The sequence below is a fragment of the Sorex fumeus genome, unplaced genomic scaffold (genome assembly GCF_029834395.1).
Source record: "Sorex fumeus unplaced genomic scaffold, SorFum_2.1 ptg000008l, whole genome shotgun sequence".
NCBI lineage: Eukaryota > Metazoa > Chordata > Mammalia > Eulipotyphla > Soricidae > Sorex > Sorex fumeus.
This window is the reverse complement of record NW_026606065.1, coordinates 85,867,037-85,939,125: the sequence shown is the minus strand read 5'-3', so window position 1 is coordinate 85,939,125 and position 72,089 is coordinate 85,867,037.

Sequence of the window (72,089 nt, the reverse complement as noted above, 5' to 3'; positions counted from 1 at the left end):
GTTCTCTTGCTCTTCAACACAGTGTCCAGTTACAAAGTATTCTCTGCACTCTTCTGGCCCATATTGAGTTTCATTGCATTTTTATTGCATTTTCATTTGTTTATTTCTCTGCCTGTGAGAATCTTGCCATTGAGACCTCAGATCCCCAGTAATAAAATCCCAGAGCTGTTCATTTAAAAATCACTATTCAAGGGGCTGGAGCGATAGAACAGTCGGTAGGGCGTTTGCCTTGCACTCAACTGACCGGGGTTCAATTCCCAGCATTCCAGATGGCCCCTCGAGCACTGCCAGGAGTAATTCCTGTGTGCATGAGCCAGGAGTAACCCCATGTGCATCGTCGGGTGTGACGCAAAAAATAAATACATAACAATCACTATTCAAAAGTTCTGCTTATTTATTGTTGTTACTTTTGGGACCTCTTCCCAGCAGTGCTCAGGGCTTACTCCTGGCTCTCCTGGGGGGACCGTAACTGGCGTTCGGAATCGAACCAGGGTCCATGGCGTGCAGGGCAAGACCCTTAGCCTCGCGGGACTAGCTCTTCAATCCTGATTTTTAAGCTGAAAAACCACGCCCCAGACTACTGACAATTCCCGCCTGGTGGCGTGGGGCGCTTTCGGGAGCTGCTGTCCGCCAGGGGGAGCCGTGGCCTCGGGGGACGTGGGCGCCGGGATGCCCCCGAACGCGCCGCGCTGGCCCGCAGGCGGCGTGCACGGTCGCACGGTGCACGGTGGCGGGCCGGGCGTCCAGCCAGAGCCCCGCAGCAGCGGCCCGCAGCCCGCGGCCCGCGCCCCCAACGGGGCTGGCAGCGCCCGGGCTCGTCGAGTCACCAAAGGCCCGCGGCCGCCGGCGCTCCCGCTGCTGCGCGCCAGGGTAGCTGCGGTGCCGGGCGTGGAAGCAGCCGAGTCTGCTGCTCCCGGGAGCGGCCGCCCCAGGGCTTCTTTCTGCGCCTGGAAACAGGGTCTCTGCATTTCTCTTCCCTCTGCCGGGAGATCTCAGCATCCTGGCCGGTCGTTCGGCTCTCGAATCCAAGCGTCCCTGCAAGCGGTTTTCAAAACTGGGCTCTTCTCCTGCATGTTCGCGACGGGGGCAGCGGCCAAGGAGAGCGAGGGACGACCCCCTGCAGCTCCCAGCCCCGCTCCCTGGAGGATGAGGGGCGGAGGTCGGGGCTTGCACGCGCTCCTGGAGGCAGGCATGTGGGGATTCTGGGAGGCGCGGGGGCTCTCCATCGGCACTTAAGGGGGTGTTCCGAGTGGAGGTGCGTGGAAATCTCAGAAGGAATGAATGAGCACGCTTCCTTGCCCCGGTATTACAGAGTGGCGAAAACCCATCTGTCACGCCACTTCCCCACCGAGGAGGCATGATTCTGCTCAGCCTCATCTGGAGACCCAGTTTCAGAATGTTTTGTTTGTTGGTTTGGTTTTGTGGGCCACTAGATAGGCAGATAGACAGACAGACAGACAGACAGACAGACAGACAGACAGACAGCCGGAGCGATAGCACAGCGGGTAGGGCGTTTGCCTTGCACGTAGCCGACCTGGGTTCGATTCCTCCACCCCTCCCGGAGAGCCCGGCAAGCTACCGAGAGTATTCCGCCCGCACGGCGGAGCCTGGCAAGCTACCCTGGACGTATTCGATATCTAAAAACAGTAACAAGATGTCTCACAATTGGAGACGTTACTGGTGCCCACTGGAGAAAATGGATGGACAAAGGGAGGACAGTGCTACAGTCCTATAATATATTTAAACTGCGGCCATTTGGTTGTGGAAAGTTGACACTGGTGGTGGGATTGGTGTTGAAACAGTGTACACCAAAACTCAACTATGAATAGAAGCCTGCTACTGACACTGTGGGTAGAGCAGCTCTGTGGGTTGGGTGCTGGCGTCTGAAGAAGCTTCTGCTCCAGCCCACAATGCTCAGTGGTGCTGGTGGGGAGCAGGGATTGCTGGCTGGGGACAGAACCCAGACTCCAAATGTGCAAGGCATGTGAGCTCTCAATTGAGCCAGGTCTGTGGACCAAAGAGAGGACTGAGGGGGCTTCCCAAACCATCGGCCAAGTAGTACAGAATGAAGAAAAAGAAAAGAAGAGGAAGAAGAGGAAGAAGAAGAAGAAGAAGAAGAAGAAGAAGCAGCAGCAGCAGCCAACCATGTTCAAATTTTGTTGTCTTCAGAGACCACCAGACCCCCTGTATTAGGAACATCCTTTAAAGTTCACTTAATAACCTTATATGCAAACATGGCTCTGCTGTAAGGTGCGGGGGTAGATTTATTTGAACTGGGGAAGAGGAGAAAGGCAAACTGTCCATCTACCTGGAGTTTCCAGGAGTTGGAGAAGTTTCTATCCCCACCTTGTGTGAACTGCTCTTCCATATGCAAATCAGTCATCATTTCAGTGAGTGTACATACACATGTCTCCTAAAGACAGGCGGCCCCGAGGAGGCTGTCCAAACACTGTCTAGTCATTGTTTCTGAGTCACGAGGCTTTCTTTGGTTTGGCTCAGGCAAAAATCATGTACAAAATCCAATAAATGAGAGGTCTTTATTTTTAACCACTTTTTAAAAATGTGGGGGTTTTTTGGCCTCTATCATAGAGGTAAAAAATTCTACCTCTCTCTATCTCTTCCCCCTCTCTATTTCTCTCTATCACCCTCTGTCTCTCTCTTTCTCTCATCTCATTTCATAATTTTCTATGAAATCAGCTCTTAACAAGAAAAGGTTTCTAGATTAACTGTAACTGGGGGCGCAGTACAGGCCAGAGGACACTAGATGGCGACCAGGGTAGCTGCAGGGAGGAGCCAAAATGTCTGCTGCAAACTGAGCTCTGATTTGATTTGAATGAAGGATGATCTCAGTCATTCTTGAAGTTGGCTTTCTTCAGTCAAAACGAAATCAAGTGTCCCGACTCTCGTGGAATATCATTGTCTGTGTGATTTGGTGGTAATGAACCATCTTTAATTAGGGGATCACAGTAAATACTTATTAGTAGGACCCCCCTGTTCCCCTGTTTGCGTCTTCAGGGGGCTGTTCTCTTTTGAATGACGGAGCTTCCAAATCTCTCTCTTTCCCTCCTTCCCACACCGCACCCACCCTCCCAAAGGCAGCCTCTCTCAGCTGAATAGAAAGTCTTGTCGGAATCCACAGACTTCTCTAGGATAATGTCACAGAGAGAGAGGCCATCCAGAGAGGAGATGAAAGGCAGCTTGTGCAATGCAGTGTTCACTCTGCCAGCTTCTCAGGACCTGTCCTTCAACGCCATTGTGCTGGAGTTAGAGTGTGTCGCACCAGGCTACTGCTGCAGGAATGACTCCTGCACATTATCAGGTTTCTTCTGGGCTAGGAAAGGGCTCATGAGAGGCAGCCGTGGCTCGTAGCGCCTTGTCTGGCCGTACAGTCTATGGTTGTGCATGACTTGAAAAGGTTTTGGGCTGGAGTTATAGTACAGTGGGTAAGACACTTGCCGTGCATGAAGCTGGCTCAGGTTTGATCCTCAGCATCCCATATTGTCCTTCTGAGCGCTGCCAGGAGTCATTTCTGAGTGCAGAGGGAGGAGTAACCCGAGTATCACCCATTGGGTGTGTTCTCTCTCTCTCTCCCCCTCCCCCCCAAAAAAAACCTGAAAAGACTCCTTTTGGACCAGAGAGATAGTTCAGGAGTTCAGGCTCTTACCTGGCATATAGCCAACTCTGGTTGGATCCCCAGTACTATACAGAGTCTCTCAAGCACCACTAAAGGTGATCCCTCAGCACAGAGCCAGGAGTAAGCTCTGACTGCCAAGACTAATTAAAAACAAATTTTATAGTAAAGAAAATGCTCTTCTGGCCTGCTCAGAACTTGCCATACCAAGCCCTCTGCATTCTTATATTCACAGGGAAAGCAGGATGCCACAGTCATTTCCAATCCTGGCTCCACATTTTAGCAGCTGCACGGTTCTCCAACTGTCCCCCAATTACTCATTATTCACTCCAGCCCTCTCCACCCTGCTCAGTGCTCCATCCAGGAACTGTACTCTGGGTTCTGTGTCCAGACCACCCGCATTCTTATTTTGAGGGGGGTAGAGCCCTACCCGGAAGTGCTCAGGGCTTACTCCTGGCTCTGTGCTCCAGGATAACTCCTGACTGGGCTCTGAGAAATATATGTGGTGCCAGGGATCAAATCAGGATGAGTATGTTCAAGGCAAGTGTTGTGACCCCAGCGCTATCTCACTGGCCCCTCTCCAAAGTCTTTCTGATGTCTCAGTCACTGGGAAGAGAGGATGGAGCCCATTTTCCCTGAGCTGTGTTCAGGCCTTACTCCTGGCTCTGTGCTCCACAATCTTTCCCAGGAGGGCTCGAAGGACCATATGCCACACCGTGAGCTAGGCAAGCACCTTGCCTGCTGTGCTTTCTCTCTAGCCCTAGGAAGCAGTTTTTATAGAGAAAGGGGATAGAATGGCACCTGTTTAGAAAAGGTGAGGTGGTGGAGGTGTGTGTGTGTGTGTGTGTGTGTGTGTGTGTATGTTTCTAGAGTAACTGGTCTGAGGCACACTTAACCTGATCTGCAAACCTGCAAAGTCAAAGATTTCTGAGGAAAAGTTCAACCTGTCATGGATGCTGCAGGATGGATGGGCAAGGACAAAGGACAACAGCCTCTGCTCTAAGTGCTGGCTAGGTTTTTAAAAATTTGAATTCAAGAGTTGGAGAGTTAGCACAGTGAGTAAGGCACTTGTCTTTCATTGGGCAGACCCGGGTTTGATCCCCGGTACCCCATACGGTCCCCAGAGTCCTACCGGCAGTAATTCCTGAGCACAGAGCCTGAGCACTCCCGGGTGTGTCCCCAACTCCTATATATACCAAGAGCCAAATTAATTATCTGTCTGCCTTTTATTCCTTTTCCATTTTTATTTCTTTGAGTCCCACCCTCCCCAGCAGTGCCCAGGGACTACTCCCATCTCTGTGCTGGGGTGATACAGAGCTAGCATCCACCCCTCTAGCTCTCTCTGATTCTCTGCTCTTCCTTTTTTTTTTTTTTTTTTTTTTTTTGCATCAGCTTCACCTTGTCTCTTAGGCTCTCTGCAGTGGGACAGCCCCATTCCATGACGTCACTGAGCCCAGCTCCAGGCCTGCAGGCACTCGGTCACACTACCTGGGTGGTACTCCCTCAACACTTTCATTTGACTTTTTAAATTTGGTTTTGGATCACACTGGGTTGACCAGAGATCCCTCTTGGGGCTCAGGTTGTCCTGAGCACGAACTTTCCTTCCCAGATAACCCTGAGGACCTGTAGCAACCCAGAGCTCCACCTCTGGTGCCCAGGGGCACCTGCATCCGCTGGGGTTACTGCCTGGTGACCCTGAGGGAGGAAGGCCCGGAGGTTCCGAACGTCATGGAGGCCCAGATGAGTCAGCCAGGTCAGAACGTGCAGCTGGGAGGGTTGGGGAGGGTTGGGGAGGGTTGGGGGGTGCGGCGCCTAATAACGGGTGTGGGGGGCGCCTCCTCCCCGCCTGCTCCGGAGCCTCCGCGCCTGTGATTGCATCATGCACACCTTTGTAAACAATCCATTTAGCAACCAAATTATACGCCCGGTAATTACAGCTTCCCGCGTGAGGTCGGGAGTCCCCGGCACAGCGATGACAGGCTGCTCCGACGCCTGGAGCCAGGTCGGCTCCTGCTGGAGTCTGGCGGGGGCCCCTAGGGGACACTGCAGGTGGCGGGTGGGCTGCAGCGCCTTCAGGGGAACTGTGTCTAGTCAGCGGCCGTGTTTTGACAGCCCTGAAACTGCACTTGGACCCTCGATGAAAGTTATCAGGACGCCTGACTTGGAGCAGTTTGTCCTTGAGGGAAAAACAATCTGGAGTCAGAACGGACCCCTCTCCCCATTCTCTGAAAATTTGAAAGTGAACCCAGAGAGGCCGGGGAGAGAGTACAGTGGGGGGTGCACTTGCTTTGCATGCTGTGGACTCAAGTGCCATCCCCAGCACCCCATTTGGTCCCCAGGGTCCCACCAAGGGTGATCTCTGAACACAAAGTCAGGTGAATGCCCTGAACACTGCCAGGTGTTGCACCCCCCCCCCCCCCCACACACACCATGTTATATGGAATGGGAGAGATTATACAGGAGTTAAGGTGCTTGCCTCACACATGGCAGGCCCAGGATTTATTTCTGGCATGGCATGGTCCCCCCAGCAATGAGCACTGAGCTAGGAATAGCTCCTGTGTCCTGCCGGATGCGGTCTCTAAACCAAAAGTGCATGCTTGTGATGCTACTTAAATGGATGATTCTTCAATTAGTGACAGAAAGCTGCTACCCTGGAGCTCTGCACAGGGACCCCTTGGCCTGTCCCAGACCACACAGATCTATCCCTCCTGGGTGACTGTGGCTGAGGGTTTGGGGTTTCCCCCGCAGAGCCCTCGTGTCCCTGCTGCCAAGGCTTGGGGCTTGAGGGTAGGTGCCTTGCTAGAGGGCAGGAGAGACTGGGATGACTGACAGGAGGCAGGAGCTTGGGGTCCTTGCCAGCCCTACTTTGCCTTAGAGGGGTTCTATGTCTCTGACCTTCTCACAGGGAGAGACATCCCCCTCCAATTCCCCACTGTGAAGACTGGGTGCAGGTTTGTCTTCCTTCCTTCTTTCCTTCCTTCCTTCCTTCCTTCCTTCCTTCCTTCCTTCCTTCCTTCCTTCCTTTCTCTCTCTCTCTGTGCTCAGGGGTCACTCTTAATAGGGCTCTGGGGTCTCTATAGGGCATCAGGGAACGGAACCGCAAGCACCCTATCCACTCTCCAGTTCCCTGGGTGCAGTTCTCGAGGACATTTTGAGAAGGTAGGGAGAAGTCAGGATATGAGAGAGCTAGATGAAAAGGGGGAGTTTTTAAAAAATGAAGTAATGTTGGTTTCTTGTCATGAGGATTTTGGGTGTGGAGCTTGTGTGTTACCTTCTGAATCTTACTCATCACTGAGCCTGTCTGTCTCTCTCACCAAACCATTGACTTCTTTTTTTGCCTGATTTATATCCTCAGCTTCCTCTTTCCCTTTGGATACCTGTTATTTTGTTCTTACAGTCTAAGCGTTTGTTTTTGGTTTGCTCATTCATTTGCTTTAGTTTCTACCTATGAGGGAAATCACGGGTTGTTTGTCTTTGGCCATCAGACTTAGTTCGCTGAACACAATGCCATGACACCTCTCCCTGTGGTTGCAAAAGGCTGAATTTCATCTTTTCTAAGAGCCAAGTAGCATTCTGCTGTGTTTTCACACCACGTTTTCTGTATCCACATATCCATTGTGCACGAGGTTGTTTATGACTCCTGATGATCATGAACAATGCTGCCATAATCTCTTTAGATTAGTGATTTTGTGTTGAATACTCAGTAGTGGGATAGCTGGACCAAATGGTATTTGTAGTATTAATTTTTCCCTCTTTTTAGAAATCTAAAAGTGATGCTAAGCACTACTGTCATGGGCCAAGTGCCTGGGTTGCTATGTATAAGAAATACATATAAAACTCTGATTATTTGAAGGGGCTCTGGGTGGTACTTTTTGCTCTGAGATTGGCTCAAAAGGATTGTGGAAATAACAGCATAAGGAAGCACATGATCATCACAGGCTAAGCAGCTGCTGCAACTTTTTTGTTTTTCCAGAAAGCCTGGGAATTTCTTTTGGCTTAGTCCACACCTTTGAGAGTTATAGCAAACATCAGCCCTTCTTTTGTCCTAGGCAGACTCAGGGATAGCTGAGTTTTTACTGAGGAGGAAACATTCTTTTCCCTCTGAGCTGCTCAATAAAGAGCCGGGGTCAAGTGCATAGAGCAGTTTGGGGACTCTGCCTGTTGCTTGTTGCTTCTTCTCTTCTCTTTCTATCTCCTTTTCTTCCTTCCTTCCTTCCTTCCTTCCTTCCTTCCTTCCTTCCTTCCTTCCTCCCTCCCTCCTCTTCCTCCTTCTCCTCTTCCTCCCTCTCCTCCTCCTCCTCCTTCTTCTTCCTCTTTTTCTTCTTCTCCTCCTCCTCCTCCTCCCTCCTCCTTTCCCACTCCTCCTTCTCTTCCTCTTTCTCCTTCTTCTTTGTTTGTTTTTGGGCCACCCCTGGCAATGCTCATGAGTTACTTCCTGCTCTGAGCTTAGGAGTTACCCCTGGCAGTGCTCAGGGGACCATATGGGATGCCGAAAATCAAACCCCAGTGGGCCTTGTGCAAGGCAAATGCCTTACCCGCTGGACTCTCTCTTCGGGCCTCTCTGCCTGTTGTTTCTAATTCTGTACTAGGAAGTCTTTGTCAGAATTATGGACTCATTTTAAAAATTTGCCTGAGTGTTTCCGTAAATGCGATGGTAATTGACTGGGCTAGGCTATTAGCATATATTTGCATATTCATTTTGACATTAAACTATGTAAGAAAGAAGGCAAATCACACCAAAATTGCATGAGTCGTCATGATTAAAGCAGTATACTATCATTTTAACTTGCTGCTTTCAAAGTCCCGCGGGATCTCTCACTCACTCTCATTATGTTCCTATTGTGTTTCTGGGCAGGGTCTAGGGGAGCCAACAACTTGAAGAACTTTGGCAAAACCAGATTCAGATGGAGAAAAGATAGTCTATCCAATGGACACATGTTGAAATAACTCTTAAGCCATCAGGGAATTGTGCCCAGGTGCCATCAATAGTGTTATCAACATTCCAGGTCTTGGGGCCAAAGTGATAGTACAGTGGGTATGGTGTTTGCTTTGCATGTGGCCGACCAGGGTTTGATTCCCAGCCCCAAATAGGTTCTGCCAGGCACCTCCAGGAGTAATTCCTGAGTGCAGAGCAGGAGTAGCCCCTGAATATTGCTAGGTGTCACCCCACCTAAACAAAACAAAACAAGACTCCGGGTCTAAAATTGAGTAGTGGATCTTCTTAAACTTCATACTTAGACCTGAAAAATATTGCTTCCCAAGTGTCAAAGGACATAAATGTTATAAGACCTGGTGTGCAGACTGTTACTTCGTATTTGGCATGCAGAAGAAAATAGGCTTGAGCCACCCTGGGCAGAGCAGAGTATGACCTGAGTGAGGAGAGCTAGCCTGGTGCCTTGACACCAAAGTCTCTTGGGGAATGAGAATTTGGAGCTATGTGGATTTTCCACCAGAAGGTGGAACCCGGTTCTCTTGAGATACACAGATCGAGAGAGTTGCAGGTGTCTGGAACGCTTAGAGTCAGAAGTTGGACACTATTTTTCAGGTAATGTTAATTTTATTAATATAATTAACTTAGCTCACTTTATTCAAATATTACCATTTCACACATAATCCAAGATTATGTGAGTTTTTTGCTATCATTTAATAATATCATTTTACTGCAATAATATCACGGAGATTCATAAAGTACTTTTTTGCTTGTTTTAAATGATAATTTTAGGTAACATGGTTACAGTCATGCTAACTTTATGGTTTTGATGAACTTAGTTACTACAACTTGACCACCAACAAATGCCCAAGATTCTCCTCCATTGTCCTTCTAGGCTGCTTCTTCTTCCTGCAATAGCCCCCTACCCACACACACACACTGCTTGGTACCTTAGTTTTATAATCAAATCAAGGGTTTGTCCTCATCCAGTATTGTATATCCCTTGTCTTCTTTCTTTATATACTCCGGGTGAGCGAAAGCATCTGCTCATTGGCCTTCTCCCTCTGACTTAATAAGTCAAACATGATGCCTTCCACATCTATCCACATTGCAGCCAATGGCAAATTTCATCCTGCAGTTACAAGCTTCCACTTTTTGCAGTTGCTTTTCTTGCAGCTACATACTATTCCATCACATATACATGCCTAAGCTTCTTGCAAGGCACCTGCATAAACCATTAGCTCAGGTGATGATGCAAAGGTAATGAAACTACTTTATTACTTTAAAATAAATATTTTACTTTAAAGCCCTCCAGGCCTTTGCAGGCAACCTGACCACCAAGAGACCAGAAATGATCAGGCTGAACTGTTCTCCTGGGCATCCAGGAGTATTGCTCATGCCTCACAACCATGAGATGTGGCCTTAGACCTAACAATTTCAAGTTCCTGAGGCTGAGACTTCCAGATGCTCATGTCAGCCCAGGACACATGCTAAGACCTGGGGCAAAGAAGGGGGTTGTGAGAAGGGCAGTCTCATCTTACTCTCTTCAGTGCTCATTATCCAGTACCCCATATTTGACTTTTTATTGTTGTTGATTAAGGTACTGGAACTTACAATACTACTAATGAAAGTTTCCCGTGGACATAATTTCAACATCACCCCTCTCACTAGTGTGACCACCTCCCTCCCGCAAGGTCACCATTGCTCCCCAAAGGAAGTCCACTTTCAAACTTCCCCGAACTCAGTTCTGTGAATCAGCTCTCCCATTGTGTTGCCTTTTGTTTTTCTGTTGCTACCTTGCTATGTATCTTTAAGTTCCAGTTTTGAGAGAGACTATTCTGTATCTCCCTTTCCTTCTTACTGATTTCACTCAGCAAGATATCCTCTAGTTCCACTCGTATTGCTGCAAATTGCATGGGCTTCTTCCTTTGCAGAGCTGCATGGTTTTCCATAGGCATAAAACTTCTGAATCCACTCACACATAGTTGGGCATTTGAGTTGCTTCCATATCTTGGTCATTGAACTAAACACTACAATGAACTAGGTGTGCATATATACTCTCAAATTTATGTTCTTGTATTTGGATTGATGCTGAGAAGAGATATCATTAGGTTGTATGGAAGTTCTACGCCTGTGTTTTTGATAGATTGCCATATTGCCTTCCTCTGAGGCTGAACCAGATGACATTCCCACCAACACTGGATGAAAATTCCTTTTTCACCACAACCCTGGCTGTTAGCAAACATCATTTTGTACACATCATTCTCACTGGTGGAAGGTGATATCTCAGCATTGTTTGGATTTGCATTTTCTGAATCATGAGTGACAATGCAGACTCCCACACTTAGAGGCTGCCATGCCAAGACCCCAAAGTTAAGGAACTCAGAAAGGACAGTGGTAACTCTGGACGACTTGCTCCAGTCCTTCCTCCTGTCTCCTTGTGTCCAGGCATGAAGTCTTTTCCCTTCCTTCCTGACTGAAACTCTTCTCACCCCTACTTCCATCTTCCCACCCCCAGTCTTACGGCTCACCAGTCCACCCATGCCTAGGTGGTGAATCAGCCTTCTGCATGGTCTCCACCTCTGGGGTTGTCCTTCGGTGTCTAGAAGACCCCAGGCTTTCCCTACTTTCCTGCAAAATATGGTCACATTTCAGCCTCATGTTCAAGATGCTTGATGAGGTGGTTTCAGCCTCCAGATGTGTCTGGAAATAGGCTCCCTGGACCTGCACCCCAGTAAGTCCCATCCCCTCATGGAACCCAACACAAGGCCTGCACTCAGAGCCTGGCTTCTGCCTGTGTAATTGCAGCAGCCCTTCATTGCTGGAATCTCAGCTGTTCAAGAACCGTCAAGTATGACTCCTCAAGGAACCATGTTTGGGAAGCTGAGAGCCCCGTGCAGAGTTGACAGGGGACCAGTACCTCCCCAGGGGATGCTAGAAGCTGCTCTGCTTCCTCTGTGAAGCTTTAGCCCCCTCCTGCTGAGCAGGAGATCCCTGCAGAGACAACTATGGGGACAGCCAGTTTTTCTTGACTTCCGACAGCTCTGCATAAATCAATATCTTTGGATGGCGAGAAGCAGAGGCAGACTCAAGGGCTCTGATTTATTGCTTTAAGGTCGGACAAGATAAGAGAGAAGGAAGTTCCACTCTGTGGCCTGTCCATGGTTAGCGGCCCACACGAGCCCGCTCAGCTGAGACCAGGAGGCTGTGCTTGCCAGGGTGAGTCTGCCTTGCTGGCTGCCACCCACCACCACCCTGTCCACACTGTAAGTTGACTTCTCCCTGATGAACCCACATCCCCCAGTGGACACGAGGATAGGAGCCCTCCAGGAGAGGATTGTGGATGAGGCAGTCATTCAGTGAAGACCCGCAACATCTAGCTCATTTGAAAGTTCTTGGATAGGGCCTTTGTCAATCTGCCTCCCCCACTCTTTTTTTTTCTTTGGTTTTTGGGCCACACCGGGGGCGTAGTCAAAACTCACTCCTGACTCTGCTTTCAGGGATCTTTCCTGATAGGGTTCTGAGTGATCAAAACCAGGTCAACTGCAGGCAAGACAAGTGCCTTAATCCCTGAGTTATCTCTCCCACTCTTATGTGCTGACTTCTTCGTTTTCTGTCCCACTAGTTCAAACCCGTCAAGGGCAGGGGCTGTATTCAGTCCCATATTTCTATCTTGTGAGGCATGACTCACAAACTTGGCAGAATCATCTGGGGTGGTTTTAAAAATAGATTCCTCCCGAAACCATAAAGGCAAGAGACTTTGAAAGTTTGGCCACATCAGAACAGAGCAAAACAAAATCCTTCTTTATATGCTAAGAAAATAAGCACACAGATCACAAATTGGTGAAAAGAAATAATAAACAAGGAGAAAAAAATATTTGGAAAGCAGAAAACAAGCCCCAATTTTTTAAATTGGTAAAGCATACAGATAAGTGATACAAACAACCTAATAAAGGATAGACAGGTGACCCAAACTGGCAGAGCAAGGAAAGGAAATAACCACCAAATAATCAAAAAAAGCATATGGAGAGCTGTTCAACCATGCTTAGAAATAAAGAAACGCATCTCACAACAATAGCCAGACCAGATTCATGGATCTGATTGGCAAAGCTATGAACTTTCCCAATATCCAGCGTTGAGGACAGTAGACCCACCCCTTAACCACCCCATGTCTTCAGGATGCATGATGATTGTGAATGTGGTGGTTCCTGTGAGGCATGATGGGGCATAAAGGGACAGGCAAGAGTCTGAAGGCACTGAAGAGGCCTAAGGGGTCTGAGGGGGCAGCTTGAGGAACTTGAAGGGGCCGGTGAGGTGTCTAAGGAACAGTGAGGGATCTGAGGAGGCAGTGATGTATCTGAGCAATTGTGAGAGATCTGAGGGGGCATGAGGTGTCTAAGGGAATAGTGAGGGGTCTGAAGGGACAGTGAAAGGTCTGAAGGGACAGTGAAAGGTCTGAGGGGACAATGAGAGAGGTTTCAGAAATATTGTAGGCCTTGAGGGACAGGGAGGGGTTTGAGGGGACAGTAAGGAGTCTAAGGGACAGTAAGGAGTCTGAAGGACAGTAAGGGGTCTGAAATCAGTGAGGGGTCTGAGGGGACGGTGAGAGGTTTGAGGAACAGTGAAGGGTCTGAGGGGACAGTAAAGAGACTGAGGGGACAGTGAGGGGTCTGAGAAACAATGAGGAGTATGAGGGGACAGTAAGGCATCTGAGGGACAGCGGGGCATCTGAGGAGACAGTGAAGGGTATGAGGGGACAGTGAGCTAGCTGAGGAACAGCAGAGGTGTCTCAGGGACAGTTAGAGGTCTGAGGGGACAGAGAAGGATCTGAGGGTGCTGTGCGTCTCATAAAAATGAGTTTCTGAACCACATAATGAGCTTTTAAAAACATAGTTTCCCATATGCCTCCCCACCAGGGCCATAAAACACAGGTTCATAGAATAAGGCAGACTCAGGACATGTGAGATGACGGCATATGACCAGCATGCAGTACCATATATTTGGGGAGGTTTCTGCTGCCTTGGTGCTTAAGGGACCCCATGATGCTGGGAGCCAAGTGTGGGGTGCTGCATGCCATATGCACTTCAGCCCTTAGAGCTGCTCCCTGACCCAGTATATTTTATTTTATTGTTTTATTTCGGCAGCAAGGGAAGTGGACAACACCCAGTTGTGCCCAGGATTAATCCTGGCTCTGTGCTAAGGAATAACTGCTGGTGGGGCTCAAGGGACCATAACTGACACAGGGGACTGAGTGGAGTTGGCCGCATGCCCTGTACTATCTATCTAGCCACAATTGTTATCATATTTAAAATGTGCAAAACCTTTGACCCTGCAGTTTCCTACTAGGTGCTACTGCATCATTGTCACACCCCCATCTCTATTCCCTCAAAAGATTGGTTAATAGCTTTCCATTGAGCAATGGTCACTTGTCAGATTTTTATTGACTACACGGCTAAAGGCTTAACAGAGCAGCAATGTATTCACCAATGGCTCTTTAAAAAATTTTTTAATATACATTTTTTAATTTTTATTAGTGAAACACCATGAGGTACAGTTGTAGACTTACAAATTTTTGTGCTTGGGTTTCAGTTATACAAAAATTGAGTACCCATCCCTCCACTGGTGCCCATTCCCCACCTCCAATGCTCCCAGCATCCCTCCTACCCCCCCACCTACCCCCCATCCCACCCCACCCCTGTGGCAGGGTATTCCCTTTTATTGTCTCTCTCCTTTTGGGTGCTGTCACCAAAGGCTCTTGAATGTGCATTTTTCTTCTGTGCAAAGAGTCATCAGTCTGAAATTCTCAGTATATGTGTAAAACAAACCACCTTTAATATATATGTATATATATCCCCATCACTTACAATACTGTTCGTGATAGGCCTTCCAGCATACAGCATTTCAACCCCACACTTTACCAATGTCTGCTTCCCTCCATCATAGTCTCAGGGTCATGCCTGACCCATTGTTGGAAATCCCCCACCCCTGCCCCACTGCCTCTCTACCACAGGAAGATTAGTTCTGCAGACCAGTTCTCAGGTTCTGAAAATGGCCTTTGGTTGCTTGTTATTCCCCTACTATGCTTCTTTATATCCCACGCACAAAAGATCGTTCTGTTTCTGTCCCTCTCCTTCTGGCCAACTTTGCTCAGCATGACACCTTCCCAGTGTTCAAGAACAGATGGATGGATGAAGAAACTGTGGCATATTTGATCGATGGAATACTACTTAACTGTAAGAAAAGATGAAATCTGCTAAGTGAAATGAGTCAGAAAGAGAGGGACAGACATAGAAGGACTGCACTCATTTGTGGAGTATGAAACAGCATAACACGAGGCTGACTTCTAAGGATAGTAGATACACGGGACAGGAGGATTGCTCCATAGCTGGAAGCCTCCCTCATGAGCAAAGGGGAGAAGGCAACTGGAATAGAGAAGGGATCACTAAGAAAATGATGGCTTGAGGAACTGGTCGGGATAGGAGATGTGTGCTGAAAGTAGATAAAGGACCAAAAATGATGACCTGTCAGTGTCTGTATTGCAAACCATAATGCTCAAAAGTAGAGAGAGAATATGGGGAATATAGCACAGCGGGTAGGGCGTTCGCCTTACACGCGGCCAACATGGCCGACCCGAGTTCGATTCCTCCGCCCCTCTCGGAGAGCCCGGCAAGCTACCGAGAGTATTCGATATGCCAGACACAGTAACAACAAAGTCTCCAATGGAGACGTTACTGGGCCCGCTCGAGCAAATCGACGATCAACGGGAGGGCCTTTACCTTTGGGCTGGAGCGATAGCACAGCGGTAGGGCATTCGCCTTACAAGCGGCCAACATGGCCAACCCGAGTTCGATTCCTCCGCCTCTCTCGGAGAGCCCGGCAAGCTACCGAGAGTATTCGATATGCCAAACACAGTAACAACAAAGTCTCCAATGGAGACGTTACTGGGCCCGCTCGAGCAAATCGATGATCAACGGGAGGGCCTTTACCTTTTTACCTTATATTGTCTGCCATGGAGGCAGGGGGAGGGTGGGAAAGGGGGTGTTAGGGGAGGTATACCGGGGATATTGGTGGTGGGGAATGTGCACTGGTGGAGGGACAGTGTTTGATCATTGTGTGACTGTAACCCAAACAGGAAAGCTTGTAACTATCTCATGGTGATTTAATAAAATTAAAAAAAAAAGATGAAATCATGCAATTTGCCATTGCGTGAATGGAGCTGGAGGGGTTCCTTTTAAGGAACTCTTTCGAGGCTACTTGTATGATTTTCATATTGATGAGTGCATGGTGAGCAGTGATCATCAATACTGCTGGAACTATTAAGCATCTGCCCTTGGGTATGTGTGGGTAATTAAGAGCTGGGGCCTTGAAGCTATGGCAGCTTCAAAAATGACAGGAATTTTGAGTGTTCTAGATGAATCTGGGGATGCACTGTGGTGGAGGGAGGAAGGAAGCACATCTCTTATGAGTGGCACTGAGGAGGAAACCAATGGGAGCTCCAGACACAGAACACTAAATTCTGTGACTCTGTACTTCATAACACTGTAGTAAATTTTCTCAAGTGCAATATTTCAACTTCACTGCACAAATCAATAACTACTAATGTGTTAACTTCTTTTTTTAGACTAGAAAAATAGTCGCTAAACTGTCACAAAGAAATGATGTGCCAGGGGTAGAGCGTTTGCATTGCACTCATCTGGTTCCCTGAGCATCACCAGGAGTTATTCTTGAGCACAGAGCCAGGAGTAAACCCTGTGAACTGCAGAGTGTGCCCCCCCATAGAAATCATGTCCATCCATTTGTATTATTCCATTGTTAAGTATATTCATGAGTATTCCTTGCATCCTCTTGCACCAAAGAAGTTTAGTAATAAATGACTTTTAGGTAATACTGACCCAAGTTTTAAAAAATTCACATAATATATGCACCCCAACCTTTTGGTAAAGAAAGATATTGGCATAAAATCTAGCACAATTATACACAGAATGGCACAAAATTACCTACAAAAGGAGGTCAACCTAATTAAAGCGTGATTTGTATAGCAAGCAGCTATCAATAGTTAATCACTTCAATCAGCTATGGTCACGGTCATGGTCCTCCCATTGTTCATCAATTTGCTCAAGTGGGCCCAGTAACATCTCCATCGTGAGACTTGTTACCATGTTTGGCATATTGAATACGTCACGGGTAGCTTGCCAGGCTTTGCCGTGCAGGCGAGATACTCTCGGTAGCTTGCCAGGCTCTCTGAGAGGGGCGGAGGAATCGAACTCGGTCGTCCATGTTGGCTGCGTGCAAGGCAAACGCCCTACTGCTGTGCTATCGCTCCAGCCCCATCAGCTATGGTAGTTTCTTAAATCTTTAAAAAATAATTCTGAGAAATTCCATTTGCTAAAACAACACAAGTCTCTGTGTTATACTGTGTCGTGAGAAAAAAAGCAAGGGGCAACAGAGCAGAGATATATGCTCCTCCACCAAAAATTGAAAGAAAAAAGATTCTATGCATATTAGGGTAAAAGCACACATTCTCAAAGTAGCTCAGAGGGGCTGGAGCCTGAGGGAAGGTCCCCTGTTTGCTTTCCAGCACTGCAGTGGCAGGTGTGGCCTTGTGACACCACACCGTCCAGCCTGAGCTGAGTCACTGGGTCTGAGCCTGGAGCTCTCTGGTCCATTCAGCTGAACCATCAGAAATGCCCCCCACCCCCACCCCCTGGGCACTTCGCAGGAGTTTTCCCTTCACAGTTCAATGCGCAAATTCTTTTATAATAGAAAATATACTGGAAACTGACAACAGTGACACTTTGGAGGAAAGGACAGGAGAGAAGTTTTAACACTTTTTTGTTTGTCTGGGGTCCACACCTGGCGAAGTTCAGGGCTTACTTCTGGCTCTGTGCTCAGAGATCACTCCTGGGGGTCTCCCAAGACCCACTGCAGTGCCAGCATCAAACCCATGTTAAGCACATTCAAGACAAGATCCTTATCCTGATACTATCTCTCCGGCCAGAGGAGTTTTAACATTTTATTGCCAGCAGTGCGATCTCCTTCCTCTGTGCATTGATTACTTTTACCAAAACCTGTCCTGTCATCCAGATGGTGTAGCACTGCTCTGCACTGTCCTCCCGTTGTTCATTGATGTGCTCGAGCGGGCCCAGTAATGTCTCCATTGTGAGACTTATTGTTACTGTGTTTAGCATATCGAATATGTCTTGGGTAGCTTGCCAGGCTTTGCCATGTGAGCAAGATACTCTCAGTAGCTTGCTGGGCTCTCCAAGAGGGGCGGAGAGATCAAATGGTGTAATCATGGAACAGTTTTGCTTTCTTCCTTTAAGCTTCTTGTAAAAAACAAACAAGCAAACAGGAACATAAAAGTACAAATTCTTAGGGCTAGGCCACTTGCTCACTCAAGTGGCAGGGCACATACTGGATCCTGAGTTCAATTCCAGCCTCCCATGCTCCAGCTCTTAGCACCACCTGGCGCCAGCTTGGGATACTGAGTCCCATTGGGTACAGTCCTTATGAAGGTACAGGTTTCAGGTCATGTGCCAGGTCTACTGACTCTGAGGTACAGATGCTGAGCCAGGGTGCTAGGAATCAGCTCACACCTGGTTTTGCTCATTACTCAGGGTCCACAACTGCTGCAGAAGTTTCTAGAAGAACAGTGTTGTATTCTTGAGCTCAGAGGCATGTGAGAACCTGAGGTTTGAATAGCTGCTGCCCTTTTGATTCCACTAGAAACTGGGTGGCCACGCAAGGTTCTCTCTAGGACAAAGCTGCTATTTCTTGGGTGGCGGATCAGGGGTAGAGGAATAGGACGCTGGTCACCAGCCAAGAGGAGCCTTTGAGCAGAATGACAGCCACTAAATCTTCTGGGGTTGTTCAGGCGCTCAGAGATGGGTCTTCTCTTTCGTAAGGACATTAAGAGTCCTGGTAGATCTCCACGCATGGAGACAAACTGAAGGTTTCCCTTGCAGCTGGAAATTGCCTAACTTGTAAAGCATTTGAGGATGTTTCTAAGGCAATCCTTTATCTGGCATGGTTGGGGGTGGGGGGGCGGACACACATCCAATGGCCTGCTATGTTTCCACTGCTAGAAACAAACTGTCAGCAAGATGTCTGTCCTTGGAATGGATCCTTCATTGTGGTGAAAGAATTACTATGTGTCTTCGTGACTCTTCATGAGAGGAGTCTGGAATAAATTTGGATTCAGGCTATCAGAGGAACACACACCTGGCATGCTTGGGACTCTAAATCTGGTCCCTGTGCCCATGGCTCCTCCTGCCAGGTCGACCTGGTGTGGCCTTGGTGGTCCCTGGCTTCACTAGGACTGTGTTCAGAATCTTCCAGCCCACACAGCTGGGCTGATGTGGCTGAAAGTGACCCCTAGGCTCTCTGAGCTCAGAGACCGCAAGTTCCATAGCTTAGGAACCTCCTCCACATCCTATACCCCCCCCCCCCCTTCAAAAATGCTCAGCCAGGAAACATTTCTTCTAATTGAACTGATACTGCAACTTATCAATTTAGTCATCCATTCATCAAGTATATGTTGTGGGGTCACTAAGAGCCGATTATCTTGCTAGGGTGAGTGGACATTGATAGATAGCTATCTGCTGTCATAGGTGATGGAAGCCAGTGGAAAGAGAGAGACAACATTAAACCGTGACCAATGATCACATTGATAAGCAAGGAATTTGCAGTTAAGAAACTGTCTGAAGAGAAAGTAAGAGAGTATGGGGTATCCGTAGAAAGCGTAGCTAGGTTCTAACTTATATGGAAAGGAGAGATATGAGTCTTAAACATGAGAGATAACAGTGAATAGCTGGGGAAGGAGTGTGGCTCAAATAGAACAGAAGATGCCCTGCCTCTAGGAGCCCAAGGTTTGACCATATGCCAAATACTTACCTCCCAGTATGGATGGGTCTGGCTCCCACAACAGAACACAATTAAAAGAGAGGAAATTGGCTAGCTGCTGACCAGGCGAAGAGTGGACAGGACAACTCTATCATGTGGAGAGGTTGTGGCACATGGACGAGCTTGGCCCTGGGGAAGGAGGACAAAGCTGGGGAAGTGATTATGGATCAGGTCACCTCCGGAAGCCTGTAGTCCCTGGGATAGGCTGTCTATGTCCTACACCTTAGAAGGTGACTGAGGAAAAGAAGTCACATGATCTGAGTTTTGGAAAACATTCTCGATTTTCCAGAGGACTGGAGTGATAGTGCAGCATAGGTGCTTATCTTGCATGTGGCTAAGCCAGGTCTGATCCCTGATACCCCTTATGGTCCCCTGAGCCGGCCAGGAGTGATTCCCCCTGAGCACTCCCGGGAGGGGTAACCCCAAAACAATAACAACAAAATTGTTCTCTGTGGGTGAGACTGAGTTTGATGCCCTCCCAAAAATAAATCAAAGCTTATAAAAATTTTGTCAACTATAAGCTCCCGGAAGAGAGTGATGCAGAATTTCCTGCCCTTGCAACAGGCTTGCTTCACTGGGGCCCCCTTGGAGGGGGGTGGGTTGAGTTTCCCTCCCTGCACAAAGTAGAGACCCAATAGCTGAAAACTTCCAGAACCCAGCTGCAGCCATGCTCAAAGCCACTCTCCACACTCTCGAATGAGCCTCACCCATGAAGGAACCGGCAGAGGAACCTGAATATGTGGGACCCAAGGCTGAGATCTCCAAGCCTGCTTGGATCAGGACTGGGCCTCCTCCACCCAGATCTCCAGTTTTCCAGTAGCTTGGTAGTCGCACCCACAAACTGCCCCCCTACCCCCCCGGCACTATGTAATCTTATCAATGGCCAAGATCCAGAGACTGTAAAACAAAGCTCCTGAAAGAGAGTGACATAGAATTTGCGGCCACGCGACTTCTTATGCTCTAGCCCACTGATGTACCTAAAGCAGCACACGTGTTTGGTTTTAACATACTTGCTTTTATTCTCTTATATACGGACTTAAAGATCCCCAGAATAAAATCAACAACCTTTACACACTTCCCTCTTATTGTGGTTGGAAGATGCTTGCTGGTTGGGTGGGTGTTTGAATATTATCTGTAATGAACTATTGTGAACTACTTTATGAAAATGAAATGCATAAAAATCTCAAAAAATTTTTTTCAACTATTGTATAAAGTGGGTCAGGGATTCAGGAAGGCCAAAGCTAAGGGCAATAAGGCTGGTTGGGAGAAGGAAGGCGGTTTTCAGGCAAGAGTTTCTGGGTCTTTGGGCTCAGGTGGTGGCTGTAAAGTCAAGAGAGTGAAAGAATTCCAAATATCTTTTTTTTGAAGCAGAATCTATAAGGTTTGGGGGTGGATAGGTTTTGTGTGTGGTGGGGGCAGTTAGCAGGAAGGAGTTGTTAGTCATATGAACTGCAAGGAGCCACGAGATAGTAAGAAGTCAGAGGTCATGCTCTAGCTTTGCATGTGTGAGGCCCTGAGCTTGGTCTCTGGCACCACAAAAGTTCATTTGAGTTATATATGCACAGACATGTTTTGTCAAAACAGAGAAAACGTTGGTTTCTAGCTGACTAACTTTACCAGAACTTGGTCCAAGATGAGCCTTTCCATTTGTCTGGAAGTCACCCAAATGTGGCCTAATAAGTCCCAGTTCTCTTAAAAGAGTGAAGAATGGACGATGGTGATAAGCTGGTGGAGCCCTGGAGACATTGGGGTGGAGAAACTGGGCAGAGGAGAATGCCGGGAATCAGTTTGTTCTTACCACCTGCACATTTTCTTAGCTTCGACCCTCATCCAAATCCCACTTGAGCCTTTGAAATCACCCCCTTGTTCTGTGCTCAGCCCCGGGGATTGATTGAAGAGTGTAGGTGCTGGAGAGAGAACAGCTGCGGCTCAGCCTCTGGAAGTCCCTTGGAACCTCCCAGAACCGACACTCTTCTCTTATAATTTCCTGAAGATCATCATTGTGGTGGCACATGACTGCTTCCAGGCATCCTGGATTCTCTCGCTCTATTTTGAATACGTTGACTTCTTTGTTAACAAACTAATGTCACAAACATATAAAAGATTTTTGGGGGGGAGGAAAAGGAGAGAAATACAGTCATGACTTCGTTGTCAGAGTATGACAATGGTCTTTCCTGCCTATTCTTTTCGACTTTGTGTATCACCTTCCACACACAGAAGTGAACAAAACTGAAGAGAGGCACCAAGCCGGCTCATTCCAGAATCACAGCCCAGTGTATATGCCATTTGAAAGCGATCTTTATACATTTTTAAATGGTCCTAGAATTGTTCTCAATTACATCTAATGCCTGCACATATACGTATCAACACTTCAGGAGTGTAATTTATTAAAATACTCACCAGTTGGGATTGCAGGTTCTCGCAAACAGAGACCAGAACAATTTTTACCACTAGATCCCAGCCCCTAGCACCATACCCTGCAGCAAGAAGGGGCTCAGTAGACATTTGCTGAATAAATATAGGCGCTTTACTTCCAATTTAGGAGCCAGAATTATGCTGCAACAATCGTCTTTGTACCTGGAGGTTCAGCTTCTGTTAAATTGTCTCCCAAAGACAGAACTTTCAAACGTTCTCACCAAGACCTAATTCAATAAAAAATGAGTATCTGGGGACTCAAGGCATATGAATGGTGGTGATCATCTGTGACTATATTGGAATGTAATGAAAATGGCTTAGATCCAGAACTGTTCTGTAGCCTGTCATTTCCAGTTATAGAGCTACCATTCTGGTTAGTGCACGGAGAAGGCTAACGGCCAGCTGATGGACAGAGTGGGCTTCAGACCCACCCTGGGAAGGACTGTCTGGACCAACAGCTTCCTCCCTCCCTCCCTCCCTCCCTCCCTCCCTCCCTCCCTCCCTCCCTCCCTCCCTCCCTTCCTTAACTTAAAATTACCTTTGGAACTTACTTGAATTTAGCCCGGCAAGCTACTGAGAGTATCTCGCCTGCACAGCAGAGCCTGGCAAGTTCCCCGTGGCATATCCGATATTCCAAAAATAGTAACAAGTCTCACAATGGAGACGTTACTGGTGCCTGCTCAAGCAAATTGATGAACAATGGGAGGACAGTGCTACAGTGCAGTAACCTAAGGAAGTAAGTTCTTCTTGGTGAGTTCATTTGCCTATTTTTTGTGGTTGTAGTTTTGCTTTGGGTCCACATCCAGTGGTGCTCAAAGTTTACTCCTGGCTCTGTGCTCAGGGGTCACTTTTTGCTGGGTTTAGAGGATCCCATGTGGTGCCTAGGATCAAACCTGGGTCAGCTGTTTCCACCCAGGACTGTAGCTCCCTGCAGAGCAATATTCCCCATGCTGCCATGCACATGTCCACCTGCAGGGGACAGGTTACAGCAGGAGAGGCAGTCATAGGGCTACACTTGTTGAGAGATAAGGGAACCTTGATTAAATATGCACCAGGAATTTCAGGCAGGGCGTGGGAACTGGACTGAGAGTCCCTAGTTTTAGGGTTCTCACTTTGTCACTAACAAATTAAAGTTGCTTCTCTCTCTCTCTCTCTCTCTCTCTCTCTCTCTCTCTCTCTGTGTGTGTGTGTGTGTGTGTGTGTGAGAGAGAGAGAGAGAGAGAGAGAGAGAGAGAGAGAGAGATTATGTGAGGGTGTGTGTGTAGTGATAATGTGAGAGAGATTATGTGAGGGTGTGTGTATGTGAATGAGTGTGAAAGTGGTGATATGAGTGATTATGTGAGGGTGTACATGAGAGAGTGTGAGAATGATTATGTGATGTTGTGTGAGAGTGTGAGGATGATTATGTGAGAGTGATCATGTAAGTGTGTGTGTGTGTCTGAGTGATTATGTGAGTGTGTGTCTGAGTGATTAGTTGAAGGGGTGTGTATGAGACTGATTATGTGAGAGTGATTATGTGAGGGTGTGTTGTGTTTCAGTGAGAGCGATCGTGTAAGGGTGTGTGTATGTGCATGAGGGTAAGAGTGATTATGTGAGGGTGTGTGTGTATGTGTGAGTCAGTGAGTGACTATATGTGAGTGAGTGTGTGTACTAGTACAGGGAGAGTGCAGGCAAAGGTAGTCTGAGCAGAAGACCCGCTAGTGAGAAGGTTTGACCAGGAGCACTCAGGGAGCCTGTGGGGAGTGGAGGGCCACAAAACAAAGCCACATCTCGGAGGCCCCTCTCCAGGGCTTCCTGACAGGACAGGGAAGGCCAGGAACAGTGGAGTGAGAAAAGGGAAGCTACAGGTTGGCCCATGAACTCATTACCTACTGAGAGCTGTTAAGGACAACTCCTTAATCAAAATGATGGCCAAGGGGAAGATTAGGATACCCACTTTTCAGATGAAAAGATGGAGATGGAGAAAAGCACCAACTTGCCCGAGACCCCCTGGTGGAACAGGCATAGGAACCACATTCACTTACCAACTCCCAGGGCCTGTGCATGAAGCTGCAGGCTGTGTTCTGGGGTTTCTGGGATTCAGAAAGGTGTCAGGGGAAGAACTGAGTGTCTGGAGGGAGTTGTGGAAGGGAAAGGTGCACAGGATGGGTTGGAACCCTCCTCTCTCTGGCAGCCAGGGACAGTTTTGCCGCCATGCTACAGGAAGATGAGTTAGAAATATGAAACATCACAGACCAAGCAAGTGGAAGCAAAGATAAGCAAAGGAGACTACATTAAGCCAAGGAGCTTCTGTACCTCAAAAAAAAACAAACAAAAAACAAGAACAAAAACAAACAAACAAAAAAAATACATAGACAGCCCATGGAATGGGAAAAATTATTTACCCAATACCCATCAGATAAAGGGTTAATATCCAAGATATATAAGGCACACCGGTAGAACTTTACAAGAAACCCCGTCAAAATGTGGAGGGAAGAAATGAACAGAAACTTTCTCAAAGAAGAAAAACAAGTGGCATATTTGTAAACTAGGGCTGCCTCAAGACACAGCCACAGAACAACAGAAACATATTCTCCCATGGTGCTGGAGGTCAGAAATCGCAAATCAAGGTGCTCTCAGCAGGGTAAGTTACATCCAGAGGCCCAAAACCAGCTCCTCGCCTCTTTGGTCCCTCCCTGGAGCAGATGCAAAGCTCCAGGCTCTTCCTCTGCCTTCTCTGGGCCATGCCCAGGGGGTCTTACTCCCTGTGGCTCTGAGTCTCCCATCTCTTTCTCTTTTCTCTTACCAGGTTGTCCATGATCTCATCTTGAGATCTTTTGCCAAAGGATCTAACCTGTGCCAAGATCCTGTCTCCAAACACACTCACATTCTTGAGTACTGGGAACCAGGATTCAATAGAGCTTGCCAGACAACAGAATTTCCCTGGACTCTGTTGCCGAGGGTGCAGAATCAAAAACAGAGCAGAGCAGAGGTGGTCACTGTGGAGCCACTTACAATGATGTAGCGCCACTCAGAATTCACTGAACCATCATCACTGCGCATGTCTGATTCAGGGACTCATGTTCTAGTTCCTTTTGACCATGGGCGGTGGGAGGACCGAGGGGAAGACAACAGAGACACACCTAGGGCAGGTGCAGGGTCTGCAAGTCCAGGCGAGGGGTGCTGGCCAGGATTCTGGGAGGAGGAGCTGGTCACTTGAAATTGTGTGGGCGTGGTCTTGCCCCTCACGCCCATAAAGCCCTGCCCATGTCATGCCGGAGGACACCAGCCAGAGTTCTGTCCTGTCTGGCACAAAGGCCTGCAGCTAAGAGAATTAACAAGGAGATGCAATAAAGAGAAATGAACTGGGCGGTTGAGCCTCAAATTGCTCCCCTGGACACACAATCCGATCGAAGCTGCAAGAGGAAGGGCTGCAATCAAGCAGGAGTAGTGGAGCCTGAGGGGCTGGCACTTTCCAGGGACAGAGCCAGCTGGTCTTTGCTTCTCTCAGCAGAGCCCGTGAAGCTCAGCAAGGCCAGTGCTCAGTGCCGGCCGGTGACCTTCCTGCTGGGCTTCACCTGCCTGCCCATCTCCAGCTGCCCGGCAGTGGGGCAGCTGCTTCCAGCAGTCCCTGCTGCATTGGCTGGAACTCAGGAAAGTCCACTGACCAGAAACATGGGCAGCAGGTGAGTAAGTGTCCCCTTTCCAACTTGCCTTTACAACCATTTTTCAGTCACGGCTTCTTCTCTCAACTTAGTAAAGTCACATTTACATGAAATAAAAAAAATCCGCTCTTGGGGGCTGGAGCGATAGCACATCGGGTAGGGCATTTGCCTTGCATGCGGGCCGGCCCAGGTTCGAATCCCAGCATCCCATATGGTCCCCTAAGCACCACCAGGAGTAATTCCTGAGCAAGAGCCAGGAGTAACCCCTGAGCATGGCCGGGTGTGACCCAAAAAGCAAAAAAAAAAAAAAAAAAAAAAAAAAGAAAATCCTCTCTTAAGTATAGATGTGACAGATTTGGAGAGATGGGAATAGTGCTCGTTAGCAGTAAGCCTTGTTCTTAAAATGACCTTCATGGAGAAGGGGGTGGTGAATGCATGTCCAGTATACACAAGATCCCGAGTTTGACACATACCTCACTGCACTCAGCTGGGGGAGCCCTGGTCCCCCTATCCACCCCTTTCAGTATTGTTCATAAGACCATCTCTCCCTTCTGCCCTCTCCCCCTCAGTTAAGATTTCCTCATGCTGTACTTAATAGTCGGCCCATAGCTATCCCTCCTGACAATACCCAATTTGAGTTTTAGCCCCTGGAGTTTGGAGATTCCCAAATTTCTTTTTGGTGGAAACTCAGGGTGTTCAGCGCCTGACCCTTTGCACTCAGCAGGTACTTTGGAGCTTTGCACAGAGTCATTTTATTAGTCCCTCCTGCCTTTTCTTTATGCAGTTGTGAAGTAAGCAAACATGGCCCTGTTGCTGTTTTTAAGTGTAGAGCTCAGTGATATTCAGGACACTCATGTTGTTAGCTACAGAGTTCTGTCCTCCACCCAGGCAGAAACCCTTTTCTCATAAAACACAAACTCTCACTCCCACCTCCCCTGCTGGAACTTTCTGAAACATTTTTAAGCAGTGTGTGCACTGGTGCCTGCTTGGCTGCCAGTGAAAGGCATAGCCCGAGAAGCAGGGGCCAGAGTGAGGCCAGGAGGCAAGGGACGCACGACTGACCTCATCCCCCTGGACGAGGGCCCTGCTGACCCCCATTCATTACCACCCAGTCCCCAACTCCCTGCATATTCGAGCCAGGCCTCTGCCTTGGGGAGGGGGGCAGAATTTTGTAAGGAAAGTAATAAGCCTGTGGCTTCCTTAGCCCTCCCGGGCTCTGCCATTGCCTGGAGGAGAAAGGCTTCTTAACAAGGGCACAGTGGCCGGGACCCTGTTGCTAAGGGTCTGTCTGGAAGCTCGGAATAGGTGAAAGCTTAGGGGAAGAGTTCAGTCATTTCAATGTGAGTAGGTCCAACTCCAGCCTTGTACTGGAAGGGAAGTTCTGGAGTCATAGGGAGCAGGTCAGGTGAGCTGGTGCCCGAAGCTTCCAGTCACTGAGATCCCCTCTCCAAGAGCTGGGCCACTGAGGGCTTAGCCTGGACAGAGCAGAGAGCAGCTCTCCCCAGAGCTACCTGAAAGCGAGTTCCTTGGGCTCGATTGGCAACAGAGCTTCTGTTCACAGGATCCAGGCCAGGCCTGGCTGGGCTACAGCTCCTGAGGCCAGAGGCCACCTCCTCCCCACCCCTCAGAGAGAAAGGGGAGGGGTAGCTTGAAGCAAGTCTTTCCAACATCTGAGGATCTCAGTGTCGCTCTCAACAGCTCTGAGAAGTGCAGACCACGCACGTGTTTCCCTGCACTGGCCCAGCTGGGAGCTGATGTGTGTGTGTGTGTGTGTGTGTGTGGTGTGATATGTATGTGTAGTGTATGTGGAATGTGAATATGTACATGGTGTGTGGAGGAGTGGTTGTGTGTGTGACATCTGTGTGCACCTGTGTGCTGTGGAGTGTGTGCAAGAGTGTGTGTGATATGTGTCAGTCTATATGTGTAATGTGTGTACATGTGAATGCTGTATATGCATGTGTGTTTGTGTGTGTGGTGTATGCAGTGTTTGCATGTGTGTGAGTGTGTATGTGTTTGTATTGTGTGCATGTGTGTGTATTGTACGTGTGTGTAGTGTGTGTGGGATATGTGTGCATGTGTGTGAGCACATACGTGCAAGTGTGTGTGATATATGCATGTGTACTGTGGTGTGTGTGTGTGTGTGTGTGTGTGTGTGTGCACGCTCAGGAGGCATCTGTCCAGGACCATGTGCAGGCAGCAGACAATGAGGTCATCGGCCTCCTCCAGTATTCCTGGAAACAAATGGAGTTTGCTTTTCACCGTGGCTCCATCCTAGCTCCCAGTTTAGGCTTGATGAGCAGAATTGGAGTCAGTAGGAACTGCAGGCTGCCAGCCTGGGGATGCCAGTGTGCCATCATTCAGTGATGCCAGGATCTCTTAGTTGCATGATGTGGCCCCCAGCCCAAGTGCGGACTTCATAATGGGGAGCACCTCTTCCACACACCCACCTGCAAGGTTCTCTTTTAAACTGGCCAGATCAGGAGCTGAAATTATGATAGCCCAGCCCCCAAATCATTAAAGAATGCAAACTCTAGGCCCAGGGAGTGCAGGTTGCTTAGGGTATTCCCCGATGTTAGCAGAAAGCTTGGCAGAGAAAAGTGCTAAGTAAATGTGCTGTTGAGTGAAGGAATTTGAAGCCCCTGCACTAGAGAAGAAGCAAAAGAGACTTCACTGCTTTTGAAGATCTCTGGGACATGCTAACTTCTACTAAGGCTGAGATAGGAAAATGCAGAGCAAGGGATCTTCAAGAAAGTGACCCCTGCGGCCATGTGACCCTCAGAATTCACTTGAGTGAAGAGGTGGGTGAGGCAAGCCACCAGGTGCACCAGATCCAGGTGCACCAGATTCTTCCCCCGACTGTGGGCAAGCAGGACTGGCCGCTCACACTCACATCCAAGCTCTGGTGACCCCTGGACAGCCTGTGTGGAGAGAGGGGACACAAGGGCACCAGGACAAAGCAAGGACAGCTTCATATGGGGCTTCATCACAGAAGTTGAGGGCAGGGTGAAAAGAACCCAGCAGGGATGGGGAAGACCCCCACCTGGGCAGGAACTTTCAACAGTTCTGGGGGCCAGGCCCTTGGAGGTGTGAGGGGCTCGGCATGATTTCGTGGAGCAGCAGAGAGAATAAGGAGCGGATGTGGGAGGCAGCCATTTGGTCCTGCTGTCCTGGGGGAAGGAACTGGGGATTCACAGTGGCCTTTGTCTCTGCCTTTCAGTCCCTCAGGTGCTGAATCACATAGAGTTCAAAGGTCAAAGGGATCCATTGCCTCTGGGGATTATGTGATGTTAGCATTCACAAATGCCAGGCTCAGGCTCTCTATGAGGGTCTCTTGTAAGGCAGGACTCCTGTGAGAGTGGACAGCTGAATCCATCAACGTTTCTTCAGAAAGTTCTAGAATTGTCCACCTTCACTTGACATCTGACCTTCCTGTCAGATTCCCCATGTCCATGAGACACTCGCTTCAATCACTCAGAATGCTGCCCGAGGCCTTCTCCTTTCTCTAAGTGTCTTTTCAGGTGTTGGCTCTGCTCCACTCTGCTCCCATCACCACTAACCCAACCTGGTTCCAGACTCTGTGACTGCCCTCCCCCACAATGCAGCTTTCTAGGAACTCTGTGTCCACAGCTGATCCTCATCATCATCTGCCAGGGAAACTGTTGATCTAACCAGAATGGGGACACTGCTCAGCAGGGTGATTTTGATGAGGGACACGAGTCCCCAACTCCTCCCCCTCCTATATGCTCTCTCCCCTTCTCTATGCCATAGAGCTGTGTCTAGCCACAAAAGCATACCTGTCCCAAGACACTGAGAACTGGCTGTCAGAGCAACACGGTTTTTGAAACCAGCCTCTCAGATGGTCCATGGTTTTTGACCCTGGGAGTTCACACCTTGAATATAGTCACCTGCCCTGAGCAACCAGTACAACTCACCAGTCCTAGCTGTAGACACTCCCACTGCAATCAAGTGTTCAGAGGAGCCAGCTGTCCCTGCTCATGTTTCATTTGTCACTTTATGAGAGATTCAGCTACTGACCCACAAAACCCTGTGAAAAAAATAACCCATATTGTCGCTTCAAGCTGCTAAATTTGGGAGTGGTTTCTTACATGTCACCTTTAGGCCTGATCCTAAAATGACATGAAGATCTCATGCTGACCCAGGAATCAAGAACACTCACATGGTGTCATTTGTTCCATTTGTAAACAATGACCCCTTGCTAGTGATAGCTTTTGAAGGGTAAGCCAAGGACATACATTGTCCTGGGTCCCTCTGTTCAATCATAGGTAGACCTATGATTTTGGGACATGAACTGAGGGGGCAATCTAATGCTGACAGTGTAGATCGACTACAGATGGGGATGGTTTTATGGTAGTTACATACAGATTTAATGCCAGAAGATGTTCCCCTTTGTCCATTAATCAGAGCTCCAGATATAACTTAAACAGAGATTGGAACAGTAGAAAAGCTGCCTGGGGAAATTATGCAACTTCCCAATTTGAGAAATGGGTTCTCCAGCCCAATCAAGTCTACAAGAGAATGTACAGCTCCAGCCAACGGCTTATTTGAATGACTCAGAGCTCTCTTGCATTATCTGTATTGGCCGTTCGCTGTCTATTTTGACTGTGGAGCACCTGAAGTTCTTTTACATATTTGCAAAATTCTTTCCCATTCTGGCTGGGTAAACAGAAGCTTCTATTTTCGACAGTGCAACTAAAAGGAGCAAGCATTCGTTTTCAGCAGCAAAGACTGAGGGCTGGTCACAAATCTTATCTGGGGTTCTTTCTGAAGCACATGACCGGGATAGATTTCCCAGGGGGCCTTGCAGTTAGGTCACATGACTGGTTTCCAGGCCTAGCCCACACAAAGCCTTCATGCTTATCATTTCCCACCTCTCATTTTCTCCCCTATATTCTGAGGATTGATGCCCAGGGCAGTCTTAGAGAAGCCAATTTCAATCATATGCTGCATAAAAAACTTAGTCAACTATGGAACCACATATTCAATAACAATCTCCAAGTTCCTACTGCTCAGTGAGGGCTGCTGCAGAGAAGGACTTCATGACCTTCACATGACAGTGAAATTGCCTGGTGACACGTTTCTCAGGACATGTCCCTTTTGTGAAGTGCCCTGTGACTGCATTGTGGATAACAGAACCGTTGATGGAAATCACTGCCTCCCAAAGTGATGCTCTGGAGGTTCCCAGGCAGCATCCTTTCCGTTGCCTGGCACTGAGCATCCGGAATCACACGCCATCAGGAAAATGATCTGCCTATAAAGAACATGTTTTATGGGTGAATTGCATTGTTAGCCCAGAGTCTGGTACTCACTGTCATTGGTCATAATTCACCCAGCACTTGGGGGAATTGTTAACACAGCCCCATGGGCTGTTAGCTGTGACTTGTGACTGGGAATTACTTCTGACTTTGAGAAGTCTGCAGACAAGGATGGCAGGCTATAGATCAAACACTTTAGACTGGTTTTGTAGAGAGGAGATCAGGGAAGAAGGGAGAATGTGATATAAGCAATGGAAATATTAAGAGGAAACACTCAGATAGTATCTACAGCAAACAGCCCATGTCGGAGCACTAAGTGTTTCAGGTGCCATTACCCATTTTCTCCTTTTGCAGGTGGATGATGTCATGTAACATTTTAATTTTTAGTTAACAGAATCCAGAGTTCAAGGCATTGGCAGAACCAGGATTCTTCTAGCTACTACTTATGGTTGCTGATGACAATTTCCAATTGGAAATCAACTAAATTTTCTCTGTCCCCTTGAATCCTAGTCAGGACAACAAAAAATCGAGAAAATAAAAGAGACTTACACTTGGCAGTCAACTGGAATAATTTGCCCAGGGTCCCTAATTTCATCATGTAGCATAGAATAGTCTCTGGGTCTTGGCCATTGATGGGATTGCATGATGCCAGGGGCAGTTGGTGGGTGAAATGCCTAACTACTGGAAGATGGGGGATCTGAGTGGAGAAGGCCCATTCCTGATCTGAGCAGACTTGGAGGTCTCAGCCCTGGGTCCCGCACACCTGGGTTCCTCGGCCGGTTCCTTCATGCGTGAGGCTCATCCAAGCATGTGGAGAGTGGTCTTAAGCATGGTTGTGGCTGGATTCCAGAGGTCTTCATCTGCCGGGGCTCTGCTCAGAGTGGGGAGGGAAACTCAATCTGCCCCCCTCCAAGGGGCCCTGGTGAGGACAGCCAGGCGAGGCGGCAGGGATTCTGTGTTGTTCTCTCCAGGAGCTGATGATGGGGTGACAGTGATACAGTGATAATGGAACATCTTTCTTTTATAGGTTGTTTTCGGGAAAAAAGCTCAACTGTGAACCATTGCTCAAAAAAATTCCCTGGCGCACTGCCAGGTCCCTCTGTGTTCTGGCAGAGACCCTGCCTCCCTGGTTTGTGCCTGTGGGTTGTTGAGTAAATGAGTAAATGTCTCTGAAAGTCGCCTGTTTCGGCAGTTGACTTCTTGAGTCATGAACCAGAAGCCCCTCGAAGAGCGTTTGCACAGCTCATTGCCCAGCCGTGAGAAGGCTGATGCAGGAGGCGGAGTTCTGCGGGGTCCAGGTGTGTTGGCGATAGAAAATACAGAACAAGTTGTTCCTAAAGCAGGCTCTTGTTGAGGATGAGTGAACAGCTGAGGTTTGTGGTGGTGGCAGGTGATTTTTAGTTAAGGCAGAAGAGGAAGATCTCTGTCAGGGATAGGGCTGAGGAACCCCATAGTGCTTTTGATCACACTCAGCCGTGCTCAGGGATAACTCCTGCTTCAGTGCTCAGGGATCACTGTTGGTAGTTCTTGAGGGGCCATATATACATCAAACCCAGGTTGGCTCCAGTGCAAGGCAAGCACCTTGCACACTGGATTATGTTCCCACCTTCCCAGTTCTGACTTCCACTCACAATAGTGCTCCTTTCATACGCATCCTGAGGAGCTGTCCCTGACATTCATCTGTCCCCACACTCAACATCAGCTCCAAGGGCATTTCCTCCAGCGTCCTCTGTCCTGGACTTGTCAGTCAAGGTGTTCCTGGAGTCATCTCTCTCAAGTGGAGGTACCTGTTGCTCCCCATGCGCAGCCTTGCAAAAGGCCAGCAACCTTCCAGGTGAAGAGACATACCATAAAGCGGGGAAGTTGCTTCTGGGGGTTGGGATGGCTCTGAAGGGGGTGGGAGAGTGGTAGGCAATCAGGTAATAATTTCAGGAAGTAAACTTCAGTGAGTCCTAAGATCAAGAATTTTTTTTTGTGGAGGGATGCAAGACATACCCAGCAGTGCTCAGGTGTAATTCCTGGATCTACACTCAGGAATCACTTCTGGCAGGCTAAGGGGACCATATAGAATGCCAGGGATCAAATCCAGGTCAGTTGTGTGCAAGGCAAGCACCTTACCCGCTATACTATTTCTCTCTCCAGCCCCATAACAAGGAATTTTAGATATCCATGATATATATTTTGGAAAGGCGGCATCATCCACTGATAGTTCATGAGGAAGGTCAGACAGCATCTGGAAGAAACCACTGAGGCTGAAGGTGCTTCCTTGGCATCTTTTGAACATTTTAGTCTAAGGTAAGGAGTTTGGGGGGAAAAAACCTATGAATCAGTTCTCCAAGAAGCTCAGCACTCCTCATTCTGGAGTTGCCTGCATCCCAACTCCAGGAGAGAAGTCTATTTTATTCTATAGTATCCAATTCTGGGGTTACCTGTGAGGGTTAACAATTTTATTACTTTAGAGGCTTTCTCCTCTCTCTCTCTCTCTCTCTCTCTCTCTCTCTCTCCCTGCCTACATTCTCAGAAAACTATTTGCTTCATCATCTGTCTTTTTAAAAATTCTTTTCTTCAATGTAAGACCAAGGACCTGGACCTGGGTAGTGGCGAAGACTGATATTTCCCTTTCTGATGATGAGCAGAACCTCATCTTGGCTGAGAACCACAGTTCCCCCAAATTCAGGTAACAGGCACCTGCTTTTCTGCAGGGAGATCAAGTGGGTCTCAGTAGCAGCTTTCCAGACACCTTAGTGACTTTAGTATCCACACCACATCGGATTCATGCAGACTGTCCTCCCTGCCTTCCCCAAGCACACAGCCAACTGACAATATATTTGACTATAATGTAGCCATTCCCAGACTGCAGTGCAGAGGGAATGGGGTCTCTCCTCTGCCCTGCCCATCATTCCCCTGCTTTTATTTAACCTCTTGCTACACAACAAAAGAAAGCTAAGCCCTGTTCAACCTTCCCAAGACTTAGTGGGCATGATTGAGTGCATCCAGAACCATTGGTGCTGCTCCTCATTCCATTGCTTCTGCATCTTCCTTGGCACCTGCCCCAGAACTCCAAAGCTGTTGTGCAGATTCATTGACGAGCTGGAATTGCTCTGCAGAAGGGTGCTCAAATGTTGCCACTTCTGCATGTGTCACAGGGGATTTCAGCTCTTGTGTCTCTGTTTCAGTCCTAGGTCCTGATAGATGTTACTTTGCAAGGTTGGGAGGGGAGAGCAGTCTAGAAGTTGGTACATGGAAGGTGCATCCTATGACATCTGGTCAATGTTGAGTTAGGCTTGAGGATTGCAGCATCTTCAGTGGGCAGTGTCAGTGTTGGGGGAGGTTTATAGCAATCATGGCAATAACAGTGTAAATGGTGGTGGCCAGCATCAAACTAGAGTGATTGCATGTCTTGCTTCTCTCTGGGTTTGGAAAGCATCCGCTGTTCTCACTTCATCTGCTGATCCACTTCTCAGTCTTCAAGCTTCCCTCCCAACAAAATGTCTCCCAGGCTTCATGCAGTTCTGTTCCCATCGTGTCCTGTGCTTGATTTTAATGTGCCCCTCCTACCACTCTGTACTAATTATTCTCATCATTCTAAGTTCTTTGAGAGGTGAACTGGACCTTTTGCTGCCATTTTCCAGCACCTAGCACCATCCAGGTTGACAGGACTCTCAGAAAGAACAAGGATGTTAACCCCTTGCTGACAAGGAGCTCATCTGTCATTATTCCTGGTTCTTCCAGAGGAACGCCCTGAGTGGTGGTTAAGAACAGGCCGGGTGGATGGGCCTCTGAATCCCCAGGCTACTTGATTAAGGTGACAGAGCTGTGAGCAGCTGAAGGTCTCACTGAGTCCATGCAGAGGGGCCTTGAGGGCATCACTTACCCAGCATCCTGCACTGAATCTGGTCTCAGATCTAGAAGGAGCCCCCTCTATGGGGGCTTCACGAGAAAGACATTTTGCAGATTTATTGGGGCTGTATGTGGGCAGTTGGGCCCGATAAATGAAAAGACCTGCTCTGCCTCCCTCAGCAACTGCCACAGGCCCCACAGGACAGAGAAGACATCCCAGTGTGGCTCTGCATGATTCCTCTCTTAACAATTTACTGAATGCAAAATAATACATTAATGCAAAAGGCAAGCCATGGGACACTATAAATAACTGAAGTGAGTCCTGCTGACACGGCAAGTCTGACACATAAAATATCCCACTGTTTCCCACTCTGATTATGGAGATGGCATGCATCATCCTTGCTGAGTCAAAGGCAGGACTCACAGAGCCAGCACAGCCCCTGGCAAGGTGGCTCCACCAACTAGACCCATAAGTGGCATTTTTAAAAAGTCACTGTGATAGGCAGAATGTTGCCCCCAGCAATGTCCACATCCTAATCCGTGGAATCTATGCAGATGTTATTTTAAGTGCAAGAGGGACTTTGCCCTATAATAGTGTGATGAATCTTACGACCTTGAGGCTTGATAATCCTGGTTCTTGGGATGGACCCAAGGTCATTATCAGGGTCTTTAGAAGGGAGAAATGACAGAGTCAGAACAGGAATAAACTGAGAGGATGGAAGTAAAGGTTGGAGAGAGGAGAAAGATCTGAAAATGCTGCATTACTGGCTTTGAAGATTGGTGAAGGGCCACAAGTCAAGGAACGCAGGCCACCTTCAGAAACCAGAAAAGATAGGAAATGCACTTTGTTCTAGACCCGAAGAAGGCATGACCTGAACTTCCTTTGATTCCTTCCCAGTGAAATTAATCGATGACTTATGGTCTCCAGAACTATAAGACAATCAGTTTGTTTGGTTTTAAGCCATCACATAAAGGCCCTCCCGTTGATCGTCGATTTGCTCGAGAGGGCCCAGTAACGTCTCCATTGGAGACTTTGTTGTTACTGTGTCTGGCATATCGAATACTCTCGGTAGCTTGCCGGGCTCTCCGAGAGGGGCGGAGGAATCGAACTCGGGTCGGCCATGTTGGCCGCTTGTAAGGCGAACGCCCTACCTGCTGTGCTATCGCTCCAGCCCATCACATTTGTGATAGTTTATTACCGCTCCAAAAGAGAATGCACAAAGAAGGTACCTGTAAAATTCTTCTAATTCTTCTAATGAGCCCCATTTTTTCCATCCTGCTTCTTTGATTTCTGGGGCAGAATCAAGAGATGGGAGAGGCTGGCTGGCTTAGAGACAGCCTTCAGTGATATCCAGAAGAACTTCAACTCCAATGCTGCAAACACATATGAGAATCATCTTAACATGTAGAATTGATTCCTTGAGTTTGGGGTGCTGTCCCCCAGCTACCATCTGCTGATCCTGTGCCATAATGAGCTGTTTTGACACAAGCTGTTGACATTCAGTGTCCTAGGAGCCCAGAGCCCATGCTCTGCTCACCTGGGGATACATGAGTTTAGCAGGACCTTGTGCCCTCCACAAAGAAGCAGCATTGGCATGTTCTGAGAGCTCATGGGAACTGTGTCTGAGGCTTGATAATCCTGTGTCTCTGAACCCATCCTTCTCCACTTCCTGAATCAGGACTTGCTTTTTAAACTAGATTTCTAACTGATTTCTGGGTATTCTTAAGTCACTACCTTAGAGTCAGCTTCACTGCTCTTAGCATGTATCAGAAGAAACTGAGGATTTTGTTAAAAGATTTGTGGGTTCAGGGTCCAGCAAATTGACGAACAACAGGACGACAGTGCTACAGCGCAGGGTCCAGGAGAGAGTACAGTGGGTAGGGGACTTACCTTGCACATGACTTCCTTGGGTTCAATCCCAGGTATCCCTGGGATATGGTCCTCCAAGCACTGCCAGGAGTAATTCCTGAGTGCAGAGTCAGAAATAACCCCTGAGCATCACAGGATACCCCCCACCCCCAAAACAACAACAAGAGCAACAACAAAACAACATTTCTGTGTTCCATCCTGGGGGTTTTGATGATATACATTGTGGATGGTTCCTGAGAATTTTGATTTCTAACAGGTGATGCTGATGCAGCAGTCTCATAAACCCACTATGCAAACCACTGTTTTCAAGTAAGGTCATACTTCATGACTGTGAACAATACCCCAAATTCTAGAATGGATTTGCTAGAATGTCTAGCAAACTAGTGACATGTTTGCTCCGCCATTTGGATTCAAAATATGCCCAACATTTTTATGATAAATTTGATGTGTAATATAGTAAGACATTTGTGCATTTATTTTGTATGAATGTCTTATTATGTTTTGATTTGGGGGGTTCACACTTGGTGGTACTCAGAGACTATTTCTGGTGCTGTGTTCAGAAGTAACCTTTGGCAGTGCTTGGGGAACCATATGTGATGATTTTAATCTGAGATCTTAGCAATGAAGGCAAGTTCCTTAATCTCATGAACTATGTCTCTTGCCCTATGAGTATCTTTTGTATGCTAAAAAAAAACTTTGACTAATAGGATGCTAGAGAAACCAAGGAATTAATGGAGGGTTGGAACATTCAATCTTACCCCAGGGAGAGAAAAGGAACTGGAAGATGAGTTCACTGGGCAAGATTTAACTAGGGCCAAGATGTAACAAATGTTTAGAAAGACTTTGACACCCATATAGAGGTGAAACTAAAACACTGAAATTCACAATATCCTAAACCAATGACCAATCAATGAAGAAAACAACTTTTAGGTTCTACTAATCATTCTAGAGAATTACGAAACCTAAATAGAAAGTCCTAGGAATCCCTGACTTATAGACAACTGACCAGAAGCATATGTTTGTCAAAGCTTGGAACTGGAAGTAGGGTCAGACTTGTGGGGAAAGAACACTTCACCCATGGTCATTGTGCTAACTATAATTAGTATCACGATTGTGGGACATGAGCTGGAGTACAGGGAATTGGAGAATTTGCTAGTACAGGCCAAAGCAGCACATGTATCATAAGTTGTGTGTATCAGACTTCTGATATTTGTGTGTACCACATATCAGAAGTTGTGGTAGTAAAACACTCATGGTGCTTTCATACGAATAGCAAAGACTCACACTTCTGTTTTATAGAATGTTTGTAAAGTGAAATTGCACTTGTTAGTTGCAACTCCACAGGCAGCCGAATGACATTGACAAGGCAGCTCATTTCCCTGAGTCTCCATTTTCTCATCACAAAAGTAAGGGAGTTGAATATGGATCATAAAATTCTATACCTTCAAGCTTATTTTCAAAATCTCATGTAAAGGCAGAAGTTTCAAATGATGGAATCTTGGCTTTTCATCAGTTATTGGTGATATCCCTGATTTATTTAAGTTAGGAAAGCCAGCCTCAATGCAAAAACGGTGTAATGGGATAATAAAATCTCTTTCCTTCAAATTTTATTTGTTGCATAAACAGTGTTATAAAATAGTCAAGACCACTTGAGTGATTAAAAATCCATTCTGCTCTAACACAGAATGATTTTTTTCATTTTTCTATGTTCCCCTCTTTCTATGTTCTATGTATGCAGAGACTTATAGAGGACTCAGACATTTGTGTTTGCTTCTTTACTTGATATTTGATCATGAAGTCACCACCAGCAATATATAAATAAATTAGCTTCACTCTGAAGTCAAGCTTATTGGTATTTATCTTTGGCTAATGATGACCAGAGTAATTGGTACAGTATTGATGTTGTAAATTGTAATTTTGTATTATGAGAAATGTTGACCACGTTTCCTTGTTTATTTACTACATGCAGTAATTGACTTTCCTTCGGTGTGGATGATCTATTCATGTTTAACCACTGCAAAGTGCTTAGCATCAGAGCAGGCAGCCAAGAACAGTCCCAACAAATCGTCTGTGGTTGTTCTCCTCTGGAAATGGCAGTGTGGTGAAAACGTGGAAGAGAACCCTAGGACAAAATCTAGTAGAGACGGTGGTTCTCCTTCTGCTGTTGTCTATTTGCAGCATTTGGTGATGTTCTAAATTTCACAAATACCTATGTTTACATCCAGTGTGTTCCAGGAATATGGGGGGCGGGAGGGGGGAAGCTTGGAGGACCTGCTCAGGATGGGAGATGTGTACTGAGAGTAGACTATAGACCAAACATGATGGCCACGTAATACCTGCATTGCAGATCACAACACCCTAAAGGAGAGAGTGAGTGAAAAGGGAATCCACCTGCCAAAGAGGTGGGGGTGGGGGAGATGGGAGGGGGATACTGGGTACTCGACCATTGTATGACTGAAACGTAAGCACGAAAGTTTGTAAGTCTGTAACTGTATCTCATGGTGATTCATTAAAAAATAAATTTTTTTAAAAAGTCTTGAAATATGTAGCTCAATTTTTCTTATTAGCAAAATAGGGATGCATAATGTGATGAAGATGGAATGGGCAGGTCCATGAAGAGCGTTTACTTTTGTACTTGGTACTTAAAACATTGTCAAGGAATATTAGCTTAAATGCCATGCTCTGTTACCTTGATATCCAAATATATTATTATTTTCAATTGCAATCATCTTTGACAGATTGATTTCCAAATATTTAAATTTAGAAGAATATTCTGGATTTTGAATTGAAAAACTAACTTGCATCTTAAAAATCTCAAGCAACACACTGTACCAACCTTGTTCCCAAAGCTCCCATTTAGGAAATGAGGAAAAAACATTGTTGAAATAAAGGCATTTGCATAATTCCAGTCAGAAATAACTCCAGGCAGGAAGAAAGCATCTTTTAAAAATTCCTATTTGTTGATAGCAAACACTGCTTTTTTTTTTTGCTTTTGTACTAATATCAACAGAATCTCTTGAGGAAATTTCATTAGCATTACGAAGAGATTTACCAGGAACTTGAATTAACCACAAATGGTTTAAAATTGAAGCCATATATAAAAATGGTTGTTTTTTTTCATATGCGCCTAAAAGTTGAGGACCTTAGAGAACGGCCTTTTCACTCACTTCTTATGACACAGCTTATCAAAGGCAACTCATGCATCTGAAGTGCTTTTTGTCAGGCGAAGCATTTTTTAAAAATATCTTTCCTGGTTTGATTCTCCCATTGATCTGTGTGGGAAGCAAAGCTGATTTTATAATGCTTATCTTAGAGATGAAATCATTGATTTTTGAAGAGGTCTAACTGGTTTAAGAGCCCACTGCTAGCAGGACTGGGTCTCTCTCTAGGTCCACTATCACTTCATTGGCTTCAGATTACATTTCATACATCTAAATCCACTGAAAGCCAGTAGTCTTGATCAAACATGCCCAAATTCACATAGGCATGGGAAGAACATTTTCTGAACCTCTAAATGCAATTCCCAATCCATTTTTCAAATTTGGCCAGGAGAAAACAGAAGGTACTAAGGTCATTGGGGATGGTCAGACTATGTTTGTACCATCTGGCCTGGTGCCACCTGGTCACAGTGTACACTGCTTCATTCAGCGGACTTTGAATCTCTTAAACAAGACCAGTGCACATTGTTTAAAGATGGGTATAGGTTAAGAAACTATCTACAAAGTGTCTGCCCAGAGGAGGACTCCCTACAGATAGGGACTTACCTATTTCCACCTGCCACCTTTTCTGAGTAGCAGACAGAGCCTAGGGCAAGGCACTTTGTGGGTGATGGGGAGAAATGGCTTCACACCATTCCTTTCTCCAGTGGATGGTGCTGGCCAACAATTCTTTGAGCCCCATGACCTAGAATAACCCTGTGAAACTAGTACTGGAGGTTCCTGATGAGGTGATAAGATTACTGGCAAATGCTGAAGGTTTCAAGCAAGGCTAGTCAAATAGCCTTCTTAGATTTATAGTGCAAATATTGATAATTGTACATTCAGAAGTGTTTGATGTCATAGGCAAAGTTCATTCCTATTGTTCTTGTTCCACAAAGACCCCATTGGTCACTTTCTGAGTTTTCTCCATTTCCACCGGATGTCTGCTCAGAGCTCTAGATTATGGTGGATGGGGAAAAATGGGATCCCATAATAAACAATCATGTGGTTTTTGGGCAAGGCTGTTTTTTTAATTCTGCTTCCTTAACAGTGAAATGAACTGCGTATACTTCTGACACAGGAGGTACAAAGGTGTATGAAAGAACATTGACAATCTGAGAGAACAATTATTTATCAGCTAAAAATAAAACTTTATTGAGGTCACATTGTTTTACAAGTGTTAATATTCATATGCTTTAGGGGTAAAATATTTTCTCACCACACCTACCATAGTGCCAATAACCCTCCAATATACTTGGTGGGTGGTTTAACCCTTTTCATTGAAACTCCCCTCATCTTCTTTGGTAACCTCAATCTTATGATCAGAGTCTAAGGGTTTATTACCACTAGACATAGTTAGTTCTATGCTTGTTTTTTTGATATACCACATATGAGTTAGATCATCTAGTATTTGTTCTTTGCCTTATTTTGTTCAAATTATGCCCTGCAGTTCCATGTAGCAACGTGTTTCATCTTTTCTAGAGCTGAATTGTGTTTCATTGTGTCTATATACAAACATGCTCTACTCATTTATTTCTTGGTGAGCCCTTGGTGAGCTTCCATCAATACTACTGTCAACAGCTCTGCTAGGAACAGAGATATGCAAATATCTTTTGGAAGGCGTATTTTTATGAAATTACATTTTTCCACGGAATTTTATTTAATTTGTGTATAAAGGGGCAACAGTTTTTTAAGTAGTTCACGATCACGATCATCCTGTTGTTCATCGATTGCCTCGAGCAGGCGCCAGTAATGTCTCCTTCTTCCTAGCCCTGAGATTTTAAAAGAGCCATATTCAATGCTCTTTCAGGGCTAGGAGAATGAGGCCTATCATTGTTACTGGTATTTGGCACATCGAGCACGACACGGGAAGTTTGCCAAACTCTGCTGTGCGGGAAGGATACTCTCGGTAGCCTGCCGGGTTCTCCAAAGTAAAAATGAGATAATAAGTTGTTGCGCAGCCGCAAATGCGGCAGCGTGCTTCCAGGACCTGGGTTTTATAGTCTCTGGGTCTTGGCCGATGGGATCACCTGGCGCAGTTGGCGGCTGTTGGGTGTAACACCTACCTACTGGAAGATGGGGGATCTGGGTGGAGAAGGCCCAGTCCCGATCCGAGCAGGCTTGGAGATCTCAGCCCCGGGACCCGCATGTCTGGATTCCTCTGCTGGTTCCTTCATGCATGAGGCTTATCCGGACGTGTGGAGAGTGGTCTCAGCATGGCTAATTTGTGTATAAAGGGGCAACAGTTTTTTAAGTAGTTAAATACTTTATATATTACAAAGAAAAATATTCACCTTTACTAACTTCCAATCCTACCCTTCTAAGATGCCTAAAGACTATATATTACATGCTTTTATCCTGAGTTTAGGGTTATTTGGTTTTACTAAAATGAAGTCATATCAACCATGACTTGATTTCACTGATGAAAAATAGACACCATACAAGTCTGTGATATAAACTTTGTTTTCCTTTTTTGTTTGTTTGTTTTTGGGTCACAAATGGCAAAACTAAGCAGTTACTTCTGGTTCTGCATTCAGGAATTACTCTGGGTGGTACATAGGGTTCCACATTCTGGGGATCAAACCTGAGTTGGCCACGTGCAAGGCAAATATTCTACCCACTATACTATTGTTCCAGCCATGTTTTCCTAATTTCTTTATGAATACAAATATACTTATTGTGTGTATGTGTTTTCATATATGACTTATGTGTGGAACAATTTTATTTTTGTAGAGCTAGGGATTGAACATAGAGCCTCTCATATATGAATCCTGTGTTTTGCTCAACCACGTTCTTTGTCCCTGAAATTTTTAATCCTTTCTTTTCTCCCACATCCCCTAATGACATCGATTCTTCCTTATTTACCTTTATATTTTACTCCATGTTCATTTAATAACATAAAACATGTATTCATGTGAGCTGAAATGAAGTAAAGTGAGTAGGGCACTTGCCTTGCATGAAGTTCACCCAGGTTTGATCCCCGACACTCAGATTTGGTCCCCTGAGCCCCGCAAGGAGTTATCCCTGAGTTCATAGCCAGATGTGAGCCCTGAACACTGCTTGTTGTGGCCCCTAAATGAACATATCAGGGCGTTCGCCTTACAAGCGGCCAACATGGCCGACCGGAGTTCGATTCCTCCGCCCCTCTCGGAGAGCCCGGCAAGCTACGAGAGTATTCGATATATGCCAGACACAGTAACAACAAAGTCTCCAATGGAGACGTTACTGGGCCCGCTCGAGCAAATCGACGATCAACGGGAGGGCCTTTACCTTTACCTTTACCTTATATAATACACACCAGTATACACATATCTGCACATATACATACTTTCCTGGAAACAAAGATTTTTGGAATGGAAACAAAGATTTTTCCATTCTTTGTTTCAAAGCCTGATTGTACACATACTTTTCTTATTCCACTAAATAAAATCTCATGAAAACACCTATGCTTTAAGTGGTTGGGTACATCATTTTTAATGACTGTATATCATTTTATGGGAGTGGATTGTAATTTTGCAGTGGGCTAAGAATCTCAGCCAATTCATTCAGTAAATATCCTGATTGGTAGTGTTTGCTAGTATCTGTGCCCTAATTTTACTACTAAGATTCATTTCAATTTGCTAACTTGGTGGCTAGTGACAAAGGGTCAGGAAAAGACAGGTACGACATTTCTGTTTTGTTTTGCTTTTGTTTTGGGATCAGGCATGGCTGTAGTCCTGGCTCTCTCCTCAGGGGAAGGTAAGGTGTGTTGGGGATAAGAACATAGGCCAGCCAAGTGCTCGGAAAGCACCTTCTCTGCTATACTCACTCTCTGGTCCCTGTTCAATATTTCTGGAGCTGGTTCCAACAGGTTGAAAGGACCCACAATGATGACTCTGATTACTCTGATCACTACTGTTGTAAACAGTACTACCCATGGACATACATTTTACTTCCAACATGATTCTGCTACACACATTGCCAACAGTGATGTGTTAAAGTAGGGAATGAAAGCAGGGTCAGGAAAAATGGTCCACGGTTGGAAGCCTGACTCAAGGGTTGGGGGAGAGGGTAGTTGGGCAGAGAAGGGACCATTATGACAATAATGGTTGAAAGGGATGGCTCCCGATTGAGATGTATGCTGAAAATGGGCAAATGACCTAACGATCAAATATGATGGCTTCTGAGTATCTGTATTGAAGTGATAATGCCCAAAAGGGACAAGAAAGAGAGAGAGAGAGAGAGAGAGAGAGAGAGAGAGAGAGAGAGAGAGAGAGAGAGAGGAAAAATTGTTAGGGGAGTGTGGCAGGAGGGAAATGAGGGATATTGGTGGTGGGAAATGTATGTACACTGGTGGAGGGATGGGGATGGGTGTCAAAACATTGTATGACTGAAACTCAACCATGAAAGCTTTGTAACTATCTCCCTGGGTGATTTGCACATGTGCTTGCTTTGCACATGTCTGACCCAGGTTTAACCCCTGGCACTTCATATGGTCTCCAAAGCCCACCAGGAATGATCCCTGAGAACACTCAGAGGTAAGCCCTGAGCACAGCCAGGTCTGGCTCCAAACCAAATAACAAATTTTTGTAGGGGACGACCAGTGGTACAGGAGGTGTGGCCTAGAGACACTTCCCGCAGTGCTGGTCTGACCAGTTTGGTGGTTAAACCTGGTGATACAGTACCTCCCGGGCCAGGAGTTGCTGAGGCAGAGACACCAGGGCTACTCCTGGGGGCGCTCAGGTCCTATGCGGTGTCTAGGATCTGACTGGATCTTTCCACATACCAGGCATTTGCTCTATACCGGTGAGGTATATCCCCTTTACTGAAGCAAAATTCTAACTGTATTCTTCAAACAGATTCTTCTGTTTCTATGACCAAAATTCCCCAAGAGTGAAATTGTTGTTTCAAAAAGGATGTGCAATTCTATTTATTAAAACATTTTTAATAAATACCACCGGGATGCTTTTCATCTTAAAAGACAAATTGTAACTCAGATTTCTACCAGTGATGTGTATTTCTTGGAGCATACTTAAACTTGTAATTTGTTTATCGTTACTTGATTTTGTACTTCTCTGATCTCAATCAAATGTGAACAATTTTGTGTTCGGGTCAATTGAGTTGTCAATGTAGTGTATATCTTTGAGATGATGTACAGGCTAAAATCGTAGCTCTGTCATTTACTGCTAGTGTGATCCCAAACAAGTTACAAAATGCTTCAGCTCCTAATATGTGAAATAAAGTTAGAAATAAGAGATATCACATAGGACTGCTACAAAAACTGAACTGGATGGGAGTTGGAGCAAGAGTATAATGTAGTAGATAAGGTCCTTGCCTTGCATGAGGTAGATTCGGGTATTTTGTTCCCTGGCTTCCCACATGCACTCCACCCAATGAACTGAATAAACTCAAGCAGTACCTAGATAATGGAGCCTCCATGAAGAACTACGGGATGAGGGTTCCTGTAAACTCCAGGGTCTACGTCCTTCAACCACTCTAACATTGACTAATTTGACTTGTCCATTTATAAGTGTCGTTTTTAGCAATAGAAGCTGGTCCTTTGTTATTTTCCAAATATACTGATCTCTTATGTGGTTTATTTGCTTTTTTGTGTGTAGAAAATGTCTAGTTTTTCTTAAATAACTTTTGGCTTTTTCTGACTTGGATGAAAGGGATTCCTCTTCTGGATCGTACATTTGGGTCTCCTAGATTTCCTTTGAAGATATTTTTTTCTCACATTTAAGTCAATTCATTGGGATTTATGTTAGTTTATAGTATGATATTGGAATTCAGCTTTTCTTGCAGATAACTGGTCAATCAGTTGTGATGGCATCATTTTAAATTCCTAATTGAATTAAATACCACCTTTACTTTATATTAAAACCCTTACGTGTTAGGATCTGTATCAGGCTTATTGATTCTATTCTCTTAAGTGATTATTTTTATGCGCTGGTAAAATATGAATTCAATTAAAGCAATTTTTTAATTGTTATAATATCTAGTTAAGAGATAAAAATCAAAAACCTCCTTAACTAGTATCTTTTATACTTCTCTGGACTGTTAGGAGGCATTTATTCTCCTAAATGAAATAAAAATTGTTTAATTCAAATTAAACACTCACATTTGTTATGCTAATTTAAATTCATTAAACATATAATTTTGGAGTTCTTGTATTTTTATATTTATCTTCCCTATCCAAGAGCATTGTACATTTTCCCCTTTGTTCAAATCATGCTGTATACCCTTCAAGAAAACATTAAAATTATTTTCTTTATTCAGTGAAGGACCTTGGCCTTTTCTTTTTATGTTTATTAATAAGTATGGTGTAGGCTTGGTTTTCACTATGAGTAGGTTCCCCACATTTTTATTTCAAGCATTTGTGACTCTAAAGAGAAAAGCCCTTCATTTTGTATCTAGTCACATTATCAAAGTGTCCTTTTTGATTCAAGTATTTTTTTTTTAATTTGACTCCTGCTATTTTAGCAGTGTTGTTGCTCTACCAGCTTTCTCATTTCTCAGGAGGTAGGTGGTGGAGGGTTATCTGGGGTGAGGTGAAAAAGGGAGGGGGTGTCTATTGACCTCATTTAAAAATTTTTATTTTATTGAATCACTGTGAGAGATAGAGTAACAATACCGTTTATGGCTGGGTTTCAGTCATACAGTGTTCCAAAATTCATCTTTTCCTTCTGCCACCCTCCTCCAACCTGTCTCTAGAGCAGGCACTTTTTTTTCTTCTTATATTTATTTATTGAATCACTGTGGGAAAAGTTACAAAGCTTTCAGGTATAAGTCTCGGTCATACAATGATCAAACACCCATCCCTTCACCAGTGCATATTTTCCACCACCAAAAACCCCAATATACCCCCATGTCACCCCTCCCCGTGCCTATGAGGCAGATGATTTCCACTTAACTCTCTCTCTACTTTGATTACATTCATTATTTTGACAAAAGATGCACCATTATCGTTTAGAATTCCCCCCAATCAACAATCAGAATTGCTGAAAAGGCATTGTGAAATACTTTGTTTTCTATGGCTGGTTGGAGCGATAACACAGCAGTAGGGTGTTCGCCTTACAAGAGGCCAACATGGCCGACCCGAGTTCGATTCCTCCACCCCTCTCGGAGAGCCTAGCAAGCTACCGAGAGTATCTCGTCCGCATGGCAGAGCCTGGCAAGCTCCCCGTGACGTATTGGATATGCCAAACACAGTAACAACAAAGTCTCCAATGGAGACGTTACTGGGCCCGCTCGAGCAAATCAACGATCAACGGGAGGGCCTTTACCTTTACCTTTACCTATAGCTGGTTATGAGAATCATATAATGATTTTGGATTTCTGCAAAGAGCCAGATAATTACGGGATTGGTTTTTGTGCGTCTGGTGTTATGGCTGTGCTGGAGAGCCACTCGTGGGGGGCAACTCGTGACTTCCATAGGGCATGAAGGATGAGCCGGTACTGCCCCCCTTCCCATGTGACTGCAGTTGCCCTGTCACTGCTGGCTCATACCTGGCTTTCCTATAAGCTCTGAGGCGGGGGCCACCTTGCTGCCGGGGGGGGGGGGGGGCGGGTGGGAGGAGGGGAGGTGGAAGGGAGCAACACCGTTTTCCCTCCCAGGGAGGCATGGCGCTGTAGTTTAACGCATTGTCCATTCACTTTTCAGCCACAAGCTGCCGGGCTCTGGACTAAGGCCTTTTGCCTCTGGAGCCATGGGCGTGCCGGAGAGCCGCTCGTGGGGGGCAACTCGTGATCTCGGTAGGGCGTGAAAGACGAGCTGGTACTGCCCCTCCTTTCCATGAGGCTGCAATTGCCCTGTCACCACCGGCTCATACCTGGCTTTGCAATAAGCTCTGAGGCGGCGGCCACCTTGTATGCAGTCCAGATGCATTTCTGCCAAAAGCCACTGGGTTTCCAGATTTGTTTCTGAGTTTCTAGAGCAGGCACTTTTTAAAAAAATTCAATTTAATTTATTTTTATTTTTTAAATTTTTATTAGTGAGACACCATGAGGTACAGTTGTAGACTTACAATTTTTTGTGCTTGGGTTTCAATTATACAATGATCAAATATCCATCCCCCCACCAGTGCCCATTTCCCACCACCACAGATCCCAGTATCCCTCCCAATCCCATTCCCCTATCCCACCCTGCCTCTGTGGCAGGGCTTTCCCTTTTGTTCTCTCTCTCTTATTGGGTGTTGTGGTTAGAGCAGGCACTTTTAATATCTCTCTCTCTCTCTTTCTCTCTCTCAATCTTCCCTTTTGGGAATTATTATTTGCAAACACAGATACATGTTTATTCCTTTACCACTTTTCACCATGCAATTCTTAGCCAGAGTGCTTTCTATCTATCTTTGTGACAATGAGGACCATATTTATTTATTGACTTGGCAGCTACCACAATTGTCTATTGATGGCTAATGTTGAGGCATGAACACACCCCAGAACTGTTGAGGCAAGAGTTGAGATAGCTGAGTATTTGGACCCCTCCTTCCTGTATTGGTTAGTAGGCCCCAGGATGGAGGCCTACCAAGTGTCCTGGTTCTCTCCATGAACAGCTTTTCAGGAAGAGAAACAAGAGTTAAAATGCACTGAGTGCAGCCCAAAGCAGTCACCAGAGACAGGAAATGTCCTGGATGTCACGTGCCTTCCTTTCAACCTCCCATGACTCCTGCATTTCCTTCTATATCTATTTTTGATTTATTATGACAAAAATTATGTATAGCATTTCACCAAAAATGTCAGTTAATGGGAATAACAAGCACTAGGACCCAGTAGGAAAATGTGACCTGTGTCACTGAGAGGTTGGTACCTGGAATGGACTCCATAGTGATCTGGACCTGGATATGGTGGGGCTGCCTTTCCAGTCAGTCTGACCTTGTCTTCCAATTCTACATGCTTATTTTCAACTTCAAGACAGAATCAAGATACATGCTCCAGGACTCCTGAACCCATCATTCATCTCTTCCCACAAAACTATTTTTCTCATACTGTCCTATGGCTATAAAAAGTAACAGAATTGCTGGGAACTCACTGAGGTATCTCCAACACTCCCCTTTCACACGTTTAGTATCCACCCACTGGCTGCTCCTCTCCCTCATCCCCATCCCCTCAAAGACCAGATCTTAGCATTTCTTCCTGAAGAATTATTGTTGCCTATCTCCATTTAGAGATCTCTAAGCACCAAGCTGGAACTAGTCCTCCAGAACAAAGGAACCAAATGAGAAGGACTATGGAAGACTTAGTGATTCTTGCCTTGGTGATTCTTTTGCAATTCTTAACTGTATGGCCTTATTTGGCAAAAGAATGCTGCACTCCTTTTTCATTTTCCCTAACTGGTCTGTAACTTTTAGGGTTATTTAAGAATCATTTAGTTGGATCTTTGAACTATCTTTCAGTCTTTTGACTTTATGGTTATAACACTAGCATCATACTCATGACAAGAAAAAAGCTTTGCTACCATGGAGGAATTCTTTCTGTCTTTTAGAAGGCACTTACTATTTGATTAGATAATACATGCACATGTTTGAACTCTCAAAATCACAAAAGAGAAAAGAATGGAAAAGGAATCTCCCCTCTCATCTGTCTCTAGTATCCATTTACAGAGGCAAATGCTGGAAATTAGTTGTCTCCTTCAGATAGATCCTTGCATTCAAAGGAATGCACAGAGAGACCCTATAACCATGTATCATATGTGTAAATACCCATGGCCAACATGTGTCTACTTCTACCATGTATTACAGTATACATGATATAATTTGTATTTGGTCTGCATTTGATTCCTAATAGCGTATCTTGGCAACTAACCCAGTGAATTATGTATAGCAAGGCTTCGTTCTTATTGTTAGAGGGCATTCTTACTTTGTAAAAAGAATGATCTTATGTACTGTGGCTTATGATTCTGTAAATGATAGGGTTTCATACATAACACAATTACTCACCACACCCTTCCCCAGAGTGCCCATTTCCTTATACCACTGTCCCACTGTCTCCCCCTATCCTAACCCCTCTCTTCCCTCTCCAGTGATAAGCTTCTCACTGTAGGCCAATTCTCTTGCCTTTAGATGTTATCACCCTACTATGTTTCTTTATATTCGACATAGGAGAGAGATCATTCTGTGTCTGTCCTTCTCTTACTAATTTCACTCAGCATGATACTCTCGATAACCATCCACTTGGCAGAAAATTGTATGACAATTTTTTCTTATAGTCAGTAGTATTCCATTGTGCATATGTAGCATAATCTCTTTATGCTTTTTTGGGTCACACCCAGGAATGCTCAAGGGTTACTCCTGGCTTTGCACTCAGGAATCACTCCTGGTAGTGCTCGGTGGACCATATGGGATGCTGGGAATCGAACCCGGGTCAGCCGCGTGCAAGGCAAATGCCCTACCTGCTGTGCTATTGTTCCAGTCCCAGTACCATAATTTCTTTATCCAGTCATCTGACATTTGAGCTGTTTCCAGATTTTCACCATTGTGAATAGAGCTCAAGGGACAGAGGTGTGCAAATGCTTCTTCCAAATAAAATATTTGGTGCTGTTTGGGTAGATGCCAAGAAGTGGGATTACTGGGTCATGTGGGACTTCAGTTCCTAGTTGTTTGTCTTTTTCCAATGGACCAGTCAACATTCCCACCATCAATTCATGAGGGTTTCTCTTCTCCCATATCCATACTAGAAATGATTATTTTTCTTCTTTGTGATGTGTATGGCTGTTACTTCTTAAAAACCATCTTAACCTCAAGTTCATGGGGGTTGTAGTTTGTAGCTTCTCTTGCACACAAGTTGGCTAAATACATGGTAGTGGTCCATGGAAGTAAAAGCAAAAAATTATTTGTTGGTTTCTGGTAAAGTTTCTTTGCACATGAAAAGGACAACCATCTGTCCTTTCCCTTTTTTTCCCTGCCAAGAATGCACAAGCACCATTGTAGTCAGCTTGAGGAGGAAAACTCGTACTCAGCTAATAAAGTAGAAGAGTCAAAGGCTACTGGATAGAGCCCTCTTTTCTACTTTGGGGCACTTACTTTTGGTCTTCTTATTACTTTGTAAAATAAACACATTTTCTGCTGTTTTGAGGTTGTACCTAGCAGTGCTCAATGGCTACTTCTGTCCTAACACAGTTATCAGAGGTTGTTTCTGGTGGAGTCTGGGAACCATGGGGTGTTGGATACAGAACCTGGGACTCTTCATGAAAAATATTTGTTTAGCCCTTTCAAGTTTTCTTGCTGGTAACAAATAGAAGGTTCCTATTTGTTAAATCCAGAGTAGTCTGATCCTCTGTTACAATGCAGCTGAATTAATCCTAAATGAGATACTATTTCATCATTTGTACAGAATATTATTTAACTAGTCTTTTATAGATGAAAATGTTGTGAATTTGAAGGTAATGTTTCTTGTACCAGCATATATTTATAGTAAGTTCCCAGAACTAGAATGACTGGGTCAAATAACATGCCTTTTCACACTGGAGAGATGTTGATGAATTTTTCTTTATAAACTTATGCCAATTCTTGTAGGATTATCAATATGCTGAGAGAAAGTCATACATATTGAGGACATCTATGATCAAAGTCTTAACTCTATTTTTGAGTTGTTTTCAGTGCAGTAATTTTCTTTTCCCCTTCGGAAATAAACATTTCAATTGACTTTCTACCCAAGCACAAGATATAGTTACACTCCTCTTCTAATTAGAAGCCATCCATCAAAGAGAAGCAGTGCTATAAAATAACTAAATTGACCTTATGGTCACATATGAGATACAAACCATAATCCCTTTAAGTGAAGATGCTCATTTCTCCTTTTTTATCAGCACAGTTTACTGGCGTATTTAAACCTGTTTTGAGCATCTATGGACTATCATGAATCACTGCTTCAAGGATTTAATTCCTGTAGAGGATCAAATTGTATCTCCTCAAAATATACGTTCAAGTCCTCCTCCCTGGAAATAGAATCCTGGAAATAGACTTTGAAAATAGAATCCCTGGAGATATAATAACCAAGTTCAGATAAGGTCATACTAAATTGGGTATGTTTGGCCACCAATGATCAGCATCTTTTTTAAAAAATAAATTTTATTGATCACTATGAGATAGTTACAAACCTGCATGATTACTTTTCAGTCACATAATGCTCGAGCCTCATCCCTCCACCAGTGCACCTTTTCCACCACCATTGTTTCCAGTGTCCCATCTGCCAACGCTACCCCATCCCACTTCCTGCTCTGTGGAAAGTACAGTCCTTCTTACTCTTTCTCTAATTTTGGGCATTATTATTTGCAATACAGATACTAAGAGGCCATCATGTTTTGTCCTTAGTCTATTTTTAGCACACATCTCCCATCCTGGGTGATCCCTCCAATAATCGTTTACTTAGTGGTTCCTTTTCCATCCCAACTGCTTTCCCCCCAGCATATGGGACCAGTTTCCAAACCATGGCGTGATCCTCCTGGCCGTTATCTCTACTGTCCTAAGGTGTTAGTCTCATATTATGCTACTTTCTATCCCACAAATGAGTGCAGTCATTCTATGTCTGTCCCTCTCTTTCTGACTAATTTCACTTAGCATGATGCTCTCCATGTCCATCCACTTACATGCAAATTTCATGATTTCATTTCTTCTAACAGCTGCATAGTATTCCACTGTGTAGTTGTACCCGAGTTCCTTTAACCAGTCATCTGCTCTCAGACACCCTGGTTTCTTCCAGATTCTGGCTATTGTGAACAGTCAGCATATTTTAATTTTTTTTATTTTACAAAGTCGTTCACAATATTTGATTACATTTAATATTCAAACAACAATCCCACCACCGTTACACCTTCCTGCCATCATATTTCGGATATTTCTATCTCGAACCCCAACCCCTGCCCCAAAGCCGAACCAAAATAATGTACTTTGTGTTGTTATGAAAAACAGATGAACATGCTATAAAAAGGGTTTCCTTAGAGGAAAGAGTATGAAGATTGTTGTATTCCAACCAGGGGCCATTAAGCCCTTTGATAAGAGATCACTAACATGTTAATGTTGAGCCTTGTGTGCTTATATATACATATATCTGTAAAAAATTATTTCCCCCTAAGATTGGTTGCCTCCTACTTTGAGCCTTATCAAATGTGGTGTGGTACTCTTGGAGTATGGCTGGTGTGTGGTATGAAGTATTATGTGGCTACAAATGTGGGTGCATGGTCCAGCAGTAGGTCCACTTGTGGGTGAGCTCGGCCTGAGTGTGTGGAGAGTGGCTGTAGCATTGTGGCAGTTGAGTTCTGGAGGCTTTTGGGCCTCTTGGGGTGGGGAGGGGTCTCACCCACCGTCCTTCAGAATGCCCCGAATGAAACAACCTGGAGCAGGTTCTGGCAGCATGGTATGGTGAGTGTCATGTTATGCTCCCTTCCAGGAGAGAAGGACTTGCAACTCTAGATGGTAGCTGACGATGAGATTATCTGGTGCCAGCCAGAGGTGGCTTATGGGCATGACTTCTGAGTTGCCGAAACAGGGGAATATGGGCGAAGAATCCTGTACCCAGTTCCGTTGAACCCAGTCTTCTCAGTCACAAAGTCCTGCATACCTGAGATTTCTGGGAAATCGCTTCTGAGTGAGGCTTCGCCCCAGCACATGGAGAGCAGCTGTGAGCATGGTGGCGATTGAATTCTTGAGGTTTTCGGCTGCCGGGGGTGGTTCCCTTGGGGTGGGGAGGGATCTCACCGCCGCCCTCTGAGGCATCCTGAATGAAAGAGCATAGCGTGGGGTTCGTGATTGCAATCTTTATAAGAGAAGGAAGAACAAGGTTTGAACAGAGCACCGGAAAGAAAGCCATGTGGATTGTGGCTAAGACTGGTTATGGTGCCACAGGTCAAGGAAAGTTTGGGAAGCTGGAGAAACCACCGAATTTAGACATAAGCAATAAAGAATACCCACCCCCACCCTAGAGACTTCAGGGAGAGAGCCTGGTCCTCCAGACACCTTATTTTCAGATTCTAATTCTCAGAACCATGAGAAAAATCCATTTCTGTTTATTGAACAAGTTTCGTGGTTTATGAAGCAAATGCCTCTTGCTGCTAAATCTGCATCCCTAGGAGGCTAATCTAGCAGGAGTGGGATCCCCACCTTTTTCCTGCTCTCAGTTCCATTCCTGGCACAGACAATGACATAACCAATGATACTAACCAAGTTACATGACATGGATCATCCTCTAATTTTTGGGTTTCTCCACATTATACTGCATTGCCTGAGGAAACAGCCATATCTTACTTATTGCTTCATGTCCCAAGTAGGCGAAAGTGGCTAAATCTTGGTAGGGTTCCATGAAATATGAACATATTTTCTCTATTGAGGAGGAGCCTGTAAAAACTCTGGGATGAAATCATCAATCTGTTTGCATGGAGGGAATCCTAGTTCTCCATGTTCTCTCTGTCAACTCTCTCTGTCACTCAGGACAAACCAGTCTTGCTCTCTCTGTCCATTGCAGTCAACAGACATCATTTCTGCCTAACTTTATTTGACCCAAAGCTGTAACCTTTTCTTTTTCTATGTGCCCTCCTGTTACATGCCTTCCTTTATTGTCACCCCATCCTCCTTAGTGACCACAATGCCCAGTTCTGTGCTGGTCACCGACAGAACCCTATTATGAGCTCAGATGACCTGTGTCCAGACACCGCCCTGCACTCCCGACTTAAATCTCCACTTGTTTATCTCAGAAATGCTGGACAGAACCTGTTCAGACAGAGCTCACAGTTTTCTCCACTAAACCTACTCTTCTCCCATTGATTTTTTTTTCTTTTTTTGTTACACATGTTGGTGACCAGAAGCCTCTTCTGGAGTAATGCTCAGAGATTACTCCTGGGGATGGTTGGGAGATCATGTGGTTCTGAGGAATCAAACCTGAGGCCTTACAGCAAAGCATGTGCTCTATCTGGCAAATCTGGAGCTATCTCTCTAGGTCCCTGTCCTGTGAATCTTACTTGAGTCATTGATCTTCGCATTTGCTGACACCCTAAAACCCAGTGAATATCTTTTAGGTTTCTTTCTTCTCCACCTCCACGTCTTGTTTACCATCAAGTTTTCATTGGTCCATGTCTTTGGTAGTTCTAGATTCAGGAGACGTCCATTGACTTTTCTCCTTCATCTCAGTGGACCTTACGTCACTGCCCCTATCATTTGGGTCCCATTAGAAGTCCCTTAATTGGCCTTCTTGTAGTTTGTTTGGTTTTTTGGATTTTTTTGTTTGGGGCCACACCCAATGATGCTCAGGGATTAATCTTGGCTCTGCACTCAGGAATTATTACTGGCAGTGATCAGGGGACCATATGGAGTGCTAGAGATCAATCAATGGAAGGCAAATACCTTACCAGCAATACTATCACTCCAGCCCTTGGCCTTCTTGTCTTGCTCCTTTATAATCTCTTCTCCAGGTTGTACCAAGAGTGATTTTTTTAAAAGTCTTGGGTGTATACCCAGCATTATTGAGGCCTTACTCCTGATTCTGTGCTTAGGGATCACTCCTCAGGCCTCACTCCTTTGGGAGACCATTTGTGGCACCAGGGATGAACTAGGATTGACTAAGTGCAAGGCAAGTATTTTAACCCCTATGCCACCTCCGATCCTTAAGAGTGATTTTTAAAACGAAACATCAAACAATAAAACAACCTCCGTCTGATCACGTGGCCTCCTGTTGAAGTCGACGGTCACTCTAAGAATTGAGATGGAGCTCCTTTCTGTGTTTATAAGGTACGCACAACGTGGTCCCTACTTCCTGTTTCTCTGGGTGCTCTGCTCTAAGCCTGTTAAATTCTCTTTTATTTCTTCAAACTTGTTTACCCTTTTTGGTCTTCTGAGCTTTGAATCTCCTTCTCCTTTGGCCTGGAAGAATCCTCTCTCTTCTCTTTATCTGAGCCCCTCTCAGTCTGTTATTCTATGTTTACAAGTCTCACATCCTCAGAAAGGTTTTTCCTTATCATCTCAGAGCTCTTCTAGTGTGTAGTTCCATTTCACCCTTCCCTTTCCTTCCTTACATGCACCACACAGACAGCTCCTCATCTTCAAATCAATATTCCTGCCTAGGTTGTTAACCTTCCCAAGGAAAGCCTGCACTGAAGGCACCTGACAGATGCTTGATACATGAAATCATTAATAATTCAATGAATCCAATGGCAAATAAGTATTATTGAATGAGTGACTCTTCAGGAATATGGTCAACAAAAATGTATGGGCTTCATTCACATAAATATATTTTTTGTATATTTCAGCAGTAATTGACTTTAAATCTTCAACAACTAAAAGCTGGATTTTTTTGAGATTGTTTGGGAGCTAACTTCTGGCAGTGTTTAGGTACTGAATAAAGAGATCCCTCACAAAAGCAAATACTTTAGCCCTTTAAGCCACCTCCCTAGTCTTCAAAACGGTGCCTTTGCCATATTACTATGCTATTCCTGACTTCATTCTATACTGTGTAACACATCCAGAGTTGTTGTTGCAAACCATTGTTCTTGCCAGGTTAACTCCCAAGAAGAAAATGTGTCAGAGCTCCCCAAGAAATTCAGAATAAAGACCCAATTCCAGGACTTCACCCTGTCCTAAAGTGTATTTACTGAATGTTCTTCGAATGTCTGTGCACTGGGCCAAAGGTGTGTTGTTCATAGGCTTCTGTGGTTTACCCAGAGTCTGGCTAACCTTGTTTGCATGGGGGAAATGCCTGCTCATCATTTTTAAGCACCTTGATTGCAAATACTTATTTTTGAATGTAGCAGCCTGCTATTAGGTTGAGGACTGCTTAGTTTGAATCACACTGGCTATTCGTAAAGATCACAGTGGGATGTTTCCAAGAAGTCAACAGAGATGGGTTTGCAAAGATAATAAACCTAGAGGTCAAGTCTCCATAATCTTTAATTATTAGGAATGCCAGAATAGACTTAAAAGAATAAGAACCTAAGTTAGCTGTTAGCAATCTATTTCATGAAGATTTCACTCCTTAAATAGGATGAGTACTTGTTTGTCTGATTTTTTAAAAAATTTTTATTAGTGAGACACCATGAGGTACAGTTGTAGACTTACAATTTTTTGTGCTTGGGTTTCAACTATACAATGATCAAATACCCAACCCTCCATCAGTGTCCATTTCCCACCACCACAGATCCCAGTATCCCTCACTCCCCCAATCCCCCCATCCCACCCTGCCTCTGTGGCAGGGCATACCCTTTTGTTCTCTCTCTACTGTTGGGTGTTGTGGTTTGCAAAAGAGGAAAAGGAAGCTTAGATAGAGAAGGGAGCACCAAATAAAGGGTGTTGGGAGGATCCTCCCAGGATGGGAGAAGCATGCTGAAAATAGACTATAGACCAAAGATGTCTGATTTTTTTTTTGAAAATGAATGGAAACTTTGGGGATGTAGTTTAGCAGCAAAGCAAAAGCCTTATGTATATTAGGCCTAGGACTCAATTTTTGGCACACACCACACACACACACACACACACACACACACACACACACAGACTAGTCTTAAGGTTGAGGCATTCTAACCTGCTTCTTGATCTGCAAGAGGGTACTTGCAACCGTAGTGGCATCAAATCAATGAGTTAACTTATCAGGGTGGAAGGAGGTCTGACTGGAATTTCTTTTTGCTCCTGGATATGCTTATTGCTTAACGTGTGGACAGCATCTTGTTGTGCAAGCCCTGGCATACAGAATATGTCTGGATAAGTCCTCTGCCAGGAACACCCAGTTGCAAGCTCACCAGATAGGGCAGAGCTCAGATTTTGTTTCTGGCTCTGTGTTTAAGGCCCATTCCTGGTGGTGCTCCAGGAAACATATGTGGTGCGGGGGATTAAGTTGCATACAAGGCAAGCGCATTATCTAATGTATTATCTTGTCAGTGGTTTCTGGGGTTCTTTTGCACATTAGCTGTTTCTCAGATCTTAATTCCTGCTGCTCCTTATTTATCCTTCACACTAGACATGCTTGGCTTCCAATCTCTGTTCTGGACTCTTGTTAATTGTCTTCATCAGGTTGCCTTGCTCTTGTGTCCTCCTAGCTGGACCGTTTATAGCTGCCTGGGCCCAGCCATATCTCCAATTGCCTGGCACTTATTTTTATTTGCTCAGCCTTCACCCACTCACATACTTCTGCAACCTGAACCCAGATGTATACTGGTTTTGGCATCCTTCTCTAAGCGCTCTCCATTGATTCAGAAGCCCTGATCGTGGCACCACCATTTCACCACCATGTAAGTATCCTTTTCCCAGTCAGGCCCTCCAGGATGTGACTTTCTGCTACAGGACTCTTTCTAAAAAAACAGGTCAGGAGGGAGAGTGGAGCAATAGGACTCAGTTGTAGAGTGCCTTTGTCCCAGTGCTTTTTCATGTTTTATTTCATTGAACATTTTTTATTGTCAAAAGAAACTTGTGAATTTTTAACATTTGAATTGTGTTTCATTTATGGTGAAAAAAAAGAAAATTAAAAAATACACAGGTTGGCCAAGCAAGTGAAAAGAGATAGGCAAATGGGACTATCTTAAATTAAGAAGCTTATGTACCTCAAAAGAAACAGTGACCAAAATATAAAGACAGTCTACAGAATGGGAAAGGATATTTGCCCAATACCCATCCAACAAAGGGTTGATATCAAGGATATACAAAGCACTGGTTGAATTACACAAAAAGAAAACATCCAACCCCATCAAAAAATGGGGTGATGAAATGAACAGAAACTTTCTCAAAGAAGAAATACTAATGGCTAAAAGGCACATGAGAAAATGCTCTACATCATTAATCATCAGGGAGATGCAGATCAAAACAACAATGAGATATCACTTCACATCAACAGATACTGGCCCACATCCAAAAGAACAAAAGCAACTGGTGTTGGCACGGGTGTGGCAAGAAAGGGACCCTCCTTCACTACTGGTGGTAATGCCGAATGGTTCAGCCCTTTTGGAAAACAGTATGGACAATTCTCAAGAAATTAGAAATTGAGCTCCCATTTGACCCAGCAATACCACTCCTGGTAATGTATCCTGGAGAGGCAAAAAAGTACAGTCTAAATAACATTTGCACTTCTATGTTCGTTGCTGCACTGTTCACTTGATCACTTGACATTCCATTACTCATCGATTCACTCAAGTGGGCGTCAGCAACATCTCCATTCATCCTGTCATGTGCTAATGTAGCCCATAGGCATCTGCTCATTCTAGGAACACGAAGAGCCTCAAACCAATCATTCAGGATCTTGATGAAGAAGTCTGACCATCTCATAGGTGGGCAGCCACGAGATCTTTTGACGTCCCATGGAATCCAGTCAGTAATGGCTCTAGTCCAGTGGTCATCTCTAAATCTCATTACATGTCCAGCCCATCTGATTTTCTACACCTTGGCAAACGAGACTGCATTCCTGATTCTTGACTGTTGACAGAGGTCGGAACTCCGGATTCTTTCTCTCATTTGAGTGAAGCATGATACTCCAAGCATAGCTCTTTCGATTCCTCTTTGGGAGACCCGAATAGTGTTCTCATCCTGTTTTCATAGGGCCCAGGTCTCTGAGGCATATGTTAATGCAGGAAGAACAGTGGAATCGAAGAGATGTGCCCGGAGGCAGAGGTCCTTCATCCTCTTAGCTATTTCTTCGACGTTCTTGAAGGTGTTCCACCTTGTTCTCTTCCTCCTGCACAATTCAGGTGCCAGGTCATTTGTCATGTTGACTTCTCGACCCAGGTACACATAACTGTGGCATTCAGAGATGTTCATCCCATTGAGAGTGAATGGAGCGTCAGGAATGAGACCGTTTCTCATAAACATTGTCTTGGTGAGATTCAGCTGTAGTCCAACCTTTCCGCACTCATGGTCAAAGTCGGCCAGCATTTGTGCCACTTGGCTGATGTTTGGTGTTATTAGAATGATCCCATCAGCAAAGCGGAGGTGGTGTTGTTGCTAACCATCTATCTTCACTCCCATTCCTTCCCATTCCAGTTGTCGCATGACATTCTCGAGGGTGGCATTGAAGAGTTTCAGTGAAATGGTATCACCCTGCGAATCCCTCTCTTTTTTTTCTTTCTTACATTAATTTAATTTATTTTTTAAATTAATTTTTATTAGTGAAACACTATGAGGTACAGTTGTAGACTTACAAATTTTTGTGCTTGGATTTCAATTATACACGATCAAATACCCATCCCTCCACCGGTGCCCATTCTCCACCACCATGGATCCCAGTATCCCTCCCATCTCCATCCCCCATCCCACCCTGCCTCTGTGGCAGGGCATTCCCTTTTGTTCTCTCTCTCCTTTTGGGTGTTGTGGTCTGCAAAAGAGGCAGTGAGTGGTCATAGTCTACTTTCAACATGCATCTCCCATCCTGGGAGGATCCTCCAAACACCCTTTATTTGGTGCTCCCTTCTCTATCTGAGCTGCCCTTTCCCCCAGAATGCCCGGCTGGCCTCTAAGACATGGAGTAATTCTCCTGGTACTGATCTCTGCTATTCTTGGAACCCCTCTCTTGACGTCAATGATCACCTCCCTGTAGAATGGTGAGATCCTGGTAGTGAATCCGCAGTACAGCTCACGGATGATCCTGATGTATTGACTTTGAATGCCCTGTTTGGCTAGGGCCTCCATGACCGCTTCAGTCTCAATAGAATCAAAGGCCTTCTTCAAATCAATGAACTTTAAACAGAGCGGCATCGTGAACTCCCGAGAAACCTCAATGAGCTTGGTTATCGTGTGGATATTGTCGATGGTGCTGAATCCTTTGCAGAACGCGCTTGCTCGCATGGTTGTCCTTCATCTAGTTCTGCCAATCCTGTTCAGGATGACTCAAGTGAACAGCTTGTAGATGACAGACAATAGGCAGATTGGGCGATAGTTGCTAATGTTGTGGATGTCTTCCTTCTAGTACAGTAATACAGTCCTGTTGGTTTTCCATTGGGACGGAAACTTGCATTCAGACAAGGAGCTTGTGAAGAGTTGAGCCAGAGTATTGATGAGTACTGATGGCAGGTTCTTCAGGTGTTCGGGTCTGACCTTGTCTGGGTCAGGTGCTGTTCGCTTCTTTACTGACGAAATGGCATGTCGGATTTCTGAAGGGAGAATGTTGGGAACAACATATCCATCCTGAGAAATTTGGGATGTGGGCAGGTGGATGGGCTATCAAAGAGATCCGAGTAGAAGTCATGGATAATCTTCTCCATTGCCCTTCTGGAAGATGTGATAGATCTATCAGGACATCAGAGGGCAGTCATCTTGGTCTTGTAGTTGGCAAAGAACAGGCAGGCGCTGCGAATGCTTTTCCTGGCTTCTGTTGCATCGGCCAGCACTGCTGCTCTTCTCTCTTTGAGGTCTTCCTTTATCACTTCTCTGCACTGCTTTGTGAGCTCGGACGTTCGCTTGCAGTTGCCTGAGGCTTGCGTCAAGCCAATTTGGCAAATGAGCTCGAGAGTTTCTGAAGATGGTCGTCTTTTTGTGGCTATCTCTCTATTGGCATTCCTCGCACTATCATGGAGGTGCTTAACCAGTTGGTCATATTCCTTGTGAATGTTGTCAATGATGGCATCTTCCCATGTTTCTGCAATAATGCCAAAGAGCTCCCAGTTGGTGGTCGTTCTGGGAGTTCTCTTCTTAAACTTTGCAGCCCTTTCTTCCCCCTCTGTGAAGTAGAATTTTGCACGAAGGAGATGGTGGTTAGATTCCGTTTGGAATTTTGGGACAACAGCAACATTGATCAGGCAAGACTATTGATTGACTATGATGTGGTCAATTTTGTTGTGTAACGGTCCACCGGGAGACTCCCATGTCCAGTGTTTAGATTCGGCCTTCCAGAGTTGTGAGTTACCATGGATGGTCTTGGTAGACATGATGAACTCAGATAGTCTCTCACCCTGTTCATTCCAGTCTAGGCCATGGGTCCCGATGTGGAGTTCTTTGGCTGATCTTCTCTGTCCTATCTTGGCATTAAAATCACCCACAATGATCTTGTAGAAGGTGTGGTCTTCTTTATAGAACTTCTCCAGCTCCATGTAGAACTTCTCAATTTCTCCTTCATCATAATTGGATGTTGGTGCGTAGACAGTGAAGATAGAAACTGCCGCCAGTGAGCCACATCTATTCAAGTGTAATTGTCTGATTCAGGTTGTTAGGTATTCGAATGAATCAATGTTTATGACCAAGTTCATGCTGACAAGGATACCAACACCACCAACGCCTCTTGGCCTCTTTTGTCGCATGTTCCGAGGAACAGTTCTTCCCCAGTGTCGAAAACAGTGTGATGCGATTGACATCCTCTCATCTCAGTTAGACCAATGATGTCATACTTGATCTTTCACACTTGCACCATCAGGTCCTCAATGGATGCATCCGATGCCAGCATACATGCATTGAAAGTACAGAAGTCATTTTTGTCTTTCTTCATTTTGGCAGCCTAGGTCAGCCCTGATATTATGAGCCTCTCCTTCCTCATCCTTCTTAACTCTGTCATATTGGTGGCTCTTTCAGGGTCAGGATAATGGACCTACTGTATTTACTGGTTTTGGCATGTTGAATACACAACGGATAGCTTGCCAGGCTCTGCCGTGTGGGTGGAACACTTTCGGTAGCTTGCCAGGCTCTCCGAGAGGGATAGAGGCTTTTAGGGCAGCCTCTAATCGCCCTTACAGGTGTTCCCATACTTCAAACCAAATTTCAACACATTCAAATATGGTGCGGTAATCTTGTATTAAGTGTTTTATGATGTGCCGTGCAGCCGCAATGCGACCACGCGGTCCGGAAAGCGTCCTGAAGGGCGTCCGCGGCTGGGTGGTGGAGGTAGTGGAGGTAATGGAGATCTGCCAAGCTGCTGGGAGCAGACAGAGGATCTCTGCTACCAGGTCCGTTATGCCTGGAGTCCGAGGTCACAAAGTTCACTGTTCACAATAGCCAATATTTGGAAAAATTTGAGTGCCTGAGAACAGATGACTGGTTAAAGAGACTTTGGTACATCTACACAATGGAATACTATGCAACTGTTAGAAAAGATGAAGTCATGAAATTTACATACAAGTGGTTCTACATGGAAAGTATGCTAAGTGAAATAAGCCAGAAAGAGCGACAGACACAGAAAGACTGCACTCATCTGGGGAATATAAAGTAACAGAATGGGAGTCGAACACCCAAGAATAGTTGAGATAAGTACCAGAAGGTCTGCTCCATGACTTGGAAGCTGGCAGCACATGCTGGGAGAAAAGGAAGCTCAGATAGAGAAGGGAACACCAAGGATGTTTGGAGGACTCGCTCGGGATACGAGATGTGTGCTGAAAGTAGACTATAGACTGAACACGATGGCTACTCAATACCTCTGTTGCAAACTACAATACCCTAAAGGAAAGAAAGAGCAAAAGGGAATGCCCTGCCATAGTGGGGGATGGGATGGGAAGGTGGGAGTTACTGGGATCATTGGTGGTGGAGAATGGGCACTGGTGGAGGGATGGGTATTTGATTATTGTATAACTGAAACCCAAGCATGAAAGTTTGTAAGTCTACAACTGTACCTCATGGTGTTTCACTAATAATAAAAAAAATACAGAGTCACAAAATCACAATAGCACTGTAGCACTGTTCTCCTGTTGTTCATAGATTTGCTCAAGCAGGCACCAGTATTGTCTTCATTATGAGACTTGTTGTTACTGTTTTTCGCATATGGAATATGCCACGGGGAGCTTTCCAGGATCTGCTGTGCGGGGCTTGCCAGGCTCTCCGAGAGGGACAGAGGAATTGAACGTGGCTGGGCCAGGTGCAAGGCAAAGGCCTTATCTACTGTGCTATCACTCCAACCCACCCAATAATGAATCAATCTAATTATCACTCAGCAGTACAGAACATATGCAAAAACCTTGGTTGACCACACTTCATTACAAAATCACAATAGAGGCGGTCAATTCCAAACAAGATCTTACAGGTTTTGCTGATTCTCCTTTTTTTTTTATTGAGGTTTAATCTTTCTTTTTAAAATTTTTTTTATATTTTTATTGGTGAGACATCATCTGGGGAACATAAAGTAACAAAATAGGAGATTAACACCCAAGAATGGCCGAGATTAGTACCAGGAATTTTGCTCCAAGGCTTGGAGGCCAGCCACACATGCTAGGGGAAAAGGCAGCTCAGATAGAGAAGGGAGCACCAAATAAAGGGTGTTGGGAGGATCCTCCCAGGATGGGAGAAGCATGCTGAGAGTAGACTATAAACCAAACATGATTGCCATATTGAACCTGGGTCAGCTATGTGCAAGGCCAAGTGCCTTACCCACTATAGTATCTCTCCACCTCCTACTTCAATGTTTGCCACTCAATGCCTCTCTTGATTTTCCTTTTGATGGCAGAACTCAAATAATTGTTAGAAGAGAGTCTTATTTTTAAAAATCCTAATTCAAATGACAAGGCTGTTCATTAAATGTGTCAATTAAAAAACTTGCCAAAGAAGCCTTGTCGTCAAAGTGCCAACTCAACCCAGTCAAACATCTCAACCTTACCCTTTGCTGACTTTTTTTTTCACCCTTTGCTGACTTTCTATAACTCCATTTGGAAGTACAATATTTGTTTTGTTTTGTTTTGTTTTGGGAGTTTCTTTGTTTTGGGACCACACACAGTAGTACTTGGGTCTTACTTTTGACTCTACATTCAGGGATCATTCCAGGAAGTGCTCAGGGCACCAGCATATGAAGTGCCAGGGATCAAACCTGGGTTGGCCACTTACATAGTCACTTACTTACTAGCTACTTCACTATTGTTCAGGTCCCATGTATACTATTATCTTTGAACAAGAGAAAATAGACAGGTACATGTCAAGTGATAACTATTCATATCCACAAAGAGAGAAGTGTAATCTCTGAGTCCAACAAAGAAAAGAGAGAAATCCACATGCTGTAGAGAAACCAGCATCCTCAAGTTTCCAGAAGAGCTAAGGGAGCAGACTCTTTCTTTGTTTCTACAGAGCATGGTGGTGTCAGCGCTATCATAGTTTAGTTAAGACAGGAAGAAATAAAAATAAATTTGAAACAGGAAGAACTAGAGATTATTTTTCCACTGTATTGTGTTACAGATATATTCCTGAAAATTAAAGTTGAGAATTTTGGTATAAACCAGAGAAGAAAGATTTCAAAACAGGTAACTGAGTACAGACAGGTGGGAAAGACCACAAATTGCTCCAGGTACTATAGAAAATTTAAAGAGGAAGATTGGAATCCATCAGTATTCAATTAATCATCTCCATTCCCTTTATTACTTTCATATTATTCACCTTCATCATCCCTCTCACTCCTTTATCAATATTTTGATTTTGGAGGGTACTTTGTGGGGAGGTTGGGCCACATACGACAGTAGTCAAAGCTTACTGCTAGCTCTGTGCTCAGTGATCATTCCTAGAGGAACTCACCAGACCGTACAGAGTGCCATATTGAACCTGGGTCAGCTATGTGCAAGGCCAAGTGCCTTACCCACTATACTATCTCTCCACCTCCTACTTCACCAATATCTTACAATCTTCCATCATCAGCAGCATATTCTTTTCCTTAGCATTCTTTTTCATATACATCATCTTCTACTTTTCCTCCACCTTCTCCATTATTGTGTCAGAAACCAAATGGTACCCGAATAAATTTGTTCAAACACCACCTCTGATGACTTTCCTGACTGTATCTTCCTACTAGATATCATATGCTTTTTGACTCGACTGTTTTTTCAGGCCCTTTCCAGAAGTCCATGTGATTTCAGTGAATTTGGAAGATGGATCATCACTCTCATTCAGATAAAATTCTTCGGAGACAATTTTATTTTCAACATAAGGATTTCTGTCAAATAAAACACAACAATTCTGTGACTTAATTTAATATCTTTAAATTCTGTGGCTTCAACTTCTGTCAAATAATTCAGCAACTCTTCATCCTGCTTCCTAGGATCTGCAGACCTTTTGGCCAGCTGATAAATGTGGGTAGCCCCAAATTTCAGATTTGGGTGATCAATTCCAATGTCTTCTGGGGAAAATGTGGTGGTAAAATTTCTTCTACTTTCAATATGCCCTCACTTACTTGTTCCTTACGTCTCTTGATCTTATTTTATGCTGTATTGATGTTTCATTACTGTTCTTTTTCTCTCTTCTGCATACCAGAGAGTTTTATGTCTCTTCTGGGGTGTGGGGATGGGGCATAGACAATCTTGATTTATAAAGCTGAAAATGTAGCCAAGACTGGCATTTGGGTTCAAAGTTATTAGGAATGGCCAAGAATCATATGCCAAGTGGAAGCAGATCTGAGGACTTTAGCTTTGTCTTATGAGAATATGTGCTATTGTATAAGAGAGTATGTAGAGAAAATGGAGCCAGTAACTATTTTGGATACATAAGAAAACTATGGACAACTTGTAGACTTTCAGTCCCATATTGGTTAATATGCTCAACACTTTTATGAATTGAATTTCTGTTCAATCATCATGTAGTACAATGGAAAAACGTTTGTGCTTCAGCAAACAGCATTTTAGCTTTTATTAGATACAAAACTATTATTTTCTGCCCACCCTACTTATAAATAGTTTTATTTGACCACCTGTTTCCTGGATAGATACCTACTAACTGTATTTATTGGGCCACAGTTTAAACCAGCTAGGTAATATTGGTCTGAGCTAACCTATCTGTGTTTTTCTGGAGAAATTCCCAGAGAGAGTTCATAACTCTGAGAGTGAGTCAGAGGGAGGAGGCTTTCCTTACGTTGTCTACAAACACACAAAAAAGTGCAGGAGTGAAAGTGGAATAGAAAGGGCAGTCACCCAAGCAAAGGGGATGTGGAGAAGATTTATTTTCTGGAAGATTCTGGCCCAGATTTCTACTCTTACAGGAAGAAACTCTTTTCCAGTCTTTATTACAATTGATGTTGACTGATTAGTGAAATTTGAATCACTTAATTCCATTTGTTAATGTATATCCCCCCCCCCCCCCTCAAGGAACTTCCAAGACACAAATTCATCATTATATTGTACCAGGCTCTAGGATGGTCACTGTTCAGCACAGTTGGAAACCACAGAAAGGTCAGGACAGTCCTGGGGGCAGAGGCCAGGGCTGGCCAGGCCTATACAATGCAATGAAAGCACGCTGAGGTAGGGGAGCTCTCCGTAAGGAATATCCTGAGATTATGTATCCCAAAAAGTGAGAGAGAAGAAGGGGACCTCATCCAGAAGCAGCATAGTGAGGGAGGCCAAGGAGACAGTGCCACTTGTTTATCTAATCTGGCCTTGGGCATGGCTTGGCGAGGCTTATGCTCCTAGGAGTGAAGGTGCTTCCAACAGCTCACATTGGAGTATTAAAAATTTAGGATCGCCTGATCCTTTAATCCTCTTCTAGCTTTGGTAGCCTTTCAACAAAATAAAAGATTATAGATGTGAGAGAGAAATCAGCCCATCTGTACAGCAGCCCCAGATCCACATGTATTATTTTCCTGATCTGGTCAAAATTCTAGCTCTGGTCAGAACTAGAAGAGAGGCAGATAGCTTCCTGGTATAAAAATAGATTTTATCTGCTCAAGTTTCGCCTGCTTGAGAGAAAGTAGCCATACCCAGCATTTGTGAAAGTGTATCTGAAGATGCTCCTGTGCTTCTAGGCTGTATGTTGTGGTAAGAAAGAGCCAGAGATCTATGAGGAGGGGCCAAGAGGCCTTGCATCAGAGAGGAAACTCCTGGGTCAGGCTTTAGTGTTGCTTTCAGGGCGACCTTCAAAAGGAAGAAGAAGGCACAGGAAAGAACAGGTGTAGGCTAGGGAGATGGCTCAAGCAGCAGAACATATGCCTGGCATATATGAGGCCTCGAGTTTGATCCCTGGGACTGCATGACCCCTAGCACCACTAGGAGTGGCTCCCCCCAATTGATTGCACCCAGACAATTTGGGCTTTGACTCTTGGTCTAGGAGTGCAACCTGGAGCAACTGTTTTTCTTTATGCAAGCAACAGGGCCAGGTCACACACAGTGGAGCTCAGGGCTGACTTACGCCTCCTGACTCTCTGCTCAGGGATCACTCTCAGTGGGGATTTGGGGACCAAGTGTTGCTTGGGTCTTGAATTAGAGTCAGCCACAAGCAAGGTGCATCCTTCCCTATTATATCGTCTACCTCTCCAGCCCCTAGCATTTTTCTCTATGTCTCTGAATCTCTGTCTTCACTGGTAAATGAAACCATTCTCCTGAGCGTCTTGCTTCATGAAAGCACATAATCCCCAAACACAGTCACTTACACAACAAGGTGTATTATCCTTATTTCTGTGGCCGTGGAATCGTGCTAGGCCTTACTCAGGGCCTCCAACTCAATGTTGTCTGAGATGATTATCCTGAAGTTAGCTGGGCTTTGGCGACTTCAAGTTTCAAAGGAAGAAGTATTCCTTTTATCTATGCTTTGATGAGGAGTTTTGAAGAGAGAGAGAGAGAGAGAGAGAGAGAGAGAGAGAGAGAGAGAGAGAGGATAACCTGAGTGTGAATCAGAGAGAGGAAGCTGTGGTGGATTTCAGCTATTTTCTTGCATCTGTGAGGTTTCATATCCTCCTCACTGTTGACTAGGTGGGGAGGATCCCCCTCAGTTTTTACCATATGGGATTCTCCTTAGTAATCTCCAAGCTAAAATCTAGTTCAATCAGATGAAGTTACAAAGAAGAACCTAGAGAGAGAGAAAGATGGTTTGATTTTTCATGACTTACTCTGGGAAATAACCTTTGATTACTTGGGCCAAATGTTAGCTCATGTCCACTAATAAGGGGAAAGGGTCATGCACGGTGTGGACCCAAAATGTTGGGGATTTGTGCAGTCATCGAGAGGCAGAGAAGCATGCCTCGCAAAGATAAAGAGCCTGGATTGTTTCAGGCAACCAATGCCCAATGAATAGGCAGAGAACTGTTCATTGAACACATCTGCCTCTGGTTTACTCAGACTTCCTGAACTTGAGTGATGCAGGGACAGTTCTCTTTGAATAGGAATCTTCAAAAGCCATTGGGTATCTTCCATGTGTTCTCTTGAATTACACAGATTTGTCAGTCATTGCCAGGTTGGAACCCCTACTCCCCTGATGTGGGCTTCTGAGATGGGGGTGGGTAAAGAGGTGATCCTCGAACAAGGCTGGTGCTGTACCTTGTTACTGGGAACTCCTGTAGTACACAGGGAGCCAGAGCCCCAGCAAGTACTCACTGAACAACTATTATGTGTCATATTGGGATTGGGTGACAGGGAACAAACAGTGGTAAGGTTCTGCACACATGACACCCATGTTTTAGGGGGGACAAATAGTGAGCAAGATATTCTAGCACTGTCCTAGCACTGTCCTGTTGTTGTTCATCGATTTTTCTCTAGTGGGCACCAGTAACGTGTGAGACTTGTTACTGTTTTTGGCATATCGAATACGCCACAGGGAGCTTGCCAGGCTTTGCCGTGCAGGCGAGATGGTAGCTTGCTGTACTCTCCGAGAGGGACAGAGGAATCAAACCTGGATCAGCCATGTGCAAGGCAAACGCCCTACCCGCTGTGCTATATCTCCAGCCCAAGCAAGATATTACCATGTATTATATTCATGAGGACCTATGTGAAGGGCTTCAAATCTACCCAAACCTCCAGTCTATTTCCTCGTATGTTGGGGACACACAGTTAATATGTAATTATAACTATTATAACTCTTGGATCCTTGCTACATTATCTTTAATCTACCCATAAAGTTGTCAGCCACCACTCTATAGTTGGTGCCTGTTCACTTTTCTGCACTCTCGTTAGCATTGTCTTTACACTGGTGCTTGGCCAATCGGTAAGGTAAATATCAGTCAGAAAATTTTAGGTTAAAATTAGTGAAGAAAAAATTACTAACATAAAAATATTCTATTCAAGTTAAAAATTGCAAAACAATGTCCTGATAATGCACCACTCTTCGCTCTGTGAACAAAGCCTTTGGGGACCAGGGCGGTGAGAGCAGCTGAGATCCACGGCTCCGAGCTGTCACTCAGGATGCTGTTAAATATCTCCACATGCTCACAGCATCCTACCAACTGAATTTGAATTTTAACTCCAATCTTCAGTACATCATTTTATTCAAGATGTCACACCGAGTCAGTGGGATGTGCAGATATGTACATCTTTCTTGCCTCTATAAACATCAGCTGAAAAAAATCCTGTTCTGGAGAATGTGCATATTCTTGGAGGTCTGGTATTAAAAGCCAACAGCATCCCAGCATCAGAATATGGTCTCAGAGGGTGATACAGAATACAGACCGTGCTGGCCCTTGTCATAGTCCCAAAGCCTATTGCTTTGTGCTTATCATCTCAAAAAGAAAAGGAGAGCCATGAATCCCTGAGCAGTCTGTCTCACAGGAACTCAGAGGGAAGGTATTCCACCTGACAAAGAAACTCCACTGACGCAGCTTGTGCAAAAATAGACTCCAGTGCTGACATGTTACTCATATCCAGGGGTGATCGATATGCTAATGAGACATGAATCCCTGGGAGAAGTGTGCTCTGCCCACTGTCTGTCCCAGCTGCTTGCACCTCTCCAATTACATGTTTCCTTGTCTCCTTTCCCACGTCTGCCCCTTTATTTATTTTTCTTTTCTTTTTTGAGGAGTCGTACTCCTGGTTATGTTCTGAGGAGTCACTGCTGGTGGAGCTTGAGGGACCCTATGTGGTTACCAGGGATCAAACCAGAATCAGCTGCATGCAAGACATGTGGCTTACTCTGTACTGTTTCTCTGGCTCTACTCTCTACCCCTTTAAAATACTTTCTCAGTTCTTGGTTGGGGGAACTAGCGAAGACCCTTGTCCTGTGCCATCCCCCTTGTGCTCATGCTTATAATACATGCAGCCTGAATCCCTCCTTTGCCACGTGTCATTTCTATAAAGAATCATGGAGCCTCTGAGAAGAGGATGTGCAGAAGGGAGCTGGTGACCCTTCTAAGGAGAAAAATAAAGCAAGTAAAGGAGCAGTAAATTACAACGGAAAAGAATGAGAATGGCTAAAGGTCAGCAGTTGAATATGGTTCAAAAGGAGGAGGTGCCAGCTCTGTGGGCACATGGGGTAAGAGTTCCTGGCAGAGGGAACAGTTCGTGTAAAGCCCCTGAAGCAAAGGATGTTCCATTCCAGCATGTTCTGGGGAAAGCAAGGAGGCCAGTGTGTGACTTCGGCAAGCACAGGAGAGTGAGTAGAAAGGTCAGAGAATGAGGCAAGCTGAGAGGGCAGAGTTGTACAGAATTTCTGATCTCAGTGGAACGGGAGGTGACCTCAAACTTGGCACCATGGCCCAAGAATAGTGGAGATCACCTATAGGAGGTTCTGGGGTCTTGTCTTTGGGTCAACACCCCTAAGTCATGGTCTCCACATTTAGTCCACCTAGAATGTCTGCAGTCCAAAGGAGCAGCTGAGTGGGAAGGACTGAACAGTTAGCCTGACTGTTAGGCTGACTGTTCACTCCTTCCCACTTGGTCACTCTTGACCTTCCTTGGACTGTGTCTGGGGCAAAATGTCAGTGATGAGAATGGGAAGGGGCTCTAGAAGGGAGGAACCTGCCTCAGCACTTGTTTCCTGATGCAGGAGCTGTGGATGATCAAAATGCAAGGAGTTGTGTGAGGTACAAGAGACCCAGCGTCCTTCATTTCCCTGAATAAGGGGCACTAGAACCCCATCCCACCCCATAGTACCAAACCCATAACCCCTGGCACTTTTGTATCATTGCCCTAGGAAATACATATGCAATACCCATGTGCATTTAAGGAGTGAAATGAGCTGGGTACTCAGAGAACATTTACCACACTCCTGGAACCCTGTTCGATGCTCTGTCTACATGAACTTGGCTAGTTAGCTCAGCAACCAAATGAGGACTTGATTTTTATCCCTAGTTTACAGATGTGGAAACTAAACTGAGCCTCACAGGGTCAGAGACTTATCTAGGGTCAGAAAGTTACCAAGTTGACTATGGGTATTCAAATCCTGGACTTCTGGTCCTTGAGTTAATGTTCTTCACAGTTATGGGGCTGTGTTATGGGATTAGATCAGGTCAATATCAGGGCTCCACAGGGTCAGTGTCTCCACATGATAGGCAGGTCCTCGTGGGACCTCTTGGAGTTGAGAATGAGTCTTGCTGGCAGGAAGAACCTGGGAGATGGAGGAGATGAGAGTGAGTAATGGAGGAAGGCTAAGGAGGAGGATGGGGGATCTTCACCTTGAGAGGGAAGAAGAGAATCAGAGCTCCCTGAGTCGCTAGTGTAAGACCAACCTTTGACTTGGGTGGTTCCCAATGTCTGGTCCACCCTCCTTGTATTACATATTGGTGGCATTTATCTTGGCAATTATTTAAATTACCAGTCATCAATGCTGTGGTCATTCAGTAAAGTGTTTAGGAGTGAGGGATACAGGAAGCACATTTTACAAGAAAGAGTTCCACTAGCCATGTAAAGAAAATATATTAAAGAGAGG